Below are 72,089 nucleotides of genomic sequence, written 5' to 3' on the forward strand. Positions count from 1 at the left end.
AAAAAAGAAAAAAATTAAAAGTTGAAGAAAATCAACAAAAAAAGTTGTACGATACCGTTGTTCATATGGTAACCGTGATCAAGGACGAGCAAATGGTACCGGGTAGCCGCACTGAATTTCCCGAACCAAAAGATTTCAAACATCAATTCGGCAGTCGGCACCAACTTTTGGCGTTTTCTGTATTAGTGCCGGTTTTTACCTTCATGTACTGATAACGAACAGGACCGTATCGGTATTTTCGATACCAGTACTGGTTCGATACCGGTTGACACCAAGCTTATCCCAATCCCTGATATTAAAAAAATGATTAAAGTTAAAAATAAAGAAAATAACTATTATTATAATTATAATATTAAAATAATAAAAATATTTAAAAAGCTATGTATTATTATAATATTAAAATTACTATTCATTTCAATTCATTTATTAATATTAATAATATTAATATTAATAATATTAATATTAATATTAATATTAATATTAATATTAATATTAATGCTATATTTATTTCAATTCCTTTATTAATATTAATATATTTATTAATATATAGTAATAGTAATAATAATAAACCATTTTAAAGTCCATGGAGAGGAGTAAATTTCATTGACCAACTGATATATTACATGCACATGTAATGCATTAAAAATAGAGTTAATATATGTTATGAAGAGTTAAAATAACCAATGTACCCTTGTCCTATGTGGATGTCAAGTGTCCTATTTCCATAAAATAACTATTAGGTTATGTTTTGTATGGCATAATGAAATGAATGAAGGAATGAAATAAGCGAGAGGTAAAATAGAATAGACGAGGTAATGTAATGGATCGTTATCATTACTTGTCTTGTTTGATAACCATGTAAGAATGAAATGAATCATTACTTTATGTTGTTTGATAGAAAAGAATAAAATCAGTGGTGATTCGAGGTAGTTAGTGGTGGTGGGTGGTGATAGGTGACAGTGGTAGCGGTGGTCAGAGGTGGCGACGAGTGGCTTAGGTGGTGACAGGTGGCGGCAGAGGTGGTGGGTGGTAGGTGACATCAAGGGCGGAGGAGTCGGCGGTGGGTGACGGTGGGCGGCGGCAGAGGTGGTCGCGGGTGGCGGCGGAGGTGGGTGACGGCGGCGGGTGGTGGCAGTGAGTGGTGGTGGGTGACAACGGGGGCAGAGGTGGGTGGCGGCGGCGGCGGTGGGTGGTGGCGGGTGATGGCGTGAGCAAAGGTGGGTGGCGGCGACGGTGGTGGTGGTTGGTGGCGGAGGTGGGCGGCGACGACGGTGGGTTGTGGTTTTGTTTATGAAGTGTGAAAGGGGGGATGGAATGAAAAAAAAAACAGAGAGGATGGATGAAATGATTTTGAGAGAATGAAATGCCTTTTGTAATGAGTGATTTCATTCTCTTGACCAACCAAACACTCTTTTTTTCATTACCTCATAATGGTACATTTCATTTCACCTCTCATTCTAACATACCAAACACTACCTTATTGATGATGAGTTACGTGTTTTTCTCAGTAAAAGTATAATACTTGGACACAAATTCTTCATCTTACAAATAATCAAAGAATTTAACATGTGTAAGTGTGTAACTATTCAGAGGGTCGACCCAACGTGTCTTTCTAGCCTTCTAGGTATTCACTATAGTTTTTAAAACATATAATGCATATGGTCCTTTTTTATCAATCATTAATTACCAATCATTAATTACAAGATTTAAGAGCTTAAAACACTTCTTACACTTCTCATAAAACCATCACTTTTTACACTAACCCAAAATATAAACTTATAAACTTACGCATGACACATTTGACACAATACTATAAGTATGCCATCCAACAAAATTAGTAAATTAAAACCCTATTTAGGCAAACCCAGATCATTTTTTTTTGATAAACAACCAAATCTGATAACATAGTGAAAGTTAGACCATCTTAAAACTGGAAAACATTAAAAATAGACTAAATATACAAACATGAAAATGATACCAAACATGTTTAAATCAATTGCATTACTTGATTTTTAATAATGTGTAAAATTGCATTACGACACAATGTATATTCGTCACTATATTTTGTATATTTTATTATGTTTGAATTTATCTTGATCTAGTCTTTAGGCTTTTCTGTTAGCTTCTTGATCTAGTCTTTAGGCTTTTCTGTTAGCTAGAGTTAGACTAGATCAAGATAAATTCAAACATAATAAAATATACAAAATATAGTGACGAATAATGTACTCTAGCGTTATCATGTCTAAGGTATTATACATGATCTCTCGTGGCAATCAACACAAACAATTTTTTATGGTATTAGAGCCGAGTAGACTTGATACATCTTTTTCTCTCTCGATCATCCCACCCTCTATTTGTATTTCAAGTGACACTGTATTCCAAACACCCCCATATCTCTTCTACGCTCTTAGAACCCAAACTACACGACATGACATATATAGTATCTTCGTTGTGTTCGAATTTCGTTTCTCAACAACCTTTTTTTTGTATGGGACCCTAAGACTTTAGAGTACAAAGTCTATGATGAAAACTTAAAAACAAAGTACTACTCTTGTACTTATACTTAATGAACCAAAAACCATCCAAAAGATAACACGTATCCATATCATAATAAATAAAAATAAAAATTTGAACCCTAAGAAAACTTACATTTTAGAATAAAAATAAAACTTTGAACCCTTACATTAAGGTGAGAAATGGGGACTGGCCCCTAGTCCTAGCCCTTGACGTTTGTAATCTCTTTATCATTCTTGACCCCACCCCCACAAATGACGTTACATATTCAATACAACTGGATGGATGGTGGCACCAAAGCCATAGTATATGTAGCCTTTACTTTTGTTGGTGCCTCTAGTTGGCTTCTTACTCTAAAATGGCAACTTTTTACAAGTCCTTGGTTCAGTATTTTCAACCAAAAGATTTGATGATTAATTAGTACACTTATTTTTGTTTGTATCTTCTTAACATTAAAAGTAAAGTAATATATCTAAAATTAACATGTACGTTTTCTAGATAAATTTTGCTGTTATTTAGTTTTTCAAATCTTATTAAGATTATAACTAGAAATGGTAATCGTGTAACGTTGGTGAGTTGAATTGATAGATCTAAACATGACCCGTATTTTTTTGTCAAAGGCATCAACCTTGACATGGACCCACTTAAAATTGTGTAACTCAAGCCCTTCTCGCCTAGTGGTATGAAGGTGTGTAAACTGTAAGTGGTGCCACTTCTCATGAGGTTGAGGGTTCGAGTCTCATGGATATTGGTGTAAAATTAAGAGTATGATTAGAGGGTCATCAATTTTGTCGGTGAAACGTGAGATCAAAGGAGTTTGAAAAAAATTTCAACCAAAAGCTTGAACCGGGGAAAGAGTATGGAAAGATCAGATTTGTACTCCATTGGATATAACCACACGTATTTGGAGTAAAAATCCGCAAAAATAACAGAATAAGTAAAACCATCAATAGATTTTTCAATTGGTCTCCACATGTCATAAGATAAAACTTCCAATGGGTTTGATGCACTAAATGAGTTGGTACCGAAAGGTAGTTTGTGACTTTTGTTTATAGACCATGAGTTACAATAATTTTTGAATTTTAGATTGAAGCCCTTAACATTTTGCTACATATTTGAAGACTCGAAATGACGGGTGATCAAGTTTATGAAGCCATTCAAGATGTGAAGTAGTAGTGGTTGAGTTGTGGTAAGGAGTGGCATTTAGCATGGTAGACATCAAGATAACTCACCCCCGACCCACCCGTGGGGGTGCATGCATTAGACATTCAACAAATTCATAGATAAATTCAAACTTAAACAATTCAAACAACCAAAAGCATTCAAACAAATTCAAAGATAAATTCCGATTCATGAAAATTTAAACATTCAAAACGATAAATCCAGCCATAAGCCCTTGTCAACACATTATCCAACCCTTGTAAACTTGCAAATATGCAATAAAATAATATATATTTACTAATTAGCGTATAGTTGGTGCCCATATAATATATATTTACTATTTTTTAGTTTTCGAATATTGGATATAATCTGATTACTTGAACTTTTTAGAAACCACATCTGAATCCGAATCTAAAAATTTGGATTATTTGATTTTCGGATCCGGATTCTTTTTTATACACCCCTAATGTTTACAATTGATTTACACTGGTCCATTTATGCACAAGAATACATGAATGTACTTTACTGATTCTACACCTAATATTTGAATAATTAAATGATATTATTGAGTGGACTTGACTTATTGACTATTTACTTGACTTTTCCTTAATAGTGTATGTGTGTTTTGTTTAAGAAAAATCTAAACGAGTTAAAAAGGTTGTAAACCGGTTAACGACTTACCAAGTTGTAATTTTTTTTTCAAAGGGTCATAAATAGGTTGACGGTTGATAGTGAAAGGTTCAAATGAGAAGAATATTTTTTGTAAGAATAAAAAAAAGAAATTTTAACCAATAAAAATCCTTATTTTACTTCATTTAACTTATAGTGTAAGTGTATATTGATAAACTTAAATATATCATTAATTGGTAGCCATCCTTTTTAATATCTAACTGCATTAAATTTGTAACTTATTTCAAGAAAATATATGTTTTCTAAGAATAAAAAAATTAATTTAAAGTGTAGGATAAATTACGAGGTGTGTATTATGAATTAAGAGGTGTGTATGATGAATTACGAGCTGTGTAGAATAAATTTCAAAACGTGTAGGATAAATTTTGATGTGTGTAGACAAAAATTTTAGTGTAGAGGATGATAGTATTTATGACCAATTAATTAGTAAATGATAATAATAAATGAGATAAGAGAAAAACTATTTAATGTTTTACAATTGTACCCCTTTTTTTCTTCTCAATTTAATTTTCTTCTCAAATGAACCTTCCTCATATGAATATGGTGAAAAGGTAAAAAAACGCGGTGGTATTTTCGTAATTATTTACTCGTAGAGTAATTATCAAAATTAGCATACAAATGATCTTGTAGGGTAATTTTATAAAATGTTCTTGTAGGATAATTTTGATCTTATAGGGTAATTTTGTAAAATGTTCTTATAGGGTAATTTTGATCTTGTAGAGTAATTTTGTAGAGTATCATAATTACTCTACAAATGATCTTGTATGGTAATTTTGATCTTGTAAGATAATTTTGATCTTTGTAGGGTAATTTTGTAGAGTATCATAATTACTCTACAAGTGTATAGAAATTACCCTATAAGAACATTTTACAAAATTACCCTTCAAGATCAGAATTACCCTACAAGATCATTTCTAGAGTAATTTTGATAATTATCCTACGAGCAAATAATTACGAAAATGTCACCACGTTTTTTTTTTTGCTTTTTCATGCCTTTCGTACGTTTTGTACGATAAGACTATTTGTACGTGAACTTAACTCTATATTTTATTCAATTTTTAATGGGGTAGTATGTCAACATGTTTAATTAAATGAGTTAACATGTCAAAACAAATACGACCTGCTTAATTAAATGAGTTAACATGTCAACAAAAACACGACCTGTTAAATGGGTTAAGTATGTCAACCCAAACAAAACATGTCTATGAAACGAGTTAAAACAACCGAAAACCTGATTATTTTCATGACGAGTTTGTATCGTGTCAGAAATTGTCACCTCAACCAACGTGAAAACGATAAAAAAATAAAAATGGTATTGTTTTTTTTCCCCCACCTCTCTCCTCAATTGCAACTGTAAGTAGTTGTAAGTTTATAAACAGAATCACCCACCATTCTTTCTTGTTCTTCCTCCAAAAAGTTGAAGAAAATGGGAAGATCACCATGCTGTGACAAGGTGGGATTGAAGAAAGGTCCATGGACTCCTGATGAAGATCAGAAGCTCATGGCTTATATTCAAGAACATGGCCATGGAAGCTGGAGATCTTTGCCTTCTAAGGCTGGTATCAATCTTATTTAATTTTTTAAATTTAACTAATACTGTTACAGAAATAGTGTTCTTGCTTATAAACTTAGTGAAAACACACACACACACAGGGCTGCAAAGATGTGGGAAGAGTTGCAGATTAAGATGGATAAACTATCTTAGACCTGATATTAAGAGAGGAAAATTCAGTCTTCAAGAAGAACAGACCATTATTCAGCTTCATGCTCTTTTGGGTAACAGGTATTTATTTTTAGATTTTTTTTTATTTTTTGTGTAATTTATATCCATTTTTAATGCTTTAATCCACACATATAAAGCATGTTTTCCTTTTAAATTCAAGTATCTTGCATTTATTTAGTATTTTTTTTCTTTCAAACTATCATAGTTTTTATTTCAAAAGAATTCTTATTTTAACCAATTTTTCATTTTTACTTACTTCATCTAAAACGTTAAATGTGATTATGTAGTTCAAACAATTTTTTTTTTTGTTAAATTATGTGGTTCAAGCTAATTTTTTTGGTTTAATCGCGTTTGATTCTTGAAATTCGCATAAATTAAAATTGAAATTAACTCCGTCCAAAATCATGTTTGATCGACAGTTGAATATGTAAAAAAACCGAAATGAAACATAGTACATAAATGATAAATGTATTCTTATTTTTAAGGCAAATAATCGCAACTCAGTTATTGGCCGATAATAACCCGAACTGATCCACTTTTGGCCGATAATAGTCTGCGTTAAATATAGATTAACGGAGTTAAGTTTTTTTTTTTCCGAATTACAAGTTGATGTTTTAGGGGCTTTTGATTACGAGGATACGAGTTGATTGATGTAAATTTTACCTCGAAATAATGTCCCGAATGACGAAAACGGTGCTTCAATTCGGGTGTTTAAATTTCTAATTAACAAAATCAAGCCGTTTGAAGGATCATTTCGAGATAAGTTTTACATAAATCGATTCGTATCCTCGTTCTGATCAAAATCCATAAAACATCAGTTTGTAATTCGGAAAAAAGCTTAACTTCGTTAAGCTATTTTTAACGGCGGACTATTATTGGCCAAGAGTGGGCCAGTTTGGATTGTTATCGGCCAATAACTGAGTTGGGATTATTATCGGTCAAATTCAGAAAGATGGAATTATTTAAATCCAATTTGCCTATTTTTGATGATAGAATCATGTGTTTTTTTACAAGATGACATAGAGAAGCTAGATGATGAAGCATTGATCTTGCAATTATGTTTTGACGATTCCTAGGATTATTACTTGTTTGATTTAATTTCGTTTTCTAAATGTTTTTTTAATCATGTTTTATCTTTTGTATTGTTTTAATTTGATTGTCCTCTTGCAAGGTGGTCGGCCATAGCTACTCATTTATCAAAGAGAACCGACAATGAAATCAAAAACTATTGGAATACCCATCTTAAAAAACGGCTAATTAAAATGGGAATTGATCCAATGAGTCACAAGCCGAAAAACGATACTATTTTGTCCAAAAGTGGTTGCTTGAAGATCACAACCAATTTGAGTCACATGGCTCAGTGGGAGAGTGCCAGGCTCGAAGCTGAAGCTAGATTGGTGAAGCAATCTAAGATTCAGTCAATGAGCCTGAACCCACTCCCTATGCAATTGAACTCGAGTGCGTGTTCAATGACCTCAACAATTGGGCCACCTTCTGAGTACCTTGATCTAGATAAGGATATTGTACATGAAAAAGGTAATGAAGTCTGGGAATACAAAATATTGAGAATGAAATGGAGAAGTTTGATGACTTGACCATACCGGCCATAGATAACACATGGACGACTCAACCATTACAGACAAGCAACAATGACGATGATCATGTCTCGAATTGCGATTTCTTGGAGCATTTTACTGATCTTTTGCTTCGTAGTTCAAACTTTAATGACCATTGCGGTTATACTAAAGGCGACAATTCTAATATTGGTCTTATTTGTGGTGAAAAACTGATCGAGCCTACTGAAAATGTCAAGGATTCTTACGACGAAAACAACAAGATTTAGCGAGAATAACATTCTTCTTATGATGAATTCTTCGCCATCTAATTCTCTTATGTTTTAGGGAAACAACTCTATAGTCTCTACCATTGTGTTCATGTTTTTTCCTGATTTTTCAAAAGTTGTAAAATGGTTGCAAATGTGTATTGTAATATGCAAGTTGATTTGTAGTGCTTATTTCTTTAATTTTAGAGTAAACTGCCATTTTGGTCTTTGTGGTTTGAACACTTTTGCCATTTTAGTACAAATCTCAAACTTTTTAAATCTGGGTCCCTGTGGTTTTATTTTTATTGCCATTTTAGTCCAAAATTCAAAAACCCACTATTTTGACTGTTGAAAGCTGGTTGTTTTGTCTTTTTGTTCAGGGGTATAATCGTCCATCTTAATTAATTATAACCTATTATTAACTTTAAATATATATGCACACACTCTCTCTCTCTCTTTTCTCTCTCTCCAAACTCTTCATTCCCTCTTCAACTCATCAGATGATTCAGATCATCACAATCTTCTTCATCACCGTCGCCGTCGCCACTCCAGAAGCTCCTCTACTGCCGTTACCACCGGAGAAACCAATCTTTATCACCAATTCTTTCAGTACCAGATTCTTGGTCACTAATAGCTAATAACCCTTGGTTGTATTGATCAATGATAGTGTTGTGGTGTTTGTTTTCTTTGCAAGTAGCTTCTGGGTGTCGGTGGATTTGGGTTTTTTAGGGTTACGGTTAGGGTTTTCAAGAATTTGATCAGTAAAGTTGTGATCAATGATGGTGACGACAGCGGCAGCAGCGCCGCCGTCTGCGGCGTTTCGGTGGTGGTTATGGCCTGAGGGACGGTGAACAAGGAGGGTGGTCAGCGGCGGTACTTTCGTTAAAATCAAATGGACAAAAAATGCCCCTAAACTAAAAGACAAAATAGGCAGGTTGGGGTTTTTGAATTTTGGACTAAAATGACAATAAAAGTGAAACCACAGGAACCCAGATTTAAAAAGTTTGAGATTTGAACTAAAATGGCAAAAGTGCCCAAACCACAAGGACCAAAATGACAGTTTACTCTTAATTTTATTATGATAATAATAACAATTCTACTACTACTACTGCTACTGCTGCTGCTGCTGCTACTACTACTAGTTAAAAAGTATTTAATATTTAAAAGTAAATTACTTTTTGAGTCCTTGTGTTTTAGTTGTTTTAACCATTTGAGTCTAAAATCAAAATGTTTAACGCCCTGAGTCCTTAGACACTTTTTTTATAACCATTTGAGTCCAAATTATAACCTTTTGAGTCCAATTTTTTAAACAAAATTGGACTCAAACCGTTGTAAAATGAATAAAATTGGACTCAAAACTTTATAAAATAAATGGCTAGGGACTCAGGGCGTTAAACTTTTTGATTTTGGACTCAAGTGGTTAAAACCACTAAAACACAGAGACTCAAAAAGTAACTTACTTAGTATTTAAACTAAGCATATAATGTTATTTAGTTTCAATATTTTTGCGCAAGTAAATCAAATAGGTAACTAATGATTATATGGATCACTGATTTTTTTTTTGAACGGTGACTTTCTTTTTGAGTTACGTTGTCTTAACCGGATCCGCACTGATAATTATTAGTCATATTAAGTTCTATGATTTTGATAAAATGCAAATTGATAAATAACTAAACTATATATGAAAGTGGGGAAATTGGGAAGTTGGAGTGAACGGTTGGTTTAAGGTAAGTGCCTAAGGAGAGAAAATATGTTACATAACTTAGTTAATCATAACACGAGACAGTTTTTTCGATGATGAATTTAATGCTTATAACGTGTTTCTGCTTGTGGAACAAATGTGTTATTGATGGGTTAAAGTTAAAGAATAAGTCAATAGCTTACAACTTAGGGTCTGTTTGGTATAGGGTAATGGAATGGACGGGTGAATGGAATGGACGAGGTAATGGAATGGATGAGGTAATGGAATTAATTTTTACCATTCCATGTCTTGTTTGGTTACCATGTGAGAATGGAATGAATCATTACTTTTTTGTTGTTTGGTATGCGAGAAAAGACGAAGGGATAAAATCGGAAGGCGGTGGTCAATGATGCGTGGTGATTGTGGGTGGTGATAGGTGGCAGTTGTAGCAGCGGTGGTGCTGGTGGGTGGAGACGGTGGCGAGTGGAGACGGGACGGGTGGTGACAACGGTGGTGTTAGTGGGTGACGGTGAAAGTGGGTGGCAGCGGTGGCCAGAGGTGGTAGTGGTGGCGACGTGGCGACGGTGGTGGCAGGTGGTGGCGGTGCGTGGTGGTGGTGGTTGATAGCGATGACGAAGGTGGGTGGCGATGGCGGCGGTGATCGGAGGTGGCAGCGGCGATGATCGAAGGTGGGTGGTGGCGGTGATCAGAGGTGGCAACGACGATGGTGGATGGTGGCGGTGGCGGGGATGGAGGTGGGTGGCGGCAAAGACGGTGGCGGGTGACGGTGGTGGCGGGTGGCGGCGAAGGCGGGTGACGGTGGCGGATGACGGCGGTGGTGGGTGGTGGGAACGGTAGTGAGTTGTGCTGTTGTTAATGAAGGGTGAAGAGGGAATGGAATGGAAAAAAAACAGGGGGCAGGGATGGAATGATTTTGAGGGAATGGAATGCATTTTGGAATGGGCGATTCCATTCCATCGACCAACCAAACACTCTTTTCTTCATTCCCTCTCAATGGTCCATTTCATTCCACCTCTCATTCCTGCATACCAAACGCTACCTTAATACTGAGGTTAAGACTGGTAAGTTAATACAACTAACAATGTGATTGATACACCATTAGGTAACGTTTGGTATGTAGGAATGAGAGATGAAATGGAATGGACCATTGAGAGAGAATGAAGAAAAGAGTGTTTGAAACTAAACTATATATGAAAGTGGGGAAATTGGGAAGTTGGAGTGATCGGTTGGTTTAAGGTAAGTGCCTAAGGAGAGAAAATATGTTACATAACTTAGTTAATCATAACACGAGACAGTTTTTTCGATGATGAATTTAATGCTTATAACGTGTTTCTGCTTGTGGAACAAATGTGTTATTGATGGGTTAAAGTTAAAGAATAAGTCAATAGCTTAGAGCATTCACATCCAATCCATTATATTTTCACCATAAATTACACTAAAAACACTACATTTTCTCTCTTATTTTCAATTAAATAATATTTTTTTATACCTTTATCATTACCTTTTCTCTCTCATCCACTCACAACCACTTTCAAAATATATTAGAAAATTATAGGGTGTGAACAGTGTCCCCCCAAATATACAGATAAACAGTAACATTTTATCTCTCCTCCACTTACAACCACTTTTTATACTCTTTATATTTTAAAAACAACACACACATAATTTGATTCCTTGGATGTGAATGCTCTTACAACTTAATACTGAAGTTATGACTGGTAAGTTAATACAACTAACAATGTGATTGATACACCATTAGGTAGCGTTTAATATGCAGGAATGAGAGATGGAATGGAATGGACCATTGAGAGGGAATGAAGAAAAGAGTGTTTGGTTGGTCGATGGAATGGAATCGCCCATTCCAAAATGCATTCCATTCCCTCAAAATGATTCCATCCTTTCCCCCTGTTTTTCTTTTTCCATTCCATTCCATCTTCACCCTTGTTGGGATTGAACCCTACCAGAGGAACAGATAATAAGAGCCAAAACCAGTTCACAAAGTGGATTCATCATAAGCAGCTGTTTGCATTAGACTTTCCCCTTGAAAGTGGTTATAACATCTGATGGCCCTCATCCATTGTTCGTATACTACAACTGCTGTCCATTAAGCACTGCTTGTGTACAACAACTGCTGAAGACAAAGTGCTGCTCATAAATCAACTGCCCTAAGTCAAGTGTTGCTAAAGACCAAAGCCCTGCTTGGAATGAAGCAGTGGAATGAAGAAACAGTTGTTTACTTTGTCTATTGTAATAGTATCAATATTTAGCTAAGCAGTAGTTATATGTATCAGTGGTTACATGTTGTTAGGTTGTTAGATGTCACTTTCATGGTGACGTCGGCTCAGATGCTTCAGTGGTTTGATTTGCCTATAAATGGAACAGTACCCTGTACTGTTACATTTGATTGACTGAGTGAGTTCTTCTCCTCCAATCCTTTCATCTTGTGCAATCAACCATGGAGCATCAGGCTAAGGGGGAGTTTAGTTTGTAAGCATGCATTGTAATATTTTGATTTGATCTGTAATCATTTGACTAATGGAAAGCATGTGTTTATCAAAACTATTTTCCTTTTTGATTGTGCTTACAAAGTTTGTGTTCATTTTCGCTGCATTTAATTTCAATTCATATCTATTAATTTGTTCAAATTACACAAACAAACACAATCATGAGAGCCTCAGATCCTAACAATTGGTATCAGAGCTTGGACAGTCAAATTTGATCTAACAATCAATTTGACATAACAGTTCAGCTCAAAATTCATTGATGCTAAGGTTGATCGTATTTTGTTGAAAAACAGAGTAACGAGTGAGCACGTTCAAAGTTGCTATTCAGAACTCTGTAAAACAACCAAGATTTCATATGACACACAAACTTCTCATAACAAGTGATATCATGCATAAACCACCTATAGTGTTCAGATTTGAAAATATGTCTAATAACGATGATATAATCATTTTCTTTACAAAAATTGATCTCAAGTGTTGATATGAAGTTTGTGATGTTTCCATCATGTTTAATACTAAGGTGTGAACCTCTGGTCAACAAAACCTAGTTTCGTAAAAACATTAGTGTTTTGTTAACATAAAAGGAGAGAAATTAAAACCTTAGTTATTAAAACTTATGTGTTGAAAAACAGGTTGAGAATCCTGTTAAAAAGGATCAAATCAACTTTGTTAAGAACACATTTAGAAAATCAAGTGTTAAAACAGACTAAATCATATGTAATGTGAGATTTGACATAAGCATGTGCAAAAATGCCCAAATCTCTCTAAACATTGTTGTAAAATGATTCTAGTCTAAGTATTTCTTCAATAAAAACCTCCTAGTGAGTATTTTAGTACTTATGAATGGGAAGGGTAAAAAGGGAAAAAGAAAAATCACAAAAACTCAAAAGTGTGTTTATCTCAAAACTTTTGAAGTCAAAAGAAAAGAGTATAGATGTAAAACACTTATGAGTCCAAAATTGGGTGAACAATGGTCATCAAGCAGCTGTGTGCATTCATCGATTCAGGGAAGTTCAGGTAACAATAGTATCACCAGTGATTAAACTTAAAAGAGGACTAGGCAAGTTTTTCAGTGTCATCACATGGTAACAAAGTCTATAACAGGAATTTCAAAACCCACGTGTACATGTCTCCTCAGTTCTGCAATCAATTGACAAGGAAATGGTCTCAAACAGTGGTTATTATAATGTATTTCAAAGCATTGACCATTTTCTTAGAACTTGAGAATGATGTGACTACGAGTTTAATTGGAAAGTATACCAGATCCTTTTTGATGTTATTTTCAGAATAACCTTTAATTATTTTTCTTGAAAAGGTTTTTCTCAATAAAACAGGATATATCATTTATTATTTTTCTTTAGAATGATATACTTTGTATTTTTACTTCTTTTTTATAGTAAAAATTTCATTCTCCTGTCAAGATGTAAAACCCTTATTTTTTTGTGGTGATGCTATCCTTGAAAACAGATCAAAAGGAAATGATACAAATGTCAAGGTCATGTCAAACTCAAGTTTGTGTTAACACAGATCAAAGATTGATTGCTAACAGACCTTAAAATACTTAAATACTCATGTCATAATTAAAAATTATGACTCAAAATGAGTAGCCATTGTAAAAGAGTTTTCATCATCTGGGGTACTAAACCACTGTCAGGAATTTATAAAAGCTTCAAAACTTGTAATTGACATGTGGCAAAACCTTGAATACATATTCCTGTAGAAACTGCTAACATACAAATCTAGACAATTTGCATCTAAAATGTATTTTGTTAAGCATTCTTGCAGATATTTCATAAATCACCATCAACAGATGTTGGACATGATATTGTGGTTACACAAGACAAAATCATTCCCCTCATCTGAACAAGCAAATGCTCAAAACTTTTGTCAAAAGCTTATTCACTGTTGCACTAACAGTTGCTGATGTAATAGTCGTTCAAATTCTTACCATTTCTTTACCCCTAACTACTGTTGTGCTCAAACATCTGCTTCCTAAAGTCTGTCCACTGCTGAAAGTCAACCCCTGTTCTCTCATTTTCCTGATAAACACTGTTGTTCAAAATCAGTTGCTCTATCCACTGATGTGCTATCCACTGATAGTAAAAATCACCCATTGCTTTCATTTGTTACCGTTGCAACCACTGATATTTGCTTCATCAGTGGCTCTCAAAACAACTGTCCTCCATTATTCATCTTTTCATCGGAGGTTGGCACGTGGTCAGTTTCTAGCCATCAGATCGTTGTAACCGCTGCCACATCAGCATTCACTTTTTCCCTAAATAAAACCCTGACCAAAATCCCAAACAGGGTTTTACATTGTCGAATTGAATTCCAAAATTCTTTTCTCAAAGCAGTTTTCAACTTTCCATCTCAAATCATTCTTCGTTCTTCTTCATCAAAATGACGAAATCGAAATCGAAATCGAAATCAAAATCAAAATCAAAATCAAAATCAAAATCAAAATCAAAATCAAAATCAAAATCAAAATCATCTTCATCTTCCAAAGAGGTCACTCAAATGGCCGCTGAACCCATTGAAATCCCATACAAATCCCCTCACAATTATTTGGGTTTACTCACAAAACCCACTACCACACACACCTTCGATTCCATCATCGACATCATGTCTGCATCAAAGTACAAAACTTTGCTAACAGCGGATGCTCCAATTTACCAACAAACCCAGAGAGAGTTTTGGAAAAATGCTACCCTTGACAAACAAGCCGAGAATGTCATAGCCACCAACTCTTCCATACAGGGTAAACCGATTCAAATTACTCCACAATCCATCTCAGAAGTCTTTAAACTCGATGATCAGCAAGGTAAAACATCTTTTCCTAAAAACGAGTTGAAAACTGATTTTCTGAAAAAGGGGTATGCAGAACAAACAAAAAGAGATACCTTACAAAAAGGTTTCTTCCCTTCTGCACCTAGGTTTTTATTCCATACACTTTTGATGTGCGTTTCAAATAAAACAACTGCTTTTAACGAAATACCATTAAAGATCCAATGTCTGGGCTATGCTATTTTATATAATGAAAATTATAACTATTCCCAGGAGATCTTTGATGACTTGGTAACGTTTTTTACTTATTACAGAAGAGAGAGAGCTGCAGCAGGTTCTCGAGGAAGCCCACGAAAATGTTGATAGAAAATCATTTTTACTTTTTCCAAGGTTTCTAAGCTACTATTTTAAACAAAAATTTGGAAAGGAAAATGAAAATTTGCTCAAACAAGGTGTTTATTTTCAAATAAATGGTTTAACACCTGAAACATTCACTAGAATGTTAACACCTACAAAAACAAAAGCAGAGGTGCCTGAGTAGAATTTAGCAGCTACCACTGCTCCTCAGGTATCTGCTGTTGAGCCCACTGCTCTAGGTGATCATAGCAGCACAACCACTGCTTTGAAACCCACACCTGCCATTACCAAAAAGACCAAAAAGAAAACATCCAAAAAGCCCCCCAAACCCAAATCAAAGGCAACTCTGGAAGATGAGATCCCAGAGCCACTACCAGTGACAACACAAATGTCACCAACAACCACTGCTGCTACTTCCTCACAGCAGATGGAAGAAAGATCCCCACCCTTGCCTCAAACTCCTCCTGCATCCTCACAAAAGGATCAGGTTGTAAACACAGGGACCCCACATTATGAAGCTCTGGATCCAACTAGATCCATCTTCCTCAGTCCTGATCCCAAGGATATGTCTCTTTCAACACCCCTATCTTCACCCCTCTCATTACCACAATCCATTATACCCTTGTTGCATGCAGTTGATATAGTACAGACACAAACCAGTTCCTCTCAATCACCTATCACTGAGAGTACACTCCCACAAGTGACTGGGTCTGATACTCATACCTCTGCTATCCCAGCAACAATTGAGGAGGTTACATTGCAGGAATTACAAGTAATTCCTGACAGTAGTTCAAGTGGAGCAGCAACTACAAATGTTGGATCAACAGATCTACATTTGGCCAGTCGTTTCATTAATCAGACTCCCTTGAAGGCAATTCTTTCTATAGCACCTCTGAGAACCACCAATGAGTCTGTTATGACCACTGGTACCTTCAAAAGGCTATCAAGTGCTGAAGGAAGAAGACCCCAGTACCAAGAACAAGGGGCATCAATGAATGATTTTTGGGATTCGGTTCCAAAGTCATACATTGATACAACCACTGCTGGTGGGGAATCAGATGATCCCATTAAATTGGGTGATGATTTACAATATCAGGAATTGACGGGGAGAATTGACAACCTTGAAACATCTGTCGCTGAAATAAAGGATATGGTGCAATAGCTGTTAAAAGCTCAAAAGGCACAACCCACTGCTGTTCCAGCTCAAGCACCTGCACAACCTGCACCCGCTGCAAATGAGTTATGGAATTTATTTCAACCTCTGCTAGAAAAACAAAGACAAATGGCAGATCAGCAACATGCAATATATGTACAAGAGCTGAGAAACATGATGGAGTCAAGGTTTAGAAACACTCAAGCAGACATCAAGGCTATAAAGGCTCACATCCTGAATACCACTGGCACTGCTCCTCCCAATGTTCTCTTCATCGATCAACTACCCCCAGATAATGCTAAAAAGGGGGAGAAAATCAAGGAGTGGAAGAAAAAGGGGATTGATGATGGTCTTTATGTTGAACTTGAAAAGCATGTTTCCAAACCATCTCCTAAAGACTCCAAGCACCAAACTTCTACCTAAACAGCTGATGTAACTCCTGCTGTATCAACAACTGTTGGTACATCAGTAGTTTCAGCAGTTGTTAAAACCATCACTTCAACACACACCACAACCACTGCCCTACCACCACCTAAAATCACCTCACCACCAAAAGCCATCACTTCAACTACATCACCACCCATCAAATCACCACCTGCTCAAAAGCAGAAGACATCTACTGACACATCAGTAGTTGTAATGACAACAGAGGTTGAAACACCAGTTGTTTCAACAGCTGTTTGCCAGCCATCCACCATTGCTCTCACCATTTCTACAATCACCATACAACCCAGTGTTACATCACAACCAAAACCTCATTCACCCAAAAAGCTTTACACAAGAAAAAGGAAATTTCAGAAGAATAATGATGATATACCAGCACCTACTCCATTATCCTCCACACCTTACAATGTTATCAAGCCACAAACATCCACTCCACCAACTCTGGCCAAACCAGTAAACCCTGCAAACATTGTATCTGTTGCTGAAAGTTATCCACTAGAATTGGAAGCTGTAAAGGATGAGATAAGACAATTCTATACGGTGGATGATCCTTGGAAAAGAAGATTTCCTTCTCTCATTGGCTTCAGGAATCCAGTAAATATGAATGAGTATCTAAAACTCAAAGCCAGGCAAGCAGATATAAGAGCTAGAATTGAATTCAAAGATCAAGGTGATAAAGCCATTTCTGAAAGAATGGAATTTTTACTCACTAAGGTCAAACAAATGGAAGATTATGTAAAATACCTGAGCAAAGATATGTAAAATATGCCACCTGATGCTGCCCTACAAAAGGAAATGAGAAAGGATTATCTTGAATTCATCATGAAAGAAAAGTTTTATCTAGCCAAAGAAGAACAATTCAGTGCATGGCCACTCATTGCACTAAAGCATGAGGTAAACAGAATCAAGAATCAAGAATGATCCAAGTAAGAAAAGGACAACTCCAAATTGGAGCAAATACAAACAGGCCTTTGATAAGCTTACTTCAGAATACAAAAGAAAGAAACAAGAGCTGGTGGATGCAAAGGTTGGAACTGCCAAAGCCATAGCAAAATGGACTAGGCAATACACAGATGAGGCTTATGAAAGGTTAAAGAAAAGAAAAATGACAGATCCTAGTCTACCACAAAAGCCTAAACACAAAGAGACAAAACAGATCAATGCTCCTAAACCACTGATCACATCAGCAGATGGCTCAGTCACTGAGTTAGATCAAAGAAAAAGGCAAGAGTAGATTGAAAAGGAAACTGCAGAAGACATAGCTACAGCAAATGACATCATAAAAAGGGCCTTCAAACAAATGTCAGCTGAAAACTCTGAACTAGCAAAAGCTCAGAGTACTGATCAAGCTAAAAACTCTGAACTAGCAAAAGTTCAGAGTACTGATCAACAAATTCTCACAAGGCCACAATCTCCCAACTCATCAGTAAATAAAACTCTCCCAAGAAACCCATTGGGTTCAAAAATACTAAAATGGATGTCTGATCAAAAGACCCATGTATTGACATTGATCAGATCCAATGGAGAAGTAAAGCACATATCAAGGGAACAAGAACTGGGCCTGAGTGTTGAAGATCTACAAGATCTCCTTGAGCTTATACTGTGTAGGGATGAGGATGATACAAGTTCCATGGATTTTGAGCTACAATTTAAAGGACAAGTTAGGGAACTTCTGATGAGACAATAAAGATCCAGAATAATGAAGGGTTTTAGCATTATCTGTTCCAGGGGGAGATTGTTGGGATTGAACCCTACCAGAGGAACCGATAATAAGAGCCAAAACCAGTTCACAACAGTGGATTCATCATAAGCAGCTGTTTGCATTAGACTTTCCCCTTGAAAGTGGTTATAACATCTGATGGCCATCATCCACTGTTCGTATACTACAACTGCTGAAGACAAAGTGCTGCTCATAAATCAACTGCCCTAAGTCAGGTGCTGCTAAAGACCAAAGCCCTGCTTGGAATGAAGCAGTGGAATGAAGAAACAGTTGTTTAGTTTGTCTATTGTAATAGTATCAATATTTAGCTAAGCAATAGTTATATGTATCAGTGGTTACAGGTTGTTAGGTTGTTAGATGTCACTTTCATGGTGACGTCAGCTCAGATGCTTCAGTGGTTTGATTTGCCTATAAATGGAACAGTACCCTGTACTGTTACATTTGATTGACTGAGTGAGTTCTTCTCCTCCAATCAGGGCCGGCTCTGAGCAAGTGCCGGGCGGGCGTCGGCTCAGGGCCAAAATCGTAAAAGGGCCCGAAATTTTTTTAGAGTTTATATATTTTTTATATAAGCTATATATACTACATGATACAAAATAGAGAAAGAAAATCAATTTGCTCTAGTGGTAGGTAGACTCCGTTTTAAAGCATAGGACCCCGGATCGAATCTGTTTTCTGGCTGACTTTTTTCTTTATTTTTCTAATTAGGAATTGAAGTTCACAGGATATGTCAAATGTAGTTTTCTTCATCTTTATCTCCATTTTAATGACATTCACAGATATTAAAATGTTGTTTTCTTTTATTAATAAATTCATTAGTATTTTATTTGAAGAACTCGTGTTAGAACTTAACTAATTCAAATTTTCCCTTCTATACGTTTTGACATAAATTTAGTTTGGAAACGAGTTGGGTCAATTGTAATCTATACTTTATCACGTCGCTTACGTCGCTACTGCACATTGTGTACATTTTGAGTTGGTCTACATTTCCTTGTAAAATTTTATTTGGAAACAAATTGGGTCAAATTTAATATATTTTCATTCAATGGTATGAATTTGGATTACTTTACGTTTCAACGTGAATTTAGTTCGGAAACGAGTCGGGTCAATAGTGGTCTATAATTTATTCGTCGCGTATGGCGTCGCCGCAACGCACAATGTGTAAAAAGCTAATATTATATTGAATTGAAACTTTCAATGTTTTTATTTAGAAACTTTGAATATTATATTATTACAGGGCGGATAGGGCCCTATTATTTTATCTCGCCCAGGGCCCAAATTTGTTTTAACATTTCCGGAGACGGCCCTGCCTCCAATCCTTTCATCTTGTGCAATCAACCATGGAGCATCAGGCTGAGGGGGAGTTTAGTTTGTAAGCATGCATTGTAATCTTTTGATTTGATCTGTAATCATTTGACTAATGGAAAGCATGTGTTTATCAAAACTATTTTCCTTTTTGACTGTGCTTACAAAGTTTGTGTTCATTTCTGCTGCATTTAATTTCAATTCATATCTATTGATTTGTTCAAATTACACAAAAAAACATAATCATGAGAGCCTCAGATCCTAACAACCCTTCATTAACAACACCACAGCCCACTACCGTTGCCACCACCCACCACCACTGTCATCCGCCGCCGTCACCCACCTTCGCCGCCGCCCGCCACCGCCGTTACCCGCCACCCACCTCCATCCCCGCCACCGCCGTGCCACTATCCACCATCGCCGTTGCCACTTCCGATCACCGCCACCACCCACCTTCGATCATCATCGCCACCATTGCCGCTGCCACCTCCGATCACCGTCGCCGTCGCCACCCACCTCCGTCATCGCTAACAACGACGACCACCACCACCGCTACCACCTGCCACCACCGTCGCCACCGCTACCACCTCTGACCACCGCCGCCACCCAGCTTCGTCATCACCCACAACCATCGCGGTCACCACCCGTCGCCGTCTCCAATCGCCGCCGTCTTCACCCATCGCCACCACCGCCGCCGCTACAACTGCCACCTAGCACCACCCACCATCGCCGCCCATCATTGACCACCGCCATCCGATTTTATTCCTTCGTCTTTTCTCGCATTCCTAACAACAAAAAGTAATGGTTCATTCCATTCTCACATGGTAACCAAACAAGACATGGAATGGTAATGATCAATTCCATTACCTCATCCATTCCATTACCTCGTCCATTCCATTCTCCCATCCATTCCATTAACTTATACCAAACAGACCCTTAGGGTTGTTCACGAGCCGAGCCGAATCAAACGGACCTTTGTTCGTGCTTGGCTGTTTACAACCGAGCGAAATCCGAACGAGCATATTCGAGCGTGCAATTTTTCGAGTGAGCGGCGAGCGAGAAGGGAGCGACGGGTGATTTGGACAGTCATAGATTTAGAATGTTTCCTTCGATGTCTCCGTATCGGGTCACGACTAAGGTCAATTGTTCAAGGATGACAATAAGACCGAGGTCGGACAGTTCGAGGATGAGGCTCTGGTTGAGGCAGGAGAGGCGATGAATATACAACAAAGAACAATTGTCGTAATGTGGCGTATGGTGAGAGCAAGAGATGATTGACGACTGTGATTGATGAGAGAGAAGTCAAATAATGTCGCTTTACGACTTAGAGTTTTACTTTTAAATTTAGTGTTAGATTTTTATTGGTTTGATTAGTCTACTATGTATAAATATAATTGTATATTTGCATAACGTGAGCCAAATCTACTAGAGCGATATGTATAACATATAAATATACATGTAATTTGTGTGTGCATGTATAAGTATATATATATAATAAATTAATATATATATATACGCCCTGCTTGCGGTATGCACATATAATGTATATATGTGCGGGCGCTCGGGGGGCGAAAGTGAAAGTGCACTAATTTTAACGTTATTTTACTAATTTCGTGAAAATAACGTTAAAAGAGGGGGATGGTTAATCATGCATCATGTGGTGGCGTTGATAGCCGAAAGACAAGGGAGTACATGCACTAATCGGCCTTTGTCTTAATTGCTGAGTGTTATGTGCCTTATGTCCAAGGCTTGATGCAAAACTACTATCGAGCCGGGGGTCTCATTGGAAGCAGCCTCTCTATTCCTAACGGGTAGAGGTAAGGCTGTCTACATCTTACCCTCCTCAGACCCTACCTTAGCTGTGCTATTGGTGGGATTTACTGAGTATGATGATGATGATGATGATATAATAAATTAATAAAAAATAATTCGAGCCGAACGGACCTTTGCTCATGCTTGACTCGTTTGCAAACCAAACCAAACCAGACAAAGTAAGCACATCTGAGCGTTTTTCGAGTGAGCGCTTGGCCGAGTGAATGACGAGCGACGATCGTTTTGGACAACTCTAACACCATGAAGTTATAATACTAAAGCTTCTAGCGATGGAACAACTTACTATACCTATGATAGAGTCTTAGGGCTGAAGAAGACATAGAGTAACTTCCTACCAATGAGAAAGGTGTGCTGACGAGGATGCACGATTAGATGAAGATCAAAAATATCTTTTAAAAAGATACGATCTTCATTTGAACATCATCTATTTGTAACCTTGTTTAATACTGTAAACAATTTTCATGTCACTTAGAGATTAGTTACCTGTCTTTTAGCTAGTGAATCACATACAACTTTAATGTAATACTTGACCATTAAAAATCAAAAAGAATTGTTCTTGTGTTCTTAGTTTGATTCAAAAAATCGCTCTTCATTTATTTATTTAGCAAATAAACTTCCATTGCTATAACGTTAATTAATCAACTTATAGCATGGTATCAAAATTCTCGTTCCAATATATCCACACACTCTCTAAAACTACCTGAATAGTCCCCAAAATGAAAAGTTGGGGACTACATGGATTTAACTGGTCAAACTAACCTTGTTAATATTTTAAATCATGAATGAAAGCAAACTAGATATCATAATTGGGTCAAAACACAACACAATTACAATATATTGTATTGCATCTTTTCTCAAAATAGAAAAAAGTTGCTGGAAAAGGCATAGATTTTTTTTTAACGAAAAAGGCATAAATTAATACTTTACTACGTTGTAGTACAACATCACAATGATGAATCTCATATTCATTATTCGTGATATTTAATAGATGTTTAGACTTTAATGAGATTTTCGACGGTTTTAATAATTTGAAAGCCTATTATTTAAATAAAAACTAATATTTGTAACTAAGTTATTGATTGTTGCATCTTATTATTTTAATTGCTTATTTAGTTTTGTTGGTTGATAATAAACAAATACTTCTAGTAGTTTTTTTTTTAAATATCACGTGTGTAAAAAATAAATTTTACAAATGAAAATGACATTTTAATGTGGAATTTATTGCCTCTGTGATGTAATTATATTTACTTTATAGATTTCACATGGCATTCCATAAAATCGTCACATCCTAATCCATCCTCTAAAATAGACATAAATACTAAAGAGACTTATCGACTGTCTCGTTCTGAAAAATAAAATGTTTTAAGTTAATAATAAGATTTTTAATACACTTTACACCAAGAACAATAATTATTATCGATCCATATTCAATATTGTTACATCAAGGGTTGTAAATGATAACAATCGCTCGTTAATTACTCAAGATTGGCTCATTAAAACTTTAAATTAAACTCAAGTCTAGTGAAGTTTGTTTAATAAACAAGCCTTTACCTAAGCTTTACTAGGATCGTGAGGCAAAACGAGCTTATCATATATATCTTATCATTTATTATTTTATACAATAAATATTATTATATATAAAAGTATGATAAAATAACTATATATAAAGATTGTAATTATATATGTGTATAAATAAAGTATATAAGTATTTTATAAATAATAAACAAAAGTACTTTTTAAATAATTAATGAGTAAAGTCCAAGCCTAGCTCGAGCTTTAGACATAGAGTTCGAAATAAGCTGATTTCAAATTCAAACTCTCTTAAGCCATGTGTAGTGTGGGGTTATACGACACATGACAAATATGTAAGAATAAAGGGGTTATATAACTTCAGTGTGTAGTGGAGATTATGTAGATGTGGGTTATATATGTATGTATATATATGTGTGTGAGAGAGAATCTTCTTGTATAGAGCCGTTATGCTCATCACACCCACCAATTTCAACAACCCATAGCGCCCTGGGGGCGGTGTGCCCGAGCGCTATAGGGCGTTTTAGATGATTATGATGCCATATCACCTTCCACTACAAACGGTCTTAACCTAAACTTTCTCAACTCGACCTTACGGAGCTTAACTTGTTTACGTGTATCCTAAATATCTTTCGAATTGATCCCTTATATATTCTTATATAGTCATTTAGTCTTTCGAATTGATCCCTTATATATTCTTATATAGTCATTTAGTACATAAGCGTGAGTAATCCAAGTCGATTCAGCAAACTATTTGGCCTAATAAAATTAGTGAAAATAAGGTTGGGTTAAACCAACATTATTATCTACACAATTACTGGTTTGATGTTTTATTTTTAAGTTTTCCCCAAACTCCTTTATTAGAACATCTTAAAAAGAGTAAATTGCCGTTTTAGTCTCTGAGGTTTGATTTAAAATGACACTTTAGTTCAAATAGTTTTTTCTTCCCTGAGTCCCTAATATTTGCGATTTTTTGCTATTTTCATTCAATCCACTAATTCCGTTAAAAATACCATTTAACTCAAGGGTATTTTCGTCACTTTAAATATATCCTTGAGTAAATTAAAAGTTTTGTCCTTTATGTTTACACCATTTTGCAGGCGGTGTCCTTTAGTGCAAAACTTTGCAAGATTTGTCCTTAACGTATCAAAATCTTGCGCGTTTTAACATTTAGACTAAAACCAGTTAGATTTTTTTTGGTTAAATCAGATTACCCAAGGGTATTTTAGTCTTTTTACAGATTTATTTAAAAATATTATAATAAATAAACAAAAACAAAACTAAAAACTTAATATATAATAATAGTTTTATATATAATATACTAGGTTATCACCCGCGAATACTCGCGGATCGGAAAATTTAATTTGCATTAATAGAATTGTCATTAAATAAAACAAAAACACATGCTTTCAAAGGTTTTTGATGAACACGTTTGAGAGAGAGACAGGGAAAGAGAGTATGAACGAATTCGTGAGTTTTTGATGTTATTGTAATTGTGTGATCTTTATCTCTCTAGTTATCTCTTCTTATATACATCCAAATGGAAACCCTTGATTAGATAATAAGGATAATTACGTCCAACAAATAATTACTAACTAATCTAATAAGGAATAAATATATTTTGATCAGATGTACAATCAAAAAAATTCAAAAAATCTAAAAACATAAAAAAATTCTAAAGATCTAAAAATTATCTAAAAATAAAAAAAAATCTAAAAAATAGAAAAGATCTAAAAGAATAACTGCACAGTTCCATCAGATCTCTCAAAACTATAAAGGCGCATAGTGTAAAGCATAACCTTAAAGATTGATGGAAGCATTGTTTCTTAACATGTATGAAAGTATCACTCATGCAAAAACAGATGATTCTGTACTTACCTATGCAAAATACCACAAATAAAATTAACTAATAACCCAAGAAAAAAGTGGAGTATTCAATGAACTTGTTAATCCAATCAACCATGAAAACACTATTACAATATGTACGCATCAGTTAAAAAGTAGGATAGTATTCCCCGGCGAATTGCATACCCGATCAATATCTGGATTCTTAACCCACAATGGTATCTTATGAAGCATATGTTGTAGAGTTTTGAAGGCTTGTCTGACCAATTCAATCTTAGGAAGCTTCTACCTCGAATCCGTTTGAGGCGCACCCAATGTAAATATAATCTCAAAAGCTGCATATACACATTGCCCAAAAAATCACATATTCAAGATTAGTATTTTCAATAAAGTTATTAATACCCTCTCAAGATTCACTCTAAAACAATCCATTAGAATAGAATAAATAAAAAGGACTAAAAGAACCAGAAACCAATAACTTGAAACAGTTCGCAACCACACTTTATAAAATAAATTACCTTGCTTCGAGCTATCCCACAAACCAATAACTTCCCATTTGTTATACGGGATTCTTGCCTTCGTCAATCACAAACCTCCATTATTTGTTGTTGTATAAACAATTAACCTCTCAGGTACATTATCCAACACCAGCAAAGACAGTGAACGCACTTGTAGAATAAATAAAAAACCTTCATGCATGCCATTTTATTAAAAAACTATTTTCATGACTTGAAGTATGACGCTGAAAACAAATCTGGAACGCACAAATTGAAACTTAGCTGAAATATTATGCTGAAGATCTTCGAAGCCAGCAACAATGTTAATTAAATAAACCATCATTAACTTTAAATTAGATAGCAATATATATATACATCAAAGAATTTAAACATACCTTTGATCTTGTTTGATGTACAAAAGAATCAAGAAGACGATGAAGTCGCTTGGTTAAGGTTTCAATAATTGAGAGGCATGTATACATGAGAGATTCGATTTGTTTTTACTGGTTGACCCGAATTGAACTAATGACCCGAGAAAAAAGAGAAGTATTCAATGAACTTGTTAATCCAATCAACCTACATTAATCAATGAAAACATTATTACAATATGTAGGTATCAAACAATTTGAAAATTAAACTAACATAAATCAAAATGTAATTAATCAAAATGTTTAAATAGTTCAAGTGTTCAAGTTAATACCTCACCGAGTTTCCCCGATTCAAATGCCAACCGAGTCTGACATGTTAACCACTATTGACCAGCTTTGACCGCTGTTGACCAATGGTTGATTCGTTACTTGACTCGTCTCTGGTTAATCCCTCACCGGCTACCCCGGTTACTCTCCATAGCTCCACCGAGCACCACTAAAAACCAAACCACCATTGTCCGCCATAATTGTCAACCATCACCACCACAATCACCTTCTACCACCCCCGGAACTTATACCCACCATTAATCACAATCATTGCCCGCTATTTATCGTTATTGGCTATGTAACATATAGGTACCTTATCGCTATTTGTCGCTATTCACCGTTAACAACTATGGTGCCCGCTATTTTAACACTATAGCTATGTAGCGTATATGTAGCTTATCGTCATTATCAGCACTTCACTATTGACGACTATGCATTAAATGCTCGATCAACGGCTTAGAAATCGGTGTGGGTGAAACTTTATCCACGCGGCCGTGAAAATGTGTGTTAACGTCAACACTATGATTCAAATAAAACCAACACTTTGATATCCTTATAAGTATCTTTCGTGCACCAGTGGACAGTAATACCGGTTTCTGATGACCCCATCTGCACAAAAAAGTAACAGTTTAAATTATTAAACCATGAAATTGTTATGTTCACTGATTTTATTTCTTGTCTGTTTTTATTATTCTAACAAACTTAATTGAAACTAAAACTAAAATAATGATGCGGAAAAAAAAACAAACCACTGGTAATGTAGCTCAAATCTCGGGTAAAGCGAATTGGGTCACATCGACCTGGCCAATTGTAGTTTGACATAAATTGACATAATTATAGATAATGCATCAAATAGCCTTTTACCTTTTGGCTTAAGTTTGACCCATTTACTTTTCTAAGTTTTGTAATTTACCCATTGACCCATTAAAAATAATATATATAACCTAAATTGACGTATTTATAGATAACTATTCAAATAGCCTTCTATGACATAACTGTGCATACCCAAAAATGAAAGCTTTATACCCTTTAGATGAAGTTTGGCACATTTACTTTTCTAACTAACTTTTGTAATTTACTCATTGACCGATTTGAAATAAAACGTAACCCAAATAGATACATTTATAGATAACGGGTCAAATAACCTTTTATGACATTGTTGTTCATACCCAAATATTGAAGCTTTCAAGATCCCTTGTTGAAAGGCCTCAAACCGTGCTTCATGCAGCTCCGCAGGTCTCATTTGCCCTATCATTTAGGCATACGGAAAGGGTCACATCAAGTTTATATGAATAGCAACATGCATATTACTAACCTGGTATTATTCAAAGGGCCAACATATTTCGAAATGGTCAACCCGCTTCTTCAAAATCTGGTTAGTAGACTCCCAGAGCGTGATATCTTGAATTAAATTTTGACAAAGACCAAACTCTAACAGCTCTTCATCCAATAATGGTTCCTTTTTTCACTCCCAAAACCAAATTGAGACACTACGATTGACATCTCACAGCCACAATTTCATTTTTGTTGGACTCCAAAGCAAAGATGTTTGGAAATAAATCTGCCCACACGTTTCACCAAGCGATTCAAATCAAAAATCAAGCGACCACCTATTTATACAATGTATAAGCAGTCAGACATATCTTCACTACTCGCAGTCTCGCACTAAAATGAAGAAAACGCAGAAGGTGAATCCAGATTCGTGTCAGGTATTGCATTAAAGCGCAATCAAATGTTTGCAATATTCTAAGTCGTTTTGTTTATAGAATAGTAAATATAGATATAGATAGTTAATCAAAGAGAATTAAAAAGAATATGAAGTTTGGTTCTGACCTTTTAAATCAAATTGTTAGCCCTATATTCAGAGCTCTCGTTTTTTTCACGCTTGATTAACTTCACGGACACCTTACCCCCAATTTGTGTGAAATATTGAATGGCAAATAGGTAAATTGTCGTTAACCCAAACCTGAAATAAAATCTTAAATCTTAACCAAATTGATTTCCAGTAGCATTAAATTTTTTTTACATAAAATCACATGCTTACTTTATGATATCTGATCCAATGATCTCGTACAAATGTGCATACGCCAGTTCAAAAGGAAGCTGGAGGCATATAATACTCAATATAATAATCACATCATTTCTGAATCATACCAAGCTTGCATCATCATACTAAGCTTCAATGACTATGAAACTTAACGTCTTAACCCACCACCAGCATCATCATACCAAGCTTGAATCATCATACTAAGCTTCAATGACTAAAATTTAAACAAAAAATATTTTTTTCATGTACTCACCTTAGCATCTTATGTGCTTGTGACTATACCAAGTGTTCGAATCTTATTGCAGGCTGCTCATTTAGTAAAGACATCTAACTATTTTTCAAATGTGTCTAGATAACCTTAAACAAAAAAGTATATATACCTTTGAGTCCTCCGCTTTGCTTTGATTGTAATCAATGGGGTTTTTCCAAACCCATGAAGCAGACAAATCTTTGGACTTCACGGTCCTAATTTTTATGGCACCAGAAGTGTCTGCGTATGTCACTATTATGTCAATATCATGCATTTCATTACAAAGAACATGGCATCATCATTGATGAGCACTATTAAGATAACGGAAATTGCATTATTACTTTCTCAACTTTATGATTTCCAACTTCCAAAGAGTTTGTGTTAGCTTGTTCCTGTACAATTAACTTCTTACTTAGTAACTGCAACTACTTTCAGGCATATAATAAAACATTTGGGCTTGGAATGTCAATATAAAAGATGATCATGTACCTTCTTATCCATACATTGAGGACAATCAAGCATGGGCCATTTCCCATTAATCTCTCTTCGACTAAAGCAAACAGAAAACGAAGCATGATTATAGTACAAGTATTCGTTATCACTTAAAAGTGATACAAATACATAAATTTCAATCAATTATCAAGGTCTATATGTATAAAAGTTCATTTATAATCTAACAACAGATGAAGATAATTGTGATCTTACATTCTTAAAGAATCAAATGCATCAGCTCCAACTATCGAAATGTGAACCAAGACCTGTGCATACACATTAATATAAAGACCTTGTGTAAAACTTAAGTATACAATATACAAAAAATGAACAGTTATATATCTATATAATTAAACAAAACAAAATATCACAACCAGATATACAAAAAATAAAGTAAGCTGAGAAACTCTCATAACAGATAGTGATACCTTGAAAATCTTCGTCAGGCATTTCATCGAACAACATGTATGCACTTTCCTAATCACAAGATTTACAAATCCCTCAGCCCCCATGGCATTCCCATCGATCTAAACACATTTAAATTCTACAAGACAAATAACATGAAGCCAAAGTGGTTACGATTTACCACATTAACCATTAAGGAAAACAACAGTAAGAATTCATCAAATGAAACGAATCACAGTTCTTAAAAACAAACAACACCCAACTCCAACTCCATCAAATAGAGTACCTTCCCGGCGGTAGTGAAGCAACGGAGATGTATTACTGTAATGATTTAAACCCAAGAACCCCATGAGGAAGAGGCATACCTTTCTATAATAATGTCAACATCTGATTTGCTCTCGGACCCACGCAATAAAACTCTTGTAAGGCTAAGTATATCACGGTAATCACCCCTTCTTTTCCTTGTCCAGAATTTCTCTTATTGGAAAATGTGCAACTGCCACACACAGATTCTAAATTTTCAAAAGATAAAATGTCAACAAATAAAACATATAATATGTAAAAACAAAGGTGTAATCCAAGAGAGAAAAGATAAGAAAGACCTTCAAATCACTTCCTGAGTAGCCATCTGTCATGTAAGCCGCTACTTCATGATCGATATCTGGTCCCTTCCAATTCATCTAATGCTTTGTATCTAAATTCCCAATAATTAAGGAACATAAAACTTACATTCTAAGCTTTAATTACATAAAAATTGTATTTGAAATTAATTTATAAACCTATTGACAACATAAAATATCTAATAAAAAAATAAAGCTATATAAGGATACACTTTTTAAAAGCACCTTTCCCCAAGACTTCTTTATACTGCAAATTATACAACCTAATATCAAAATCTAACAGATAATGCTCAAATATGCATCAAAATTAATAAAGTTAAACGCAATAACCCGACCGTAACGACCGGACAAAATATTGCTCACAACTTACTTTTCCATAAGCCAAAATATTGCATTTTCGAACAGAAAAGGCTCCATCTTTCCAGCAACTATTTCATTTTGAAACATTAAAAACCTTACATTCTAAGCTTTAATTACATAAAAAAAATATATGAAATTAATTTATAAACCTATTGACAACATAAAATATCTAATCGACGATTCCAAAGGCATTTCTGTGTGTATTTTATCTTCGTAAAACCCAACTCTTCACGCGCAAAATAAACAGATCAAGTTCTTAATTCAACTAATTTCAACAAACTTACAGAATCAGTTGTGATTTCTGGAGGTTAAAATGTTCAACAGTTGGCTGAATCATGACCTTCGGGTTCTGAATATTGAGAAACTTGTGTGAATGAATTTGAAAAAGTTGAATATGATGAGAGAAGAATGAAGACGGCGATGAAGGATTTGGTTAGGGTTTAGAGAATAAAGAGATAGTGGCCTCAATAATTCTTTTATATGATCCGAAATCACATGTATGGTATGACCCATTTTATTTCGGATCCCGCGTCCAATAAAGGTTATGTGTATTTAAAATGGATTCCCTCCCAAAATCAAGGTTCACTAAACCAATGGATGCCACATCAGCAAAATGGCTCCACCATTCAAGGACAAATAGCCTAAATCATCTCCTTTATTAATATATATAGATACACATACACACACTATATACAAGTCTGTAGATTCATTCAACCCCCACCACCAAAAGACCACCGCTGACCACCAAATCCGGCAACCAAAAAAATCCCCACCATCTTCTCCTGTGATCGTCACCATCTAACCCCTAGCACCATCGTTTTCATCTAAAACCCCAACACTCGCACATTATAGAGAGAGACATCAGAGAGAGAAAGAGTGAGGCTGGTGACAGAGACCACCAACACCTTCTAGACCACCGCCGCTAATCAAACCAAAATCCTAACCCTATAACCTTGAAAACAACCAGTGAAAACCCTAACCTAAAACCTCAAAATTAAACAAAAATCGATCCAAAATCACAATTTCAACCTTGATTTGCAGCGCCATTTGACGAGTGGTTGCGAATTCAGATCTACTCCACAGATCTGTGATGCCATCAGTACAGCCTTGAGGGGAAATGGGATCGCCGACGTTGGAGGATGGGTGGCCGGAGTGGTTGGGGTGTAGGAGGTGGGTGGGTTTCGATTACTATGCATTATTAGCCCTTTCTTGTGGTGGATGGTGTTGCTCGGCTGGTGGTAACAAGGGTGGGTGGGTGGTGGTGCAAGCATCTGAGGGTGATGGTTGGGAGAGTGAGGAAAGGATGAGAAAAAGGTTTGAGGTTGACTTTGGTCAACAGTGGTTCCAGTTATCGTGGACTGACTGTTGTTTTATTCATATGAACTTTGTGGATCAGAGAAGACTTTATATTGAGAGAGCATCTCAATGTAAACTCTGTAATCTTGTTCCATTGCTTTTGATTACTTGTATCAACTACAAACTTAGCAGTTACTTCTTCAAAATTGAATGTATCAAGATCAAAAAGTTCCACGGGATTTTTAGGGATTTTCAATGATGATAATTCGTTGAATTTTACATTCAGAGTTTCTTCTATAGTCATGGTCCTTGTGTTAAACACTTTGTAGGCCTTGGCTGTAGAAGAGTATCCCAAGAAATATCCACAATCCACTTTGGCTAGAAATTTTGAGATTGAATCTATCACAACCGGAGATAAGGGAATCATAGTTAGTGAGTGACATTCTCTTTTGATCTTTTTAGAAGAAGAACAGAGTATGTGAAAGACACTTTTTGAGTTCTTCACTTTTCTACTTCTAGCTACAAATAGTATTGGACCTTTGTTGAGCTGACCTTTGATTGTTAAATGATTGTGAAATCGAGTTTAACGTGACCAAGCTCTGATACCAATTGTTAGGATCTGAGTTTGATACTTGCAAACAAATACTGAGAAACACAATATAATTCACAAGAGAGAGAAATTATCAGAAATTGTTTTTCAATTTATTCAAAAGTTTTATAGAAATGATTCTACAATCTCCCCATCAGCCGATCATTCACTAGAACTATTCGTACAAAAGACAATGTGTGAAGTGATAAAATAGATCTCTAACAGGTGAGATCTATTTATACTAAGTACTAAAGCTCTGTTCGTGATATGCTGACATCACCTTGATAGTGACATCTAACGTTCCTAACAGATAAGATTCCACAGATGTTGCAAACATCTGTGCAAATCCTATTACCTGTTCTAACTAGTCTAAACACTGATAAGAAAAGTACTGTTACATTAGGAAACCACTGATGGAGCTATCCTCTATTGCAGTGTTCCAAACATCTGTTTGGCCAGACAGATGTTTGGTCTTCTTCATCAGACCTTTGACTTCAAGCAGTGCTTTGTTCTTCAACAGTTTTTAGCTCTCAACAGATGTTGTTTCTTCTTGAACAGCGGTTCCAAGTCTTGATCAGATGTTTGCTTTGTTCTTGAATAGATATTATGAATAGGTGTTCAAGATTCACTATTTTTGGGGAGAGACTTGCTTCATCAACTGCTTATTTCTTGATCCTTGAGTCATGTTTTGGCTTTTGAATATCGTTTGTTCTTTTGTAGGTACAACAAAAATATTGACATTTAAAAAAGATGCATGTTGGTTTCTGAATTTAAGCCACACCGAAATTACAATTATACCACTATGTCATTTAATCAGTCGTTAAAACTTACTACCATTTACAAAAATGACACTAATCATTCTTATCCATCCAAAAGTATAATCTAATGGTTCTTAGGCTTCTTAGGAAAAGCATCCTTTATAGACTAACTCTCTCTCTCTCTCTCTCTCTCTATATATATATATATATATATATTATAATTTTCCAATGGGTGTTTGTGGGAGTTTAACATTTTATAGTGTTGTGGGAGAAATTAGGGATTTGAAGTAGGTTTGAAATCTATGTGAGAGCTAATGTGTAGGTTTGTAAGAGTTTAGTGTTGTGGATGCTCTTATGAGATGATACAAGATATGTAAATAAGTTTTATTGGTAGAATTTACAATGAGCATTTATACTAGCATTTTCAATTCACCCTCCATCTCAAAATTATAAAGAAAAAAATAGAGGTTTCATTCATTTAACATCTATATCAGGTTCTCTATCTTACTCTTTATCTTAAAAATATATAATAGATACTAAATTCAATCTCTATATTTGATAAGTTACTATTCATCTTATCTAAATGTTGTGAGTGCATTAGACCAAGAAAAATAATAAAATAAGTGTATGTTAGTAAAGATGAAGATAAAATGAAGAATGAGATGTGAGGAATTTGTTTGAGAAAAAAAATGTAATTTTTAGTTAAATTATAGAAGGTAATATAAAGGTACTAATGTCACTACAAGAAAAACGTAGCAATAGTGGTGACATAAATCGCCGTAAAGGCCCCGTTTGTCGTCGCTAAAGCCATTAGCGGCGACATGTCGTCGGTAATGAGGTCGTTGCTAATACTAGGCCGCTATTGATCAAAATGCCGTTGCTAATACATACGATGCCGCTAATGTCTCTGTCGGAGTATTGTCGAAAAGTTCGCCGGAGAAGGATTTCCAGATTACAAAAGTTCAAATCACCATTGTTTATTTAAACTCGAAAACGAAACTTAAAACACAATAACAAACAAAAAAATGATTTATTTCTTATTAAGATCTTTTTACAAAAACTACATAGAAACAAACACTACATAGAAACAAGTGGGCGGAGCTTTAGTCGTAATAGCGGTGGATGGCGGTGGAGCTTCAAACGTTACAGCGGTGGTTGATGGTGGCGGCTGACGGTGGCTTTGCTGGGTGGTGAATGGTGGAGTGCCAGAGGTTGATGGTGGCCGTTGGCGGTAGAAGGTGGTGGTTGTTTCTTGGTGGTGAATGGTGGAGAGGTGAACATGAAGGTTGAAGGTGGTGTTTGAGATGGGTGTGTTGTAAATAACTCAATTGCTTGATTTATTTCATTGATACAATCGAAATATATATACATGTACAGGAGGTTTGTAAACTAAGAAAGTAAATCACAAAATAATTACATAATAATACAAATTATATGCATGATTGAGTAAATCAACTAATTGATTTAAGTATAGCTGTTACCCCCTTCAATCGAACAGGTGGAGGACCAACGCGAAGCATGTCCCGAAAATTTTCAAATAGAGGCTTGGAAAGGCTCTTGGTGAAGATGTCTGCAACCTGGAGATTGGATGGAACAAACTTGGTGTGCAGCTGACCAGAAGAAACTAGTTCACAAACAAAATGATAGTCAATGTCAATGTGTTTAGAACGCTTATGAGATACTGGATTCTGGCTTAAGAAGATAGCACTTTTATTGTCACAGAGAAGTGCCGGTCGAGCTGTAGGAAGAGCATGCAATTCACGAAGTAGCAGTCTGAATTCTACTTTTCTATCGAGTGGTAATCCTGGTAGATCTTCCGGAAAGATATCTGGGTATTCTGATACTACTGGAATGTCCTTAAGTTCCTTACTTTTGGTATTAACAACTACCGAAACCATATAGGCTATTCCTTGTTTTCTTGAATAACTGGCCAACTTCATTACTGAAATGAATTTCAGTGGCTGTTGTGGCTTATCCCCTGTAATTATTACTAATTCTCCTGTGGGTGTATGGATTTCTATGGAACTTTTATCACAGAGAATTCGAGCATGGTTGGCTATTAACCAATCCATTCCTAACACGACATAGAATCCAGCTAAATCCATAGGTAACAGATTTGCAGTAAATTTGTGGCCTAAAAGCTCTATCTTTCCTTCTCGTAAAACCTTATCTATTTTAAGAGTGTTACCATCTGCTTTTTCGACTGTAAAAATCTGCCTAAGATTGGTTAAGGGTAAATTAAGAGCTTGGCAGAACGAAGTATTGATAAAACTTTGGTTTGTACGAGAATCAAATAATACTTTCGCATAGACGTTGTGAACTAAGAACGTACCAGCTATGACGTCAGAAATTAGTTCAGCTTCCTGCGTTGTTAATTGAAAGGCTCTTGCGTTTTTCTTAGTAGTTCCTTCTGCAGGTTTAGCTTTATTGTCTGCTGGTTTGACCAATTTAGGGCATTCTGGTTTGAAATGCCCAGCTTCTTCACAGTTGAAGCAGACTTTTGTTTTCTTTCGGCAATTTTCTTCACGATGTCCTACAGCTTTGCAAAAGCTGCAGGTTTTGTTACACCTTCCAAAATGCTTCTTCTTACAGTTCCTGCAAAGTGGCGGAATGGAAGATTGTCCAGTTCCTCTTTTCTTGAAATTACTATTATTACCCACACGAAATCCTTGGGTAATTTTCTGAGCCAATTCCTTCTTCCTATTTTCCTCCCGCGTACGCACTAGCCCGTCAGTCAGAGTGTTAGCTAACTCCACTGCATCATCGATCGTGCGGGGTCTCGCAGCCTTGACAATATCATGAATTTCGCTAATTAAACCCCAAATGTAGCGAGAGATAAGTACAGGTTCTGGTGAAGCCAGAGTAGGTACAATTCGAGCATACTCGAAGAATTTCGCAGTATACCCTCGACAGTCAACATCCACCATCCGATGGCTCAGAAACTTATTCGCCATCTGCTCTTTTTCGTATTCAGGGCAGAATTTCCTTTCCACCAGACGCTTAAATTCCTCCCAACTCATGGCGTAGGCCATGTCACTTCCCTTAGCTTGCAATACCGTATTCCACCATTCTAAAGCTTCTTCCTTGAAAAGGGGAGAAGCGTACATGACTTTATCCTCCTCAGCACATTTACTTATTTTGATTACTGCCTCGGTTTTCTCGAACTAACGCAGTGCCGCAGTCGCCCCTTCATTGCCTGCGAACTCAACAGGTTTACAGGCAAGAAACTCTTTATAAGTGCAACCAGGTGTTGCAGCTTTCATTCTTTTGTATGTTGGGGCTTGCATCCCATTATTATTGTTGCCTCCTCCATTAATACTATTACTGGAGGTATCGTCCCGCGTGCGTTTACTAGGGTGAGCTTGGGAAGGCTCAGCAGGACTTTTTACTGCAGCGACGATGGCTGGAATAGCATTAACTATTCCTTGAGCAACGATGTTTTCTATGTCTTGCCGGTTTAGGAAGTGATCCTCGTTATTGTGTTTCTATTGATTAACTTCATTAACTGGTTCATTAACAGCGTGTTCCATCTGAATGTGTATCAATCACAAACTATTATTTAGTACAAACATTTTGGTACACTGTACAACCAGACTTTATTTAAAATAGCAAACACAACAACCTTATATATCTATTACAACTTACAACTGAAATACTGTTATCTAATTTGGCTATGACGACTATGCTCCACATTTATTTTATTGCCTCGTATTTATTTATATAATTTCCATGGTTGGTCTAGGTTTGGCAGTTTATCTTAATTAAGGATCAAGATTCACTGCTGTAGTGGCTAACATATAGAGATCTGACCATTTTTCATCTAATTCGTCTTCCCACAGCGGGTTTTTGCCTATTTCCTGAGTCTCCTTATTAACTATCACTTCTTTTGAATTGGACGTCCCTATTCTCTCGTGGCTTTTTCTAATAATCCAATTTCTTTTCTTGGTAGTAAGTGGGTTCTCATACTGTGCTTTACGAACAAATATTCCTTCCTTAGTATGTACTGAATATCTTGAGGAATTTGATTGAGATGAGGTTCCCTTCTCCTTTTGGGCACTATCTAATTGACGATAAATGTCCGAAAGCTTTTGTTTACCCATACTGTAAATTAACAAGTAGTTAAATAACACAAAAAGACCAACAGAGAAACACATAATTACACAAACATGTATAGCCAAAACTGTCGACCTTGCGACTATCCGATTTTATATATTTTTAGTAGTATGCATCCGTACACACTGATTATCTTACAAAAGTTTTATTCTAAGTTATTTTACAAGATTACATTTTTACTACTATTTTATTATTTTTAAACAAACACACCACACCCCCACATACTATCCCCGCCAGCTAGTATTTCAGAAACGACGTTCCCTCTCGTCGTACTTCCAGGAGATATGCTCTCCTACCTCCCGAATTCTATTTCCGGCATCCACCAGCTCCTCGCCATAGCGGCGGAGTTCAGCTAAGTTTTCATTGCTCATTGGTGGGTTTGGTGCGGGTTCCGGGTCAAACTGAGGGAAGAAAGTATTAGGGCTATTCATAAGGTTCTAAAATTGCCAGTCGGTAGTCCACCATTCCTCTAGTGCTCCTGGTAGAGGTCTAGGGTGAACAATGGGATCTGGAATGGCAGGTTCTAGGTTAACAGGAAGTAGGGCTTCAGCCGGGTAATTAAAGAGAGTTTCATCGGTAGGTCCGATGATGTCGCTAAGTGCCAATTTACGGTCCAACTCTTCTTCCCAAGATAGCATTTCCTGGTTTTGCCTAGAACTCTCCCTAGTCTCTATGCTTTTTCCCTTATCTTTTGGGTCTTCCTTTTTCATAGTTTTCTGTGTTGCTGGCTTTTTCCTGCGTACACGCCTCCAACCTACCCACCTATGCCTCTTTTTCACTACTTTTGGTTTCTCCTGTGGTTGGGCTTTGAATACCATAAGCTCCTCGACATCTGCCTGGTATCCAGTGACAGTACCCGTGGTATCCATATCTGTGCTATGGATAGAAAAATTCTGAAGGGCTTCTGATAGTTCATTCATGCTGTTAGCACACACGAAGACGAACATAATCCTAAGTTAAAATTTTGTAAACTAAAAATTTCACAGAATCACAGAATGGCAATTAGATAATTAAGTATTTCTAAATACTTAATTGACTTAAACCAGTGGCTCTGATACCACCTTTTTCTGTCACAGCCCCCGACCCGGTTTGACCCGGTCCAGAAGCCGTAGGACAGAAACCCGTGGTATTGTTTATTATGGCAGCGGAAATCTTAACAGGATCTTTTAAAACTTGAAATGCCCGATTATTTTATTTCACGATTCGGGATAAAACCCGTAATTTACAATAAGGGAATTTCACCGAGAAACCCCTGGTTTACAAAACATGTTTATTTATTTTATTAAGCCACTACTTCAAGCTTGCTAGTGCTCCACAACACTTTTCCTTAATTCACAGCAGATCACCTGAAACATGTTTTAAAAAGGTTTTATCAGCAAGAAATACTGGCGAGTCATTCAAGTTGCACAAAACGACACATTGTTATAATCCACAGTATTAAGGGAGATTACAATGCTTCTATCAACCAATTACCCCAAATCGGTATTTGTCACTCGACTGTATCTGTGACTATGGTTAGATCACCCATTGGCTAACTCGTTGTCCAATGGTGACGGGTATCAAGTAATGTATACAAAACCCCACATACCGGCAGTAATTGGAGATTACAAAAACTTAATCCTTGTAATTATAACTTTAAAACCAAACATGATTTTGAAAGAAAATTTGGTAAAAAGAGAATGACTCACATTGTAAGTTTATACGGGCAGAGTTTTGCCTACTGATAAGCCTAATAACCTAGTTTAAACAATAATGCACACGAAGTAGGTTAGTAACTAATACAACATTTACGATAACTCACGAGATACAACCCTCACAACGAATGACAAAGTGCAATACTAAACATCCATCGAATTCACGACGAATGACAAAGTATAACCCTAATGCGGGCAGCACTTAAACATCCATTGGATAGTTTCAATCGACCGGACATTAAATTGTAATAGCGATCGCATTATTACCCAGTTGGTGTGGCAGAAATTCGAGATTGTGTGTGTTTCTGTAGTATTTGAACGATATCTCAGTGCCTGAATCGAATTTTAACGTCGAACCAACGCGTAATTGCAAGTGCCAAACTCCCCTATTTATATCTGAAAAACAGTCCCCCTCGCGTGGCGCGAGGGGTGCCACCCTATCATAGGGTAGCCCCGTGTCTCAGTAGCTTGGGTGAGTTGGTCGTTCGTTCAAATTCGTTTTACACGTAAAACTGTTTAGATATTACCGACTAGGGTTTACCCCCCCCCCCTCCCGAGTTTTAGGGGCCCTGATCCTGATTCTGATTATTCTGAAATTTTTAGGGTTTATGCAGGATCACTTGGGGGTCTTAATTAGGGTTTCTTATTGGACAAATAAAATAATAAATAATGATTTTTGTGAGAGTTGTTACACTTAGTAGATTGTTTTCGAGATATAAACCTAAATTTCAAACTTACTTATTTCGTGGGGAACATCTTTCGGATATATAGGTAACCCCTGAAGTCTTGTTTAAAAGACCCCTTTCTGAGATACTAGGTCTTTATACTTAGTGATATCTGGGGTATTATCCCGGGACTTCTGATTTTGCGGAAGCAATGGCCTAGTCCCCGTATAATACTTTTCGCTTGCTTGAAATATAGCATCACTCTCAGCATAAAAATGATGAATCATTGAAAAATGCTAATTATGTGCTAAGATTCTCTAAAGGGAACATACCTAAAGTCGAACCGTCATCTCTCTGATTTTGCGGAAGCAATAGCCTGAGCTCTCACAGTCTCGCATTTAACCCTTTACAGATATCATCTAGGTATACTCACCTGTAAGACTGAATATTGGGATCTGGATACGGGAGTATATTCTGAGGTGGTACACGCGAATAAGTTTAAGTCCTTAATACACTAATCTCGTATCTCGAAACAGTTGAACTTTGTGTGAAAATTTAAGTGGATCAGTATACTGACAATCTAAGTGAATCATTTAGAACTTAAAGTGTTTAAAGCTCAACGGTGCTAGTGATTTGTCATAAACTGATATGATCCTCTGACATGAACTCAAACAAAAATATTGTCTGTAAATATGTATGTAAATATTTCTTTACTGCTTTATGTTTCAGAAAATACAAAAAGTTTTTGATTTCACTTTATTTTCGACAACCGATGTCTGAATGCTGAGTTTTAAAATCTAAGTATGCTGATCGTGTTTCTGAAAATAAAACAAGTTCATTAATTTGAAACTTGAAGTTTTTAATCAAAAATCAAAAACAGTTTGTGATATCTCCAAGGTCATTAATTTGGACTTGGATGATTAACTGTGAGGGAGTCGGATTCTTAAACTGTTAAAATATGAAAAAGAGCCAGTTTCCGATTTTGGATACTTAATATTGCCAAATCTATGAAGATTGTTGATAAAGGGAGCGAATCAAGTTAATTCTGGATATATTCATATTATTATATCTTAAAGCCATAATCTTGATTTAGAAAGTTTAATAGAGCCAGGTTATAATTCCTGGACAATTGAATGTTCAAAAAGTTGTTACTTATAAATGTTTGAGATTTACAGATATTGTACCAGACTACGATCCTGATAGCCGAGTCTAAGGGGGAGTCTGAAGACGAGCTCAACGTAAACGGAAGCGTGCATTCAAAGAGCCAGGAAACTATCCTGAAGGAGCTTGTAACTGAAAAGCCAGGTGTCGATCCTAAAGCACGGAAGCTTGACGAAAAGGGGGAGCCTGATGAAGAAAAGAGTCTACCGAAAGGGGGAGCTGAAGCTGAAGACAGATCCACCGGGATTCTGTTCGAGAAAGAGGGAGTCTATGTTGCTAAAGACAAGTTAAACCTTCAAGAAGACTCAGAGAGAGAGAAAGACAAGTCGCTACGAGTTTGACTACGGATTGACTGCGGCAATATCCAAGGGGGAGTCTGTTGGTGCAGTAATGTCTATCGCCTACATCAATCTAAAACCGTAGCTGAAACTGAAGAAATCTAGGCTTATATTGTAATATTTTAATAGAAAATGCAAGGTGGCATTTCTGTAAATAAGGAAACCTTCCTTATCACCTTGGCCTATAAATAGAACCATTAGGGTTGTCATTTAGGACTTTTGCCACTTTTGCCATTTGCTACATTTGAGGAGATAGGAGCTAGAGAGAGAAAGTAGAGAGAGAAAGGCAAAAGGTGATTCGTGGTGCTTTGTACGATTTCATACATTTCTATAGAATCACAGATTGAGTACGTCTCGTGTGTTTAGTCACGTTCGTGTACGGATTCCGCACGTCACATGTTCGGTTCGCAATCGTTTCGGAGTCGATAACCGGTCCTAACAGCAGTGGGTAGAATGGGCGCGGAGGGAACGGGTAAGGTTTCATCAAAGTTTGAAAATACAAGAGTGGCTTCATCAACAGGTCTGACAGAAGTGCTAAATGGAAAGTTGTCCTCATCAAACTGAGCATGTCGTGTTACATAGATCCGATGAGTAAGAGGATCTAAGCACCGATAACCTTTATATTTTGCATCATACCCAATAAAGATACATTCGGCACTACGAGGGGATAATTTGTGCTTTGCATAATCCCTCAAGTATGGAAAAACACGACAACTAAAAATTCGAAGATTTGAGTAAGTGGGACAATGACCATATATGATTTCATATGGGGATTTAAAGTCGAGAACCGAGGATGGGAGGCGATTAATAATGAAAGTGGTAGAGGTAAAAGCGTCCGCCCACAAGGTGGCAGGTGCATGGGAATTAAAAAGCATAGCGAGGCCGATTTCCGTAATGTGTCTATGCTTTCGTTCAGCTCGCCTGTTTTGTTCAGGAGTGTGAGGGCAGGAGAGGCGATGAGGAATGCCTTGAGTTTGAAAAATTGTTGCACTCTATTGTTTGTAAACTCAGTGCTGCCATCACTTTGAAACACTTTAATTTTGCAAGACAATTGGTTTTGAACAAAGGGTGCAAAAATTAATAGTGCGTCATAAAATTCAGATTTGTGTTTAAGTGGATAAAACCACGTGAAACGAGAATGATCACCAATAAATATAGCATAAAAACGATAACCATTCGTAGAAGTAACAGGTGCAGGTCCCCACAAATCACAATGTATTAAATCTAAAACATGCAATGAACGTTTTGAGTTTAATACAAATGGCAAGCGATGAGACTTAGATAATTGGCACGGAGAACAAACATTTGGTTTAGGTAATAAAGAGGTAATAAACAAAAAACCATGTTTATGAAGTCTAGAAATAACATCAAAAGACACATGTCCAAGGCGATTGTGGCATTTTTCAAACGAAGGTTTGAGATGATGAGCCGAGTAGGAAGCAATAAATGCATGATTTCCTTCTCGAAGAACATAAAGGCCATTTTCACGGGTGCCCTTTGCCAGGATTTCCTTGGTTTTTCGATCCTGAATATGAAAGAAATCATTAGAGAAAAGGACGTCAATAGGAGAATCATGAGTAAGTTTACTAATGGATAAAAGACGTTTAGTGAGATGCGGTACGACAAGAACATTTTTTAAGTGAATGTTATTAGAAAGGGATTTTGTACCGACGTTCGTTACTGGTAAAGTGTGACCATTACCAAACCGAACAAACTCATTACTAGGAGGACTAGAAGTGTCATCAAGATCCTCAACAAAGAGAGTCATGTGTGCCGACACACCTGTATCACCAGTCCAATCAGGGTGGTCCTCATCAGTGACATGGAACTGTGCATGAAAAGCTTGTGCGAGATTCGCATCAATAGGAGCAGCCTGTTTTGCAAAACTGGCCAGATTGGGGCAAAGATTTGCATAGCGTCCATCAGTCCTGCAAAGTTGGCAATGAGGTGGTCGTCTGCCACGACCACGACCTGCACTACGACCACGACCATGACCACGGTTAGAATAAGAGGAAGTAGGGTTAGGACGAGATTGGTTACCAGTACGATGTGCCTGAGCCGTGAAGGCAATTGAAGGTTGCTGAGAGCCATGTAGGGACTGCATAAATATTTCTTGATTTTCGGTCTTGGCCAATAATTCACGGAAGGGGGTAGTACCAAGAGCACGATAAGTAGTAGAAAAGTGCTCATAGGAGGGGCCGAGACCACAAAGAAACCAATGGCACTTGTCAGTCTCAGCGACAGGGTGACCGATTGCGGCTAGTTGGTCACATATAGCTTTAAACTTGCGGCCAAAGTCAGCAACCGTGGACGAGCCTTTCTGGAGAAGACGAAGGTTGTCACGTAACGTGTGCATCCGGTCGGTAGATTTGTGACTATAGGCACTTTCCAAAGCAAGCCAGATTTGGCGTGCATTGGAGAGGCCTATAACCTCAGACATGGCTTCTTCGGATAGGGACGATTGCAAAAGAAGACAAACCGTCTGATCATCGGCTGTCCAGGAGGTATATTCAGGGTTTGGTGAAGGTTTATCATTGACGAGAACAGTTTCGGCAGGAGTTGAAAGCGTGCCATCTATATGGCCGATCAGTTGTTGCAGGTTGAGAACAAGGGTAACCTGTTGGGACCAAGCAAGGTAGTTGGAGGTTGTTAATTTATGTGGAATAAAGTGAAGAAGAGAGTGGAGTTGTGTGGTGAGGGAGGTCGAACTGGAAGAACTGGAAGAAGCCATGAGTGGCGGCGGCAAAAGGGGTAGGGCAGGAAAAAGCGACAGGGATTAAGAGAAGAAGGGAGAGGATCGCCTTTTGGCTGATACCATGTAAATAACTCAATCGCTTGATTTATTTCATTGATACAATCGAAATATATATACATGTACAGGAGGTTTGTAAACTAAAAAAGTAAATCACAAAATAATACAAATTATATGCATGATTGAGTAAATCAACTAATTGATTTACGTATAGCTGTTATGTGTCTTTTAGGAGGATAAGATATATGGGGTGTGTGTTTGTTTGAGCGGGAGAAAATAAAGACCATTGGATTAGTTTTTAATCAATGGTTAATAGCAAATCTTGAAGAAGCACACGGATAGAGCCTTTAGCAACGACGACAATAGCGGCGACAACGAGCAGTAGTGTGAATGGTGTGTGAATGCTTGTTGTCGCCCGCGTCTAGGTCGCCGCTATTGCTCATTGTCGCTCCTGTTGTCATCACCGCTAAAACTAAGATATCTTGTAGTGTGTGAATGCTCGTATGCTTTTAAATTGTTATTTGTAATTTTATTATATGATCTGATGAGCCTAAAAATTTTGAAATTGAGTTGATTGACATATTAACACCGAATATTAGCTAACTCAGTGAAAAGAGTTGCATGGTGTAATGGCGAATTTTAAATAGTTAAATTGGGGGCCGAAAATATTAGAAGCTAAAATTATACTTCTTACAAATAAAAAACCAAATAGTTATAAGAGTGAATTGCAAGGATTGTCCTTTATCTTTATACCCATTTGCAGGCGCTGTCCTTTATGTTTAAAATTGACGAGTTTTGTACTTTATGTTTTCAAATCATACACGTTTTGTCCTTTAGCCCTAACCCAGTTAGATTTTTCTGTTAAATCTGCTCATGTGCAATACACATGAGGGTAAAATTGTCTTTTCATCCTATCCTTTAAAAATAAATATAAAAGAAAAAAATATTATATATCTGAACAAAACCCTATCCCATTTCAAAACCTGATTTCTCTTCAACAACCTGCAATAATTCACATCCCCATTCCAATTATAGGACAAAAGCTGAAATGGTAAACAAGAAATGGCTTTATGAAGCTACTTTTAGACGGATTAAACACAGAATTTATGATATAATTTTAAGGCAAAAGCAAAAAGTTACTGCAAATCTTACCCAGGAATTTTAATAATTCTAGGTTATGGATTCATTTCAGCATCTTGTTTAAAGTCATAAGAAATATAGATTGGTTGTAGAACTATGTGGGTGTTTGGCATTCCTTATTTTCCCATGACTTTTAACTTATTGACTTTTATAAGTTAATAAGTTGGTTATATAGTGTTTGGCAAATAGAGAAGGCCTTTTAAAATGACTTTTGGTTTTCCCTTGAGAAGTAGCTTTTTGAGAAGTCACGGTTACTAACTTCTCAAGCCCTAAAAGTTCTTTTATGTACAAATTTCCCATTATGGCCCTTCACAACTACCTTCTGCCACAAACATTCATCCTCTCCAACTACCCAGTTACACCACAGGTTCATACATCTGTTCATCCGCAAATGGTAAAATTGAATGTCGATGGAATCTCTGTTCATCTGCGCCAACATCCTCCTTCGTTAATCTCGATTTATTCCAGCAATTACACCAGCAATTACACCAGGTTCATACAGCTGTTCATCCGCAAATGGTAAAATTGAATGTCGATGGAATTTCTGTTCATCTGCGCCAACATCCCCATTCGTCATTATCTTCAATTTCTTTAACTACATCATTAAATCTGTTCTCATTAAGCTTCAATTACTCCATTATCTACCACTCTTACATCTGCCCTATATCTACCAACAAACATCAAGCAATCGACACAGCAGCTTACCAGCGACATCAGGTCCTTCTTCTTCCACGGGGCGGCCCTTCTTCTTCCAGCGACTTCAGGTCCTTTTATTTGTCTTTCTTCGATTTGATCTGTTTGTTTTGAAGATTAGTAAGTGTTAATTAGTAGTTGCTGATGCAGATTTGATGTCTATTTTGATGTCTATTTTGTTTAATAGTCATGAAATTTGTTTAGCATGTATGTTTGTGTAGCATGTTTAATTATTATGTTCCATTATTTTGTTCCAGTAGTTGCTTAACCATCAAATGAAATTTGTTCCAGTAGTAAAATTTGTTCCGCAAATGGTAAAACTGAATGTCGATGGAATTCCTTTTATGCAATTACACCGCAAATGTCTATTTTGTTCCAGTAGTTGCTTAACCATCAAATGAAATTTGTTTAGTGCTAACATCATCAAGCCATCCGCAAATGTCTATTTTGTTCCAGCAATTACACCGCAAATGTCTATGAGTGCTAACATCATCAAGCCATCCGCAAACTATAACGATGAGGTGCCTGCTCATATATTAAATAATCCTCGGTATTATCCATTCAAGGATTGCATTGGCGCTATTGATGGAACACACGTGAGGGCATCGGTTCGATTGAAGGACCAAACGAAGTACATTGGTCGAAAGGGATATGCGACACAAAATATAATGGCCGTTTGTGATTTTAACATGTGCTTCACATTCGTTTGGGCTGGATGGGAGGGTAGTGCACATGACACCAGAATCTTCAATGAAGCCTTACGGAGGCCGGAGCTTCTATTTCCACATCCAACGGGTGGTTAGTATAAAACATTTTTTTTATGTTATTAATACTTGTTTGAAACGACTAACAAATGTTTGTTATATTTGTAGACAAATATTACGTTGTTGATGCCGGATACCCAAATACTAAAGGGTATCTTGCTCCATACAAAGGTCAAAACATTCGTTATCATATACCGGAATTTCAACGTGGACAGAGTAGTGCTATGCGTGCTCCTCGCGGACCAAAAGAGACATTTAACTATCACCACTCGTCATTGCGGAATATCATTGAACGAACCTTTGGAGTATGGAAAGCAAGGTGGGCATTATTGAGAGATATGCATGTTAATTACACATACGAGCACCAAGTGAGTATTGTGATAGCATCGATGGCGATCCATAACTTTGTCAAAAAGTGTGGTATGTTTGATGAAGCATTTAACACAGCCCAACAAGAATCTTACAATCCCCGTGGTACTAGTGATGAACTTCATGAAGAAGTTCCGTCTACAAATCGTACGGATGATGATGGTATGTTAATGGCAGCGATAAGAGATGCGATTGCTCAAGATGTAATGGAATCACGAAGAAGAACATAGTATGACATTAGTTTGTTATTCTTGTGCATTTTTTTTCGTGTTTTTTAGCAATCTGAATGTAATATTATTATGTTCTAATTAGGAAATTTTATACTATATGTAAACAAATTTTATCTTATATGTTTCATGAAGTTGTTTTTCAATATGCAAGAGAGAAAAAAAAATTAAATAAGCTAAACCAAACACATTTTAAAGGATGCCCTTTTTGGTCATTTTACATGAATATGAATAAGTTAAACCAAACACCTTTTAAAAAAACTACTTATTGACTTATTGGCTCATAAGCTAACCCAAACACTTTTTTAAAAAGTCCTTCTCAAAAAGTCATAAGTTAATAAGTCCTTCTCACAAAAAGTCCTTTTTAACTTAAATAAGCTAACCCAAACACCCCCTATGTAAAAAAAAATTTGAAATTTAGGAACTTAAGTTACATTGGAGTAAACAAGAACATTTGTGGCTGCACAGTGAAGAGTTGAGATCTACAGATCTGGTAAAAACGTGGAGATAAGGGTTGTTGCTTCATTTAAACAGGTATGGGAATATGGGAAAAAGGGTTGATGTCGGTATTGAGACTTACAAACCAAGAGGGTAATTCCGTCAAAAAACATGGTATTGGAAAAGGGTTGATGACAATTCAGCGATTAAACTCAGTTTCCACCTTCGACATCACAAAAATCACCTACTCAATGGAAAAAGAAGTCCAAAAAACAACAAACTATGACGGTTCATCTCTATCACGGCGATCTTTTCATACAAAAGTGATTTTTGATCAAATATGCAAATGTGCGGTTGCTTTTAGTGTGACTACTCACAATGATTTATTTGCAGAGGAGGTTGTGAAATTGCTCTGGTGGGAGGTAGAAGTGAAGGAGAGGAAAGTCAATATGCTATGCTTGTAGATGTTAGGCTTTGATGAATGGGGAAACTGTACCGTGGAGAATAGTTGAAATAGGGTGTGAATTGTTGAAGGTTGTTGAAGAAAATTAGGGTTTTGAAATGGGATTGATTTGGGGAAGAAGAGGGTTTTGTTATGATAATAATATATTTTTTTTATATGTAGGGCATGTTTGGGTAAGCTTTTTGAAATAACTTATTGACTTATTGGCTTTTTGAAAAGTCATAAGCTCTAAAATAATGTTTGGCAAAGAGGGTGTATGTGAGGGGGAAAAGCCAATAAGTCAATAAGTCACAAAATCCTGACTTTTCCAAGAAGCCAATAAGTCAATAAGTTGTTTCAATAAGCTTACCCAAACATGCCCGTATTTTTAAAGAATAGGGTGAAAAGACAATTTTACCCTCATGTGCATTGCACATGACCAGATTTGACAGAAAAATCTAACTGGGTTAGGGCTAAAGGACAAAACGTGTATAATTTGAAAACATAAAGTACAAAACTCGTCAGTTTTAAACATAAAGGACAGCGCCTGCAAATGGATATAAAGATAAAGGACAATCCTTGCAATTCACTCTAGTTATAATATTAGAAACTATACACTTGTAACACTTACCAGGATAAAATTAGGTAGTGTTCGTTTCAGATAATGGAATGAAATCTTAAGGGAATTTGAATGTTGATTTCACTCTTTTAACAAAAAAAAATATTTTGTTGGTTTCAAAAAAAAAAAAAAAGAATTGGAATTGAACAACATTATAAGAAAGGGAATCTATATTTTAATTCCAACCAAATTTCATTACATTTTGCAAAACAAACACACCTAAATTACAAATCAAATTTCAATTTCTGCACGAACTCCCATTCCATTACAATTCATGAAACGAACACTACCTTAGGGGGGCCGAGAGAGACCCCTTGTCGCCCCAATGAAGTTACGCCCATGCCAGAGTGTGTGATTTTTGCTTGTTTTATTTCCGAAAGTCGCCAGCCATTGTTGTTATTAACAAAGAACGAATAACTACATTTCAGAAACTGAGAGACATATCATCCAACCATGTGTTTCGAACCATATTATAGATGCTTGTTATCCTCGTAACTAAAAGGTAATGGCACAGACTTAAAAGCTCGATATTTTCCAACGTTATTCAGATGCTCATTCTCCAACCTGCATTTTTCATACCATTTTTTATCCTAAAGCAATGACCAGAAGAGTTAATTTTTCGTCGCTAAAAACACCAACCTGAAAAAGTTCCATATACCGCGTCGAATGATCTCCAAACTGGAGATCAAAGCGATTAACGCTGTTCGGTGGAGAAACGGAGCTTCATGAAAATCAAACACTGTTTGCCTCCAAGCTAGTCTTAGTATCACATTCACTAACTACAAAAAAAAACCGTAATTGTCAATTTAATATTTTTCAGTCACAAAGAGATTAAGTGTCACAAATGCTAACTACCATCGCTAAAAAGTAAATCCATCTGTGTGGTAAAAGAAGCTTGTCTCTTAACCACGGGTTTTCAGAATTTCTCCGTAAAAGTCCCCAGTCGCAAACTAAATCCCAATATGTGTTGTAAACTGTAGCGACGACCGAAGTGAATGCAGCGACTAATTTCAGTGTCAGTCCTTTCTTTTGAGCATAAAAAGTTCTCGCGATAACAGCTGCAATCGTTGATAAGTACTTGAGCCCGTTCACAGCTTGACTCGAATCTTCTCCATCAAGTAGACGTCGTAAGCACTGAAAGAATATTAAATGACGGTTTAGTTTAAATCTGTTGGAAATGTGACTGTCGGATTAGATTGCATTTATGTCTATATTTATCAATACTAGAAGCTTTTGCGATGGATTTGCGACTGCAACTACAATGACAAATTGCCCGTGGAAATCCAATTTTGTCACCAGTGGATATTTAAAGACCGACCAATTTGCAACCAAATTTTAGCGACCAATTTGCAACCGCTGTTTAACGACAGTGGTGTGACCACAGTCAAAAAGTTGCATTTTTTAGTTGATTTGCGACCGAGCGAGTCAGTCGCTAACTTTGGGACTGCTGTGACTTTGATCGCAAATGAGTCGTTAAATTTACAACCATTTTTCACTCATGAATACCCAATTTTGCAGTAGGATTTACCAAGTATTTTCCTCTTTTTCTAAGTTATACCTGCATACACCGAATATAATACGGGATAATAGCAATTGCTAATGAAATATTGTCGTATATGCTACTTCCTCGGCATTTGATAGAATCTCTCTTCTTATAGTTTCCCCAACCATAATAGCATATATAGAACTCCAAGTTCCTGAATAACTGAACCTATAAACATGAAAACAGAAATCAATATGTTTGCGACAAACATGGAGCCGTCACTAATTGTGTAATATCTTAAATCTCACCTGACTAGTTAGCTGATCAGCCAAGAAGAAATCAGGCAGGGTAACTTTATAAAGAGGAACACAAATACAATGCCATATACATGTAATTAGGAAGAAACGATTTGCACGATAGATGATGTCAAACGGACAGAACGCTATCAAAAGTACAAGCTGCAAAACAGAAGTTACAACTAATTAGATGAATTTCTCCGCAGAGCTGTTCAAAAAGCTCACAGCTCGAGGCTTGCTTGAAAAAAAAAACTCGGTCAAAATAGGTTGGTTTGTCTTGTTTACATTTAACATTTAAAGCTCAATCTTTAATGTATATCAATTGTAACCCAAATTATAATACATATAAATTATAAATCCTATAGTTTACAAATTTTGTATGTTAAAAAAATTAGTTTATATCAACACAATACAAAATTTTAGTATTAGAAAAAACGAGTCTGCTCGAAGAGTTACAAACTCGCTCAAACATTTGACGAGCTAAGCTTGAGCAGCCCGTGAAGATAAACGAGCTGGGCCAGCTCAGCTCGGTTTTTAAACGAGCCGAGTCCTAAGAAGTGCAAGACGCGAAAAGATCAATAATTGCTTACAATGACCAACCCAAGAGGAACTAGTTCCGTTAGAGTTCTGTAGCTTTTAACATGATCATCTATGTCCATTTCAAGATTTGAAAGAACGGCTGCAAGAGTGAGTACTGATAGACCAGAACTGACTAGTAGTATTTCACGATAACCTAGTTCGGTATTGGGTTTGAACCCAAATATAAAGGCGTAGTTGACGCGATAACGCTTCCAAAAGTATATGTTTCCCGCGTACATTAGAAAATGTAAGACGAGGTATCCAAACACGCTGTATAATGGAAACACGTTAGTCATGTATTGATCTCGACCTTCAGTACTCTTGAGAAGTTTTCTAACATGTATCAATAGGATTATTGCCATGACGAGTGCTAATGATAATCCAACGAAACAACCTGCAACGAGATAGCAACGAACATAGTGTCAGATAAATAACTATTAGCTATCGATGCAATTTAGCGACACTGGAAGCAGCACACAATTTCAAAACAGAAGGGATCATTGATCTCGACATCATGGCTGTTACTGATTAGTGACAGTTATAGTATAACAAGATTGCGACACTTTTTTGCAATGTGTGAACACATTTGGCACAACAAGAACATTTATCTATACATACAAAGTATCACTAGATCCAGAATTAAAAACTTCACCCACACTCAATAAAAAGAATGTTTTACTACTATAAAAACAGTGTCATTAATATCAGATAGCGACACTTTTCAAAGAAATGTTGATTGTCACTAAGCACGTGTTGATTTTTGGCATCATAAATACATGGTGACCATTTTTAAATCAGGGAAATGCTATTGTCCACAACATACCAATGAAAAATGTAACTCTATGCCTGTCTGTTTTAGCCTTCTGTCGCAAAATTTTCATTCCTAGACCGCGATTCCCATTACAGAAGTGTTCAATGAAAACAGCTTCAACGCTCTCCTCAAGCTTAGCGACCTGCGGCAACCCCAAAAAATGACTTATTTGATTTTAGAAACACATAATAAGCTAAACATTATAGATACCTCCTCAGATTGGTTCAAGTAAGATTTCTCAACCATCTCTAAGTAAGCTTTTGATGCATTTCTAGACGTACTCTGTACCGACAGATTAGAAGTGTCAGTAATCTAACACTAATATGATACTATCAGAATTAACTTTCTAAAATCAAGAATACTAGACCTTATCATACTTCTTCATAATCTTGGAGAAAGCCAGTTGATTTAAGAATCTGTAAAAAGAAACAATCAAAAACAAAAATATTGATAGAAAACTGTCACTACAATAATGTTGGAAAACCGTCACTAAAACAGCATAATAGTCAGTAAATACATACGAATAGCTTTTCAGATGGTGAAGCTTTTGGTGGAACTCAATAAAAGCCTGCTTCAGCTTCCTTTCTGCCTCTCGCATTTCCTTTTTTCTGAACGATAAGCCTAATTTTGAACTACTGAAAGCGGTTTTCAGTGACGACACAGGGGTTTCTGGCATAACGTTGATCTTTACATGATTTAACATGTCCGTAGAAACCATTTCTTGTTCCTTAACTAGGCCGTCACTTCCCGTTCTCTGTTTATCTTTTCCTTCTCCGCGCGTCTTACTTTCTTGAATCACATCTAATGTATTAAAATTATAAACATTAGTCACTAAACATTAAAACAAAATGTCAGCCAAGATAAATGTTAGTCACTAAAATCATAAATTGTGTCACCATTGTGTCACTAATACCTGTGAACCGAGAGGAAAATATACGCGACGAACCACAGTAATCTGGATCTTCGGCTTTGATTCGAAGAGCGATGAGAGTGTTTGTTTGTTTACTCAACTCTTCCGCTTCATTCACTATCTCACCTACCTTTACACACAAACAAACATAATCCACTAAAATCTCACTTATAAAGTAGGGTCTTGGAGGGTTGGACGAAGTCAAACCTAACCTTTACCCCAGCAAATGGAGAGGCTGCTTCCGATGACCCCCGGCCCACATATTTTTTTATAGTATTAAAAACAAAAACACTAATAATAGTAGTAAACTACAGATAACAGTAGTCCCATCTCAACTACCTTTGTTTTGTAGAAACTGATCACTTTATTCAACTCCTCATCAAGTCGTTTGAAGAACGCGAGCTCGGACTCACCCGCGTCCTCAGATGACCGGAGGAAAACCGTCTGGTGGTTCTCCTCCGACAGCTGCATTGCGCTCACTAGAATCACTTCATCCTCTTTATCATTGTTAACTGAATGGCGGTTCGATAGTCCACCAAATGCTCGGTTAAGAGACACCTTTCGTTTCCTAGAAGACCGTTTTGATGGTAGCGGTAGATTTGCCTGATAAGACATTGTTGATTCGTGTTGCTGAAGTCGCCAAAAAATCAAGATTTCTTTGATGAGAATTTTGAGGTGATTATAGTTCATGTATGCTGCTTGCCATTCTGGCACCATTTGTGAAGCAAATTCTTTACCGAACTTCATTGTTGTGTTTTTTTCACTAGTAAAGATTAATGTGAAGACTAAGGAGCCCTTATATATTTATTATATATACATGCATGAACCATTGATGCATGCTTAATTTCTTGAAATAAAAATATGTTAATTAGGGTAGAACATAAAGACAAAATTTAAGATCTTGCTTGATGAAACCGCCAGATTCGGATCTGCCAAAGGATAGAATCCATCAAACAAGGCGTGCTACTTTTGGACATTATCCAATAAATTGTCATTTTATGATAAAAATGGCTTAACAATATATGTTATTGCTCGTTGGGTGTTATTAAGAATACATATATATATAGAGAGAGAGGGGCCGGTTATTGTACAATACCCCTTATCCTACAAATTGTACGGGATGACCCCAGCCATTAGATCTTCTGTCTATCAAACCCGGACATGTTCATAAAGTCGCATAGGACTCACAAACTTGGACTCACAAAAATGGTTGTTCGTATGTTATATCCAAAATCGCATCTCAGACACTAATCGCATGTTAAGGGACTCTCAAAATGGTTGTTTGTTCGCATGTTATACAACCAAATGGTGATAAACTCTTGACATTTTCATAAATCGCATGGGACATTTTCTTAAAATCGCATGGGACATTTTCATAAAATCGCATGTGAAATTGGTTTATAAACTTGGACATTTTCATAAATCGCATGGGACTCACAAACTCGGACTCTCAAAATGATTGTTCGCATGTTATATCTCCAAATCGCATGGTGATAAACTCGGACTCACAAACTCGGACGCTAATCGCCTACGCATCATACGTTAAGGGATATTGTACAATACACTTTCTCTCTCTCTATATATATATATGTATATATTACTTACAAGCCGTTTATTACAAGATTATGTTTTGGCATTTGTCAAGTAGCTTTTAAGTTTATGTTGATTTGATATTTAAGTATCACCTACAACCTATCACCAATGGACGAGATCCTTGGTATCCCACTAAAAACCAAAAAGGAATAGATGATATGATGAACCCAGTCTTAAAATGTAAGCTGAAAAAAATAATAATAGTTTGGTATCCATTCCAAACCTGGCCAAATCAATCCAATGTATATACACTAATTCGAACATTTTCAAATCAACCCAATACACTTTTAATTCGGAAATAAGCCGATCAAATTACAATTAGTTGCTAACTATATAACAAACTACAGTACATTAAATTATAGACTACATACAATTCCAAAATCTATTTATAAAGCTAAACTGATGGAATAACTAACTCTTTAAAATAATTCGGTATCAACGTCTTCAACAAGATATGTATATCATTATCCATAGCCTCTCTCGTGTCGTTCCACATCTAAAAATAGGTAAATAGAAAAAGTTGTTACAAATAACATCAATGAAATTTCGCTATTGTGACAAAAGCGGCTACATATATTGTGACAAAGAACCTACAAAGGATCAATAATTGTGCACACAGAATAACAATTTTAGGAAACAAGAGTTATTACATAGCATTTAAGTGTATTGCAATCTGCCAACACTCATGGTTGTTGGCTAGGATATTTGATAGACCTTATGAATTACTAAACAGAAAAAAATGTCATCTATGAGTTAGTGTTCTGTCAGGTTCTAACAAACATAAGCATCATATATATATCCAAATTTTAAATCCTTAAAATCTTCAATACCACCAAGAAAACAAGAAGCAACTTCACAATGCAAGGTATGATAATCATTAACAAGAACCACATCATAAAAATGGCAGCATTTCGGGTTAAAGTTTCCTACTTGCACATTGAGACACAGAGGGGCACACTAACTTGGTCTAGAAGGCTTCTTTATTTTTTCTTTGTTGCCACGTCTTTTCGACACATGACAAATCGCAAAAACATTCATCAAACCATATGCACAATCAAACACTCAACTACTCAAGCTTTGCAAATTTCAAAAATTTAAGATCAAGGAAAGGCGGAAAGCAACTCATACAATAACATTTCAAGCTAGCCTACTCTTAAAACCATCTTCCACCATCAAATAATAATACATAATCAAACAATTCATTCATATTTTCAAAACCTCAATTACCTAGCAAATGGTGCTGAATAAACACAATCAACAACAACGAAAATGGAAGAATCTGCTCAAACCACCTCGAAACCTGCTGCATATCATACGGCTGCCACGATGACGAATCACATAAATAACAACTCATCAGCCTCAGAAATCACACCTGAAGAGTTATAACTCAAGTGTTCGAAAATCAATCAAATTAAATAGGAAAAATTACACGTTACACGTTTTAAAAAATTGACTTTGTAAACTTCACTTATATATTAGATTCATCGTTTATTTAGTAATGATTCAAAAGATCTAAATTTTATAACTTTTAACACTGATAATTACTCTTTTAAAATTGTAATACTTTACGATATGATTAATTGTACGTAACTCTAAATCTTATTCACATCAATTATTAGTTCGCAAATCTTAATAAATATTTATATAATGTAGTTATAACCTACAAAATTGTTAAATAGGTATGAATGTTTTAACAATGTAAACTTTTAAATTCGGTTCCTAAATTTATTGAACTTTCCTTTTACATGCTTATTTTAACATATCTATCTATACTACAAAAAATATTTATTCAACCAGTGTAATATACGGGTTTCTAAACTACTATCTTACATATACCCACCAAAAGTTACTATAAATGGTTACCGTTTCAAACCTATAAACGATAACCAAAATGGGTCAATCATTTTCGCTCGGTATCTATAACTACAATTGGTTTATATTTCATTCACATGAATTACACAAACCTCTTGGTTTGGTAACTATTTTGTTGGAACTGGTGGTCTCATGATAAGTCACTAAAGATGGTCTCGGAATTCTCATGTGTGTTGGTCTAGACTTCTACATGTGTGAAACATGTGTTTTACATACGTGTCTAGATACCGATATCTTCAGGAATAGGGAATGGTGGACTCGAAATTAAATAGGTTCGAAATGGATTTGCATGGATTAGCATGAGTTTCTTTCTACCTATAAAAACAATCCCATGTTCACAAGTTCTTTAACACTCTGTTCCCGAGTCTCATTTAACAGGGGGAGGTGAGGGAAAAGAGATGAAAGTATGAAAAACCATGTTCCCGAGTTTCATTTAACAGGAGGAGGGGAGGGAAAAGGGAAGAAACTATGACCATATATTCATCCTCCCAAATTGGAGAGATTAGCAGAGAAAATTTTCCTTCCCCTCCCCCTCCCCCTGTTAAATGAGACTTGGGAAGTGAAACCGAGATTGGAAATATACATGCCAAAGATCGAGTTGGCCCTTACAGTTTTTCTTATGTGTATTTTATCATTAGGCAAGTAAAAGCAATAACATACCTCAATATTGTTTTAGTTGACAATTTATAGTAGTTTAATTAATTTTCTCATCAAGATATCTGGGGACTATATTGTATTGTGTAGTAAACTAAACACAACACATGTCTTTTAAGGACGAGCTTGATGGGTGTGTCCTAGGCTTAGCTATTCTTTGGGCAGGGTCCTTGCCTTTGAGGCTTTGAGCCATCAAGTCGATACACCTCTAAGGAGGTCCAACCATAATATTTTCGTCATTTGTCTATCACGTGAGGTTAAGGGATACAACTCTTGGCTCTAAATACCATCTTCACCCCAAAGGTAAGGACCATTTGATATTATCTTATTTTCTCTCTTGACGATGGTTAGTAATCTTATAATAACTCATTCTAATAATCTCATTCGTGTGATCATGGATCCAACAACATTATTAACTTAATGGGCCTCTCTTTGAAGCCAACCCCATCAAGACTCAAGGCATGATATTATTTATTTTTGGGGTATTGGATTTTAATAATCCCAAGTTTCACTGATTGGCCGGTAATAATCCCAACTTCAAAGTTTGCCTACAACAGTCCCAACTTGTAAGATTTTGGCCACCAATGATCCTTATCTAACTGGGTTATAACCCAGTTAGTTTTTTGAAGTTTTGAGCGGCGGAGAAGGTCACTAGAGGTTGGAGATGACAAGTGGTGGTCTCCTTTGGTGGTTTCAGGGGTAAAGAAGGTCGTCGGAATAAGTTGCAGGTCACCGGAGTTGCGTAGATGGTGGAAATTTTAAACTTTTGAGAAGCGGAGAAGATTACAGGAGGTCGGAGATGATTGGTGGTGGTCTCGTTTGGTGGTTTCAGGGGTAAAACGGGTCGTCGGAATAAGTTGCAGGTCACCAGCCCAACAAGGTTATAACCCAGTTAGACAAGGATCATTGGTGGCCAAAATCTTACAAGTTGGGACTGTTGTAGGCAATTTTTGAAGTTAGGATTATTACCGGCCAATTAGTGAAACTTAGGATTATTAAAATCCAATACCCCTTTATTTTTATTTTTTCCTATTTACATATACACACACGTACTAAAAAAAAATGTTTTTTTTTCTACAATTTTGAGGTGACAATTATCTAAAAATATTTGAGGCAACATGTTGAGTATAACTGACGAGAAAAGGAAAAAAATTAATATAACTATATCTTAATAAATTTCTTGAACTAAAAAATTAATTAGGATGATGGTTATTTAATGAATAAAGTTTATCCAATGAGATTACGAGTGAGAAGTCATCAAGTGAGATTTATCTTAGATTTAATAACCAAAACATCATTTTAGTAAATACTTTGGGCACAACACCACTTTGGTAAGTATTTTTTTCTCGCCAACACTCTTTTAGAAAAAAACTCCAGAATATGGTTCCTTAGAGTTCGTGGTGCAACCATGCCTACGGTTTTTTTTTTTATCTATTTCGTGGCTTTAATAAATTAAATTGTCACACCTCAAAAATCTTGTAGCGGAAATGCAGATATGGTGGTGACGAAGGTTAGTACTCATTCATATCTAGTGAATGATGCATTATTTATTTTTGGATGTTTCCGCCACGTTTTGTTGTTTTAACGTGGTCGGGGTGTGACAATTTAGTTAAAGGGTTTGGATACCATTTACTTTTAATTGAAAGACACAACCGTTTAGATAAAAGGTGATTTAGTTCTATGAAAGGTTGTGTTGGTAGGTCAATGGAGAGTCACCACCGAACCATCATATCGGTTCATTTCAATAGGATTCCAAACGTGACTTTGTTATAAATGGTCACAGGGTTCTATGAAAGCTCGTGTTTAACAATCACTGCTTAACAATGAGATAACCAAACCTAAATGTAAAAAACGTTTGATTGTTGGTAGTTATAACCGTTTGAACACAACAAGCAATTTAAACATATATCGTTGTATGAAAGCCGTTTGATTTCATAAACTATAATCTTAACAAATGTACTATTACTAGGTGTTGCCCCGCCCGCGTTGCGGGGCGATGACCGATTAATTCTTAACCAATTAAGAAAACAGTACCATAGTTCTGCTTGTTAGGCAGCTCCTTGACACGATTTTTAGCTAGGAGCAAAGTCATATTTTTATTTTTACTTGGGGGAAAAATCAAATTTTTTTCCCGAGGGTAAAATCCTAATTTTTAGCTAGGGGAAAACCATATTTTTATTTTGCACTGGGGGTAAAAAAACGTAATTTTGAATTGAGAGTGATATCGTAATTTTGAATCGAGGGGAAAATCATAAATTTTAGCCGGGGGCAAAAGCATAATTTTATTTTGAACCGGGGGCAAAGACGTAATTTTAAAATGGGGAACAACCGTAATTTTAAAGTGGGTATAAAATAATAAACTGGTGTAAAATCGTAATTTTGAACCGGGGGAAAACAAAATTTTATTTTGAACTGGGGCGAAAACGTAATTTTGGCTGAGGGTAAAAGAGTAATTTTTTTACCGAGGGCGAAATCGTAATTTCGGTTTAGCTGGGTGTAAAGTCATATTTTTATTTTGAACTGCGCGAAAATCATAATTTTGAATCGAGGGTAAAATCATAATTTTCAGGTAGGGAAAACCATAATTTTATTTTTAGCTGTGGGCAAAAAAGTAATTTTAAACTGAGGGTGAAATCGTAATTTTGAACCGAGCGAAAAATTGTAATTTTGAGCTGGGGGCAAAAGCATAAGTTTATTTTGAACTGGGGCAAAGACGTAATTTTAAATTGGGGTCAAAACCATAATTTTAAAGCGGGTATAAAATGAAAAAGGTGAGGGTAAAATCGTAATTTTTGAATCGATGGCAAAATCGTAATTTTGAGCTGCTGGCAAAAGGGTTATTATATTTTCTAGTTGGGAGAAAAGCGTAATTTTAAACTGGCGGCAAAACCGTAATTTAAAAATGGATATAAAATAATAAAATGGTTGGTTCAATAGAGGAGGGGCAGCCACCCATTCCAACCAAAGGCAGGGAAACACTATTCCCCGCCATTATTTTTGTTTTTGTATAGGAGAGTACCAGGCAGCTCTGCCTAACACTATAATCTTTGCCACCCATGCGAGCCAATAGATGGTGACCACCTCCTATTTCACCCAATCGGTGGAAAACACTATTCCCGCATGTTAACTTTGTATATTATGAATAAAATAATAATAATAATAATAATTGTTATTATATTATATAACAATACAAAAATCAACTTAACGGTCCCACTTAACATTCACCGCCGTTACTATAACCGCTCCCGCCAGAACTCCAACACACACACCGCTTTCTTCATCATCATGCGAAACATTAGGCTTTCTATCTTCTTCTGCCTTATCTGAAAGTTAACAATACATATCCATAAAAAAAAATTAACCGGAATGGAACCGACACTTTTAATTTTCAAACTCTTTCCGTTATCAACACATCGGTATAGAATGCATTCAAGTAACGTCGTCACTTTACAGTTAGACAACCAAACCGGCGCGTCTCTTCCACACCCGTTTCGGGTTGTTTGCCACCGTTTCGCAGCCTATTTAACCATCGCCACCACCGCAAAAACTACCGGGTCAATTTAATTGAATTGGCAGAACAAAATATGAATCGCTACCATTATGCGGATGGTGGGTTGTTCATGATTTACGGAGGGATATTGAGGGGCTTAGAAAGGGATTTTGTGTTCTTGATTTATGGTGGGATTCATATTCTGTTCATTCGAAAAAATCTATTTTGATTATTATGATTTTTAAATTTTCCTACTTGAAATACGATCAACATGTCATCGTTGTTAATTCTTGATGATGCGTTCCTCCATACCAAGAATATAGAACAGACTACAGAGAAAGACAGGTAGATTTAAGATATTAGGGTTTGAGTTGTGAAATTTGATTTTATCAATGAATTATCTGCTCTGCTTCGTGCACGGTTGACTGGAAAATCAAGGTTTGGAACTCCGGTCGCCATCGCCAGATGAAGAAGACAACAACATCAACAGAGGCCGGTAGGTGTTTTCGATGTAAACTTTTGAAAGCGATAAAGTTCGGTTGGAGTAGAAAGAACATTAATGTTACAATTCTATCTCTTCTAACTTTGAATATGGTTGTTTAATGTGCTAATTTCCTACATCTATACTATTATAAAAAGGAGAAGTGATGTACTCAAATGTAATTTTACATCAGGTACAACTTTAAAAGCAATATGTACAAATAAGAACAACACATTTGTGAGGGATATAATAGTAAATAATATTAATTTTTAAGACACTAGAGGGATATAATGGTAAATTAATCATGCTCCTATAGTTAAAATCTAGATTTATTTTCCATCTTTACCCTTTTGACCCTTTCTCTACCCACTGTTAATTACTGCTCTTTATTTATTTAATACTAGCCTTTGTTTCTTTAAGTAATTGTCTTTTAATACCGGCCCTTATCGACTATTGGAATCCAACTTATTTCAACATCATCAACACGAAAACCTCCATCCACTCTAATATCTTGAAAGTGCTGCTATAATTCCTCCGCCTCTCGCCGCCATGACGGTGATTTATTCTCCGGTATGTTCGCCCACCACATATATTCATTCTCACAAGCCATCAATCTTTCAGATCAATGTCGATGCCATCAACACAGCCGCTTCCGTCATCGCATAGTCATAGAACAGAGCACCCGAATCTTCTCCAGGTGAAGTTTTGTGTTGTTTGTTGATTTAATTTTGATGTGCATTTGATTTGATAATTTGAGTAGATAAGCCATTAACTTAATTTCGTTCGGACACATCGATCATCATTGCTTGAGGGATAAGGGTTTTTCTTGGATTATTAAATTATGTTGATGATCCTTTTTTTTGTTAGGGTTTTTTTCGTTCAATTTGGTAACTTAATTCAAGCTCTGGAGTCCGTTGATGATGAAAAGGTACAATTTTTCTGATAGTTTATGTTGAGAAATACAAATTTGTAGAACCGTTTTGGATGTAATGTTTTTTTTATTTATTTTTTAGTTTGATCTCATTATTTTTTTTCCAACTGTTTGTATGATTGTATCATCTTATTTTGCCTAAGATTCTTCTAGACTTACCACGCATACATCTGTTTAGTATGAATCTGATATACAGATGGCGGAATCATAAAAAATAGACGCTCCTGTCAAATCAAAGGAGAAACGTTCATTGCTAGGTAACGTCAAGTCCTTGACTTTTCTTATTGAAAGTGGGAATGCCCGCGCGTTGCGGCGGGTATCCCGACTGATATCACTTTCTAAATATTACTCTTATATGGTTCATAAACAAATGAAATGCAATGTGATATAGGGATGAGCAAATGGTACCCGGTACCGAATTTACCGAACCGGGTACATTTTCGGTACCAATTCGGTACCGACTTTTGACATTTTCGGTACATTGTGAATAGATAATCTATCAACAACTTAAAAACTTGAATTAACGAAACAAACTTTTGACATATTAATAAGTACCACTAAGTTTGGTGCAGGGAATGAAGTTTTAAAAGCCGAACGATGTCGATGTCTTGAAGAAATTATCAAAGGTGCTAATTGATATTTGTATATATGTCGATTATATTGTTTTTTTAAGTAGATGATATTAGAATGGAATGTATCAAGAGATATTTTGACCTTTTACTAATTCAAATGTTTAATCATTTGATGCAGGGAATGAAGTTTTAAAAGCCGAACAACGTCTTGAAGAAATTATCAAAGGTGCTAATGATATTTGTATATATATTTGTAGGTGAACTCTTGGCGGTAGGAAACTGTGGGAGTTGAGTGATGACAGCAAATGGGGCCATGACAAATTTGAAGAAATGACCACACAGGATAGGCATGACTATGAGGTGTACCATTGTTTCTGATCAACATGTCTTTATGTATATAACTTTCTTGTTCTAAGTTATGAGATGCAAGTTGTTTTTTCCCATAACTATTATGAGATGCAATTGATACAGTGTTTCAAAAGTCCAATACCAATACCTCTGATCAAGCAAGTCTGTTTGAATTTTTTCATATTGTTTTTACTTTTTATGAATTATTTTGTTTGATTTAATTTGGTGTTTGTTTTTGTAGGAGAAGATTGGGGGTAACAAGAGTAGAACATGGAAACTATGGAGGAGGCCGTCAGCCGGGTGTTCTTCGTCTTCGACGAATTCATCTTCTAAGGCGATAAAAGGCGTGGGACGGTTGTCGACTTCGGGTGCTTCTCGTTCAAATGAGGTGTTGTTTTCGGCTGCTGTGGCGACTGTGGTTAGAGCTCCACCTAAAGATTTTATGTTCGTTAGTCAAGAATGGGCTGCGATTCGAATTCAGTCGGTTTTTCCTTTTTTTTTGGTAATTTCTAAACCTTGAATATCAAATTTTAACATGCTATGCTACTGAGAAAGAATATTAACTTGTCTATATTTTATCTTTTGATATGATATAAAACTTGGGGCTTTGTCTTGATCATGAACTAAAATGACTAAATGGGTCATGCTGGTGTTAGGTTGACCGGTCAACTCTTGTACATTTTTTGAATTACTTGTATAGTTTTTCTTAAGTAAAAAGATTCAACAAATTGTAAGATTTTGAGATCTTTAGAGCAACTTTATATCTATTCTGGTATATTTTTGATCACTTTAAAATTTTTTTACCCATTTGACATATGCTACAACCACAAATGGATGTCGAAATAACTATTTTTTACTAAAGATCCCAAGTTTAGCGGTTTGCTTGCTGAGTTTGGGTCATTGTCAAAAAACAATCACTTAATTGTTAAATATGGAATTTTGATCATTTTTATTAACCTAACCTTAACCTTCCCTCAAGATAATAGAATATTGATGATTTAGTTTAGTCACTTTTCAAGTATATTGTTTCCACTCTCAAAATGTATCTAATATATATTCTTGAAGCATGCTTTTACTTACTATGTTTTCAATCGCTCAGCGTGTAGTATATTTAATCGTATTATGACCCACAAAATTCTGATTATGTTGTCGACTCGAGAGCCATTTTGTGAATTGATACATTACTTGTCTTAGTAATTTGGTATGAAAAATAAATTGGACAAGATTGTAATTTTGCCATGTGTACAAATTGTGAAGCAACATATACAAAAGACTATATGCCATTTGAGATGGGTAGATTAGAATAGGAATTAGCGTTATTTTTTAAGACGTTGTGAGGATACAATTGGAATTTCAGTTTTTTAGCTATTTAAAGTTGCACTATGGATCTTTGTAGTGATTCGATGTTTATCCACCATGGGCGAAAACAAAGTTTCTGAAAATAGTTTTATCGCCATCATGTTATTCAAGGTAAAACTTAACTCTCAGTTCCACATTATATAATTGCAACATTTATGTTTAATCATTAATCATTGGCAACCAGTAGCGGCATTAACATGATGATCTCTTATGGTCGGTGTTTCGAGTAGCAACACTTGGGTACCAGGGGTTGCCAAAGCGGACCAGCGGTAAGATGGTGGCTCTGTGTGGTAGACAGTGGCGATCAATGGGACCATAAGAGGGCTGGAGCCGGTCTAACAACAACAGCAATCGGCGGCTACACGGGTGTCAAGGGGCAGCTGATCTGGTGGTAATAGGTGGTTGGTCTGGCGGTGATGTGAGAGTGTAAAAGGCTGCATTTAGTGACCAAAGTTTCGGGCATGCTAATGATTTTGGTGCCGCAACGCGCGCGGGTTCTCACTAGTATACAAAAGTAAGTTAGGGGAATAGTGCCACGCAGACAAAAGTAAGTTAGGGGAATAGTGCCACGCAATTGCGTGGCACTTCTCTATTGGACCACCGTTTTATTATTTTATATTCGTTTTAAAATTACGGTTTCGTCCTTAATTTAAAGTAAAATTATGTTTTTGCCCCCATTTCAAAATAAAATTATGTTTTTGTCCCTCGCTCAAAATTACCTTTTGCCCTCCATTCCAAATTATGATTTCATCCCCATATTACAATTTTTGCCCCAGTTCAAAATAAATTTTTGTTTTCGCCCCAAACTAAAAATGACGATTTTGCATTTTTACCCCGTTTCAAAAATTATGATTTCGCCTTCAGTTTCAAATTATGTTTTTGTCCGGTTCAAAATAAAAGTATGCTTTTGCCCCCCAATTGTTGGGCCATCAAGAAAATGCATGCTCGAAAGCTAGAGGTTCAAAATAAAAGTATGCTTTTACCCCCCAAGTATGCTTTTGTCAGATTGTTGGGCCATCAAGAAAATGCATGCTCGAAAGCTAGAGGTAGCGGAGATGAGGATGCTAAGATGGATGTGTGGGCATACTAGGTTGGACAAGATAAGAAATGAGGTTTTTAGGAAAAGACTAGGAGTCGCTAGTATTTCAGACAAGATAAGGGAGGGGAGATTGAGATGGTTTGGGCATGTCAGGAGGAGGCAGACGACAGACCCGAGTAGAATAGTTGAAACACTCACTGTAGATGGAAGGAGGAGTAGAGGCAGGCCGAAAATGACTTGGGATGAGCGGATTAGGCAAGATTTGCTAGATTTGCACCTCTCTGAGGACATGGTCGAGGACAGAACTTCGTGGAGACGTAGGATTAAGGTTAAGGACTTTTAGGATTGTGGCCTGGTTTTTGGTTTAGGTTCTCGTCTTATGAGTATAATTTTTCAGTTTGTATAAGGTGTGATATAGCTTTTATAAGTTCTCACATAGTCCCGGTGTCGTAATTTACTAACACGTACTTATTCATTTATGTGTTTATTTTTATTCCCCCCTTTTTAGCAGTTGTGTGCTTATATAATGTCCCAGAAGCTTATGTCTTGATTATGGTTTATAGAGCCGGGGGTCTCACTGGAAGCAGCCTCTCTATCCCTGGGATAGAGGTAAGGCTTGCCTACATCCTACCCTCCCCAGACCCTATCAATAGCTCTGCTATAGGTGAGATTATACTGGGTATGGTTGTTGTTGTTGTTGTTGTTTTGCCCCCCAATTCAAAATTATGATTTTGCCCCAGTTCAAATTAAAAATATAGTTTTGTCCCCAGCTTAAAATTATGATTTTGTCCTTAGTGCAAAGGTATATTACGATTTTGTCTCTTTTTCAAATTTATAGTATTTCCATCACTTTAACTTTTGGCAAATTACGATTTTACCCAACTCAACAAATACAACTTTGCCCTCAGTTCAAATTACAGTATTGCTATCGTTTTAGTTTTTTTAGCAAAACTATAAGAGTGTTTTTTTTAATTGGTTGACTGCATTTAATTTTTTTCCATGTGAAGGAGCTGCCTAACAATCGCTCATTAATTCTGACAAACTACAGTTTTGCCCTGAGCTCAAAACTACGGTCTTGTCATCGTTTTAGTTTTTTTTTCCTAATAAAACTATAATAGTGTTTTTTAATTGATTTAAAATTATTCGGCTATCGCCCCGCAACGTGGGCGGCGCCTCAACTAGTTCTCTCTATAATATGTAATTTTTTATTCCTATTCACTTAGGGGCTGTTTGGTAGCCTCTTAATGACCATTCAGATGCTACCTCTTAATGGTTTAAAACCTCTAACTGAATAAGAGGTAACCTCAAGTCTGAATGGTTAAGAGGTAACCTCTGAATGGTAAATCATCACATGTCACATTCTTCTACCTTCTCATTGATAAAATTCTTAATGGTTTCATTAAGAGGTAGCCTCTTAATGACCATTCAGAGGCTACCAAACAGTCCCTTAATATAAAATTGTTTTCTTTACTTTTTATTTTAATTGCTCTAAAATAATAGGCTGTAATCACATGAAGCGTAAATGTAAATACTCGAATTTTCTTTTTGCATTCAATTTATTTTATGTTTAAGGTTAGAAAAAAAAAAAACTTTTGTTTGTGTTTTTAATTATAGCATTATGTAAACTACTTTTTGAGTCTATGTGTTTTAGTGGTTTTGACCATTTGAGTTCAAAATCAAAAAGTTTAACGCTCTGAGTCCCTAACTGCTCATTTTATAACGTTTTGAGTCCCTGTGTTTTAGTAGATTTAACCACTTGAGTCCAAAATCAGAGCACAAATTTTAGAAAATTGGACTCAAAACGTTACAAAATGAACGGATAGGGACTCAAAACGAAGGGACTCAAAACGAAGGGACTCAAAAAGTAATTTACTCTTTAATTTTTTTCCCTTCATTCAATTTTAATTTATTTTCCAAAAATCTTTTGTAAGTATCAATGCACGATTAAATTTACATTTCAATATAATTTTTTTTTGAAATACATCACAAGTACAAATGAACAATTGAATCAAATTGTAGGTTTCTCTTACAAATTTACTATTCAAATATTACAAATTTGTATGTAAATAATAATACATCTTAAGCGTTTTATTTTGTAGTTTTTGGATGTTATTTGAAGTTGGTTTATAATAGATGTCATGATATAATATATTAAAAAAATGGTCTTTTCCGATTGGTTCGTACATTGATTCTCGCTGCTATGCGTGATATGTTCTTAGCTATATTAATAGTTTTTAATTGCAAAAAAAAGGTTGGTGTCCCGCTGCAACGCGCGGATAGTACCAACCTCGTTATTAAATAGAAGGTATAAAATGCTCCTTTGATGGTTGATAGCCATAGCCATTTGAATACCACCGTTCGAATTCATAAAATGAAATTTAAACGCATATTATAATCTTTTTAAGGGCGAAGAACGACGTGTCAACCACTGTGACATTGGGCGCTGTGGCCAAGGTCGACTACTCGATTGCCGCCAACCCCTTAGCTCTTCCAGATGCGCGAAAACCCGATCTCTACCCGCCCGAAGGCACGACAGTGGAATAATTAGTAAAACCTCGTCTCCCATCCAGTGGCGAAGCTTGAGATTTTCGACCGGGGGTCGAAAACGTATATACCCAAAAATTTCTATGAAACGGGGGGCCGAAAACGTATATACCCAAAAATTTCTATACGAAAAGAGTAAATTACAAGTTTTGTCCTTTATGTTTACACCAAATTGCAGGCGCTGTCCTTTTTTCCAAAAGTTTACAGGCGGTGTCCTTAACCTTCCAAAATTTTGCACGTTATGTCCTTTAGGCCAAACCCAGCTACATTTTTTGGTTAAATCAGGTCATGTGCATTGCACATGAGAGCATATTTGTCTATTCACATTCTCATGGGCTATTTTGTAAAGAATTTTTTTATTCAGGGACTATTTTGTACAGAACTTAAAAATAAAAAATATATAAACTCTCTGCATATATCAGGAATTCAAGAACTCCACCTGCCACCATCACCGCTCGCCTGAGATGTCGGAACCTTGCCGGAAAATTGGAACGACCAATACACAATCTGAGTCATCGCTTGCCTCCCCGGAACGCTGCTGCCCGGATTCCCCACTCGAACTCCCCGCCATTCTTCACACTACACACCTCCCTAAACACCACTCCAATTCCACCTAAACACAACAACAATCATCAAATTCAACCATCAGAACATAAAACTAAAACAGCAAATCCAGAGACTGACTTGTAATCCGAATTGGAAAGCTGATTATAGGTCTAAGAAAGAAAGAAAGAAACTGAAATTAATCAAAACCTAATAATCGTAGTTCAAATTCACAAACAAAACCTAATCAAGAAACAAAACCTAACCAAGTTCAAATTCAATCAAATCACAATTTAACAAACAAAACCTAATCAAGAAACTGTAATCAAATAATAATCGTAGCCTGGCGATTTGTGCTAGGGTCGGTCCCTATAAACACGAACTGAAATCACTGATCCGATCATGGAGAAAAGCTGATGGAGATCATCGTCTATGGCGTGAGGGTGGAGGTGTCCGATGTAGAGGGAGGAGCGTGGGGTTGATGGCCGGAAGAGGCGGCGGCGGTGGTGGTTAGGGTTGTAAACGAACCGAACGTTCAGCGAACAGTTCGTGAACCGTTCGGCGGGAAGTTCGTTTATGTTCGTTCGTTTAATAAACGTACGAACACGAACAAGGAATTTCGTTCGATTAGTTAAATGAACGAACATGAACAAAGGTCTCGTTCGTTCAATTGTGTTCGTGAACGTTCGGTGAGGTGTTCCTGAACGTGTTCGTGAACATTCGTTCATTTGCGTTCGTTTATGTTTGCATGTTTATCTTTTCATGAAAGATTTTTGTACTTTCATATATTTTATCTATACTTTTTTATATAATTAAACTTATATTTATTTTATGACCCTAAAAATTAAACTACAAAAACCCCATTTAACCTTGTTTATGCACCATTTCCATTTCATTTCTTATTATTTACATCGACGAATACGATCGACATCCATTCCACAATAAGGAATTCAAGTTCTAGTGCTACTCTCTAGGCCATTCACCTTTATCCTTCGTCACATTCGCCAAATTTGTTTGTGTTCGTGAACCGTTCGCGAACATACTCATTTCCTTAATGAACTAACACGAACATAAAATCCCGTTCGGTAAGTGTTCATGAATCGTTCGTGAACAAATTTATTTCCTTAACGAACGAACACGAACAAGGCCTTGTTCGTGTTCGTTCGGTTCGTTTACAGCCCTAGTGGTGGTGATGGTGGTGGTAGGCTTTTTGTAGCATCGCCGGCACCTGAACCGACATGATTTGGTGAACGGTGGGGAACATCATCAAAATAGGTTGAGCATCATCGGCCTCTGGTTATTCAAGTCCACCATTGAAGACCATTTGGAACTTGGAAGAAAGTAAAGTTGGTGTTTGGGAATTGTGAAGAAACTGGGATGTGTGTTTGAGAAATGCTTATATATAAATATACTAGGCTATCACCCGCGAACATCGCGGGGTAGAAAAATTTATGTTTGAATTAAAAAAATAATACATAAGTAATACTTATAAACTAATGAGTGGATTGTTTCCTTTAATAACAAATTTTTTTTTTCGGTTTGAATAATATTCACAATTGGCGTCCATGTGTGTTTAAAGGTTGCAGTTAGAATTATTAACTTTTTACATGGGGTAACGGCATGATGAAAGATTGTTCAATTTGTTAATATTTTGAAATGCTTTTATTGACGAAATTTTACAAAAAGAAGTTAGAAATAATGGGTCGTTTAAAATGTTTGGTAAATGTTTTTTTTTTGGTTCGCCTTCTATTGAAACAATTTGGGCAATCATGTCTTCGGCTCCAAATGATTATTTCGAAACCTTCTATAGGCAAAATAAAAAGGTGTTTTCATAATGGCCCAACTTCCCTTTGACTCACACAAAATATGTTATTCAATTTATGTTGCTTTATGATAGTTATGTATTTGTGAAATAACTTAACACAATAAATGGAAACAATAAGAAATCGTTTAAAAAAATACTATACTCTTATGAATATGTGAAATGTTATTCAAGTAGTGTTTCAATAAAATTATAAGTGACTGAGGTTACTTACTGTTAGTAAACACGAACATATGTAAGGTGATATGATAAAAAATAACTAATAACAACCATTTTAGTAATAACAACAATTCAAGTAATTTTTAGTACACCTATTAGAATGAAAATTCAATTCAGACACATATCATAAATGTGTGAACACTTCTTTGTAAACCACATTAGTTGTTGTGTTCGTAGGTTTGCCATCCTTATCAAGAATTAATATCTTCACACCTTCTCTTGATTTAACTCTTGACAATGCTACATATAGCTGGCCATGTGTAAAAACGGGCTCTTTTAAAAACAATCCAACCTTAGATAAAGATTGGCCTTGACTCTTGTTGATCGTCATAGCAAAGCACACAGCAACAGGAAACTGTCGTCTTTGAAAAGCAAAAGGAATTTTTTTGTCGGAGGGAATCATGCTAATTCTTGGTATGAATGTTCTGGTTCCGACATTAGCACCTGATATAATTTCAGCTTCTATGACCCTCTTTCCAAGAAATGTAACCTGTAACCTTGTACCATTACACAAACCATTTTGCTGATCAATGTTCCTAAGAAGCATAATTGGAACTCCAAGTTTTAAAACCAAACGATGATTAGGTAAACCAGATATCTTTAAACCATTAAGGACATCAGGTGAATACAACTCTTGTTGGAATGAATCGATACCTTTCTCCGTCGCACATATACTATCAGAACTCAGATACTCTGTTGGTTCACCAGGAAACAATTCTAGCAGTCGATCATTTATTTCATGTACGACCTCATTTTTTGGTGTCAGAATCGCCCTTTCAGAAAAATAATCTCGATCCTTATATCTTTCAAGAACAGATGGATATACAAATTGAATTAAACTTTCGATGGGATCCAAAGAATCTGTGATTAACAAATCAGATGGTATTTCTACAGTTGCTACACCATCATTGTCCCCTCCAACTTTACCCTCGCCTATATCAAGAAGCCATTGGGCAAATCTCTTTGTCGACTCGACAGTAGATGGTAAAACACCAACAGTCAATCTCATGTTTTTGGTCAAAGTAAGTAACTTGCAATGGGGCCAGATATAGGATGAACTCAATGAAGCGTTAACAATTTCTTGCCTACTTCCGTTTGGAATAACAGGAAGAATTTGTCTAAAATCACCACCAAAAACGATAACCTTACCTCCAAACAAAACATCCGACTGACAATTGCTTTTATCGACAAAAATATCTTTTAATGTTCTATCTAAAGCTTCAAACGCATGTCTATGTACCATGGGTGCTTCGTCCCATATAATCAACCTAGTTTGTTTAAGCAGATAAGCTACATCACCATCGGGCCTTATGTGACACATAGAACTCTCATCTAAATTAATGGGGATGTGAAATCTAGAATGAGCAGTTCTACCTCTTGACATTAGAAGTGAAGCAATACCACTTGAAGCCACATTTAAAACAATCTGCTCCCTCGACCTAACGGTTAAGGCTAACGTCTTCCACAAAAACGTCTTCCCAGTTCCTCCATATCCGTAAACAAAAAATACACCTCCTTTCTCCCCTTCAACGGCTGTCATTATCTGATTATAAACATATAGTTGTTCGTCAGTCAATGAAGATTTTAGACTATCCAACTCGCTCTGTACCTCAGGAACACTAAAAGACAGTTCTTCGTCAACCAGACGATTGTTTCCAACTGCAAACGAATCGTAATCAGGATAAGGAATTGTTGGCCATCGTGTCAAAGAGGACCCATTTCGAATGAGGTACTTCTCAATCTCCACCAATGTCTTGTTCTTCAATCTGTCATCTGACATTACAAGATCTGTACAGCAAAAAGTAAAGCCATTTAAAATATGTGGGAAAAACTAACTTTGAATAGTATTATGCTTAATAAATCAATAACAAACCTTTGTTCTTTGTTTCTTTTCTCGTTTTATATAAAATGTCATCCCCCAAGTATTTCCATGTTTGTTCGAAAACAAATTCAGGTCTTGATAATGTGTTTGACAATAGCAAAGTGACAAACAATGCACGAATATACCGACCATCTCCCGTAAAACTGGCTT

The 72,089-nt window shown here is 36.2% G+C and overlaps 4 protein-coding genes and 1 long non-coding RNA gene across 9 annotated transcripts in view; 2 read left to right on the forward strand and 3 right to left on the reverse strand.

The window, feature by feature from the left end:
* Positions 1-5,716: 5,716 nt before the first annotated feature.
* LOC110868688 (transcription factor MYB106) lies at positions 5,717-8,102 on the forward strand. The gene is given in 4 exon segments (XM_022117923.2): positions 5,717-5,924; positions 6,019-6,148; positions 7,260-7,642; positions 7,645-8,102. Coding segments are annotated over 4 exon segments (933 nt in total). The 5' UTR covers positions 5,717-5,791; the 3' UTR covers positions 7,932-8,102.
* Positions 8,103-25,123: 17,021 nt separating this feature from the next.
* On the reverse strand, positions 25,124-30,888 carry LOC110868687. Of its 5 annotated transcripts, none has more exons than XR_004862810.1 (17): positions 30,738-30,888; positions 30,304-30,340; positions 30,076-30,167; positions 29,839-29,969; positions 29,497-29,612; positions 29,282-29,334; positions 29,066-29,126; positions 28,918-28,968; positions 28,707-28,816; positions 28,324-28,540; positions 28,113-28,245; positions 27,595-27,889; positions 27,449-27,527; positions 26,285-26,888; positions 25,980-26,160; positions 25,606-25,841; positions 25,124-25,422 (listed from the first exon to the last, which is right to left on the reverse strand). It is a non-coding gene; the product is annotated as an uncharacterized LOC110868687 (long non-coding RNA). The 5 variants fall into 5 exon arrangements; XR_004862811.1 differs by having other exon boundaries at positions 27,595-27,840; positions 29,839-29,985; XR_002552650.2 differs by having other exon boundaries at positions 29,839-29,985.
* A 15,223-nt stretch (positions 30,889-46,111) lies between these two features.
* LOC110868686 (putative nuclease HARBI1) lies at positions 46,112-47,123 on the forward strand. Its single transcript, XM_022117922.2, has 2 exons — positions 46,112-46,450; positions 46,525-47,123. Exons 1-2 carry the CDS (start codon positions 46,123-46,125, stop codon positions 47,013-47,015), a joined length of 819 nt encoding a protein of 272 aa, XP_021973614.1. The 5' UTR covers positions 46,112-46,122; the 3' UTR covers positions 47,016-47,123.
* A 1,745-nt stretch (positions 47,124-48,868) lies between these two features.
* Positions 48,869-53,340, reverse strand: LOC110866980 (phosphate transporter PHO1 homolog 9). Its single transcript, XM_035975044.1, has 12 exons — positions 52,930-53,340; positions 52,594-52,720; positions 52,202-52,481; positions 52,048-52,096; positions 51,891-51,962; positions 51,693-51,822; positions 50,881-51,263; positions 50,303-50,452; positions 50,080-50,222; positions 49,367-49,694; positions 49,151-49,290; positions 48,869-49,075 (listed from the first exon to the last, which is right to left on the reverse strand). Exons 1-12 carry the CDS (start codon positions 53,335-53,337, stop codon positions 48,982-48,984), a joined length of 2,304 nt encoding a protein of 767 aa, XP_035830937.1. The 5' UTR covers positions 53,338-53,340; the 3' UTR covers positions 48,869-48,981.
* Positions 53,341-70,181: 16,841 nt separating this feature from the next.
* The window catches only part of LOC110919936, a 5,944-nt gene continuing 4,036 nt past the window's right edge, over positions 70,182-72,089 (reverse strand). Inside the window, exons 6-7 of the mRNA XM_022164182.2 lie at positions 71,931-72,089; positions 70,182-71,845 (exon numbers count right to left, since the gene is read on the reverse strand). The exon at positions 71,931-72,089 is cut by the window's right edge and continues 1,062 nt beyond it. Of these exons, the coding sequence (XP_022019874.2) occupies positions 70,182-71,845; positions 71,931-72,089 (1,823 nt within the window). The remainder of the gene's footprint in view (positions 71,846-71,930) is intronic.

This window comes from Helianthus annuus, chromosome 7, assembly GCF_002127325.2.
Source record: "Helianthus annuus cultivar XRQ/B chromosome 7, HanXRQr2.0-SUNRISE, whole genome shotgun sequence".
Lineage (NCBI taxonomy): Eukaryota > Viridiplantae > Streptophyta > Magnoliopsida > Asterales > Asteraceae > Helianthus > Helianthus annuus.

Coding starts and splice junctions, on each gene's coding strand:
- LOC110868686 (XM_022117922.2), top strand. CDS start 46,123: ATGTCTATGAGTGCTAACATCATCAAGCCATCCGCAAACTATAACGAT. Junction 46,451..46,524: donor ATTTCCACATCCAACGGGTG/GTTAGTATAAAA, acceptor TTATATTTGTAG/ACAAATATTACGTTGTTGAT.
- LOC110866980 (XM_035975044.1), bottom strand. CDS start 53,337: ATGAAGTTCGGTAAAGAATTTGCTTCACAAATGGTGCCAGAATGGCAA. Junction 52,482..52,593: donor ATTTTCCTCTCGGTTCACAG/GTATTAGTGACA, acceptor TTAATACATTAG/ATGTGATTCAAGAAAGTAAG. Junction 49,695..50,079: donor ATTATCCCGTATTATATTCG/GTGTATGCAGGT, acceptor CTAATCCGACAG/TCACATTTCCAACAGATTTA.